This window comes from Cervus canadensis, chromosome 1 (genome assembly GCF_019320065.1).
Source record: "Cervus canadensis isolate Bull #8, Minnesota chromosome 1, ASM1932006v1, whole genome shotgun sequence".
NCBI classification, from domain to species: Eukaryota; Metazoa; Chordata; class Mammalia; order Artiodactyla; family Cervidae; genus Cervus; species Cervus canadensis.
Window position 1 is genome coordinate 99,872,327 of NC_057386.1, and position 72,089 is coordinate 99,944,415.

A 72,089-nucleotide genomic window follows, 5' to 3' on the forward strand; every position below is an offset into this window, starting at 1 on the left:
ATTAATGATGGTTCAACTTCCAGCCCCTCCCTGAGCTCAGGAAGTCAGAGATGAGGCTGAAAGTTACAATCCTCCAATCGCAGGTCCAGACTCCCTGCAACCAGCCTCCAAACTTTGGCTATCTGTTTGCTTGCCCGTGGCTCAGACAGTAAAGCGTCTGCCTGCAATGCGAGAGACCTGGGTTGGATCCCTGGGTTAGGAAGATCCCCAGGAGGAGGAAATGGCAACCCACTCCAGTATTCTTGCCTAGAGAATTCCATGGACAGAGGAGCCCTGTAAGCTAAAGTCCATGGGGTCGCAAAGAGTTGGACACGACTGAGCGACTTCACTTCACTTCACTTGCTCTACAAAAGTTTCCTTATTTTTCATGCAACAAAGCCATTTATTCAGCCTCCTGAATCTCTATGCATTTTTTTTTTAATTGGAGGATAATTGCTTTACAATGTTTTGTTGGTTTCTGCCATACAACAACATGAATCAACCATAAGTATATATGTATAACCCCTTCCTCTTGAGTCTCCCTTCCTCCCATCCCATCTCTCGAGGTCGTCATAGAGTGCTGGGCTGAGCTCCCTGCGTTATACAACAGTTTCCCACTAGCTATCTATTTTAAACATGGTGGTGTATATATGCCAATACTACTCTCTCAATTCACACCACCTTCACCTTAGTCTCGTTATAACATAAGAAACAACACCTTTATGGCTTTCATCACCCAGCAAATCCTAAGGTCTAGGATGACTGGCAACCCACTCCAGTGTTCTTGCCTGAAGAATCCCAGGGACGGGGGAGCCTGGTGGGCTGCCATCTATGGGGTCACACAGAGTCGGACACGACTGAAGCAACTTAGCAGCAGCAGCAGGATGACTGGAGTCGCCCAAGATGACAAAGAAGAGTAAGACCATCAGGGGAGCCGCAACAGTCCAGTCTGCTGTGTCAAGAATCCATGAGCTTACAGACAAATCGTATATTGCAAGAAACTGCCATGTCCTGCCTTCTTTTGTTGTTCTTATTTCAGTGAATGTATGTTTAAGAATCTCTCACTACATGGTTAGCACTACATGTGGTCTTGGAAAAAGCAGACAAGGATTCTATCCTCAACTGGTTTAGCATTTGTTGAAAAAGACGGGCAGGTAAACATACAATTTAATTATCAAACCAATTCAGATACAGAGACATTTTCAAGGTGCTAGGGAAGCACAGAAACCAAATGTTTTTAAAGTTAATTAGGTTTTAAATTTTTTTTAACCATTTGTTTAATTGAAGTATAGTTGATTTACAACATTGTACTAGTTTCAGATGTACAGAAAGTGATTCAGTTTTAGATAGATAGATACTCTTTCAAATTTTTTTCCATTTTAGGTCATTACAAGATATTGAATACAGTTTCCTGTGCTATACAGTAGGTCTTTGTTGTTTATCTATTTTATATATACTAGTGGGTATATGTTAATCACAAACTCCTAGTTTATTTGGTATTTTTAAGTAATCATATGCATGTTGTTGGGGCGGAAAAACTTTTTGTCTACTTTCCGTGTTTTTTGGGTGGTCTAATAACTAAATTGACATAAGACAGATTAACAGGAGAAAAATTTCAATTGTACCTATAGGAGTCCCATAAAATTATGAGACTCAGAGGTAGTCAGGTGATTGAGCCTGTCATGCCATCCTGAGCTGGGAAATGGGATAGGGGCTCCAGGGCTTCAAAGGGCAGGAGGACAATTTGCAGGGAGATGAGAAGAGCAAATGGTAATCAGCTATCTGCCCTGCCATACAGGTGAGTTTTTCCTTGAAAAATGATCTCTGTTAACAGCTCACTGTCTGGGCCAGGTCCCCCATCTAAATTCTTCTGGGTAGTTTAGGAAGAGGCAAATGTTTTTCTTGCATCTGCTGGGTCTTGGTTTGCTTCTGCTCAAAAGAGCCCATACACCAAAGGGCACCCTTTGGGTTACCTATTCTGATCCCCTTCAACAAAATGATACACACTTTTCATGTATAAAGACTAGAAGTTTTTATCTTACGTAGAAAAACAAACAGACTAGCAAAACTGCCTATCCCCTAGACTGTAGATTGGTGTGTAGACTCTTTGCGCTGTCCTCCCCCTCCTTTATCCCCATAGATAACTCTAATTTAGGGCTCTCAACCCTGCTGTGGCATCCCCATTTTCTGAGTTCCTCCTAAACCCCACATCGCACCCCTGACTCCGCCGCTGGTCAGCAGCAGTCCCTCCACCATCTCTGAGCTCTCTGGCCCAGTCTGTGCTGTTCCTCTCACGCTGTGGGGTTCACTCTAATTATGAGTTGACACTGCATCTCCCCCACTGACTGCTGTTTCCTGCAGAGAATCCTTCTGTGATTTATTTTTCTATGGAGTTGGCACAGAGTACATGCTTGGTGATTTTTTTTTTCCCCTACATGATTTGTATGCTTTCTTGTCTACAAGGAAAACCTTTTCATCATCAAGTATTTATTTGAAAAATAAACGTCAGCAAAAAACAAGCAAATTGAAATGCTTAATTCTACTTCCAGAGATAACTACTCTTAGTCTTGTAGCTATATCATTAGTTGATGAGCCCCATGAACAATACGCCTATGTCATCTAATTGATCTAGAGTCGTGCACAGTAAACAGCTGCTGAATGTATCTTCTGCCCACTTCAAGTGTCTTAAAACTCTTTTCATATCACTAGATATTGTTCTTCAGTATCACTTTTCTAACTCCTCGATATTTTTATCTACAATAAATAACAAATTTATTTATTCAATCCTCTCCTGTTTTTGTTCTGGATTGATTATAGCTTTTTCACTTCTATGACAATGAATAATCCTGAGGACAACTTTGCTGTTTCAGGAAAAATGTGTGAGATTTTGAAATCGACAAAAAGAAAAGATTACTGTGCGTCTTATCTAGTGCATATTTCTGGATTACTTTACTCTATGGAGACTACACCCTCTTTTATAACTCTCGTAAGTTGCAGAAAATATATGGCAAACTCTTGTCTGTAAAAATGCAAATGAATTGTGTCTGATGAAATGCAGATGATTACTTTCCTGGGAACATTGACCATTCTTGCTTCTTTTTATAAATCAGTTACAGCATCCTGGATTGCCATATGTATGTGTTTTCAGTTTTCTTTGAATTGGTTGTAATAGCTTAAAAATTCAACTGTTGGGATGAATTGGAAGATAGAGATTGGCACACATATTGATACCATGTATAAAATGGATAACTAAATGAGAACCTATTGTATAGCTCAGGGAACTCTGCTTAATGTATTGTGGTGACCTGGATGGGAAGGAAATCCAAAAAAGAGGGGACATATGTATCCATATGGCTGATTCACCTTCCTGTACAAGAGAAATGAGCACAATACTGTAAAGCAACTGTACTCTAATAATATCAATTAAAAATAAATAAAAAATGAAAGTTCACTTGTTAATTATCAAGTTAAACAAAACCTCTGATATACATTTATTTGAAAAATACAAAAGCATCCATGAGTTTCCTGTGGACCCACTGGAGGTAATAGAAAGATTACAGATAATTTTAGTCATTATGATGGACAATCTCCAAGTTTCATTTTGGTTTCGAGAACTTGTGTAATGCCTCCCCCTTGAGTGTTGTCGGGACCTGTGACTTATGCAGCCAATGAGCCATGGCAAAGATGCTGAGCTTTCACCCCAGCAGTTGTGTTACATTGTACAAGACTTTGCCTGGTTACAGGCTGTCCTTGATGCACTGTGGAGACCCGGATGGTGAGGAAGTCCCTAAAAGAAGGGATATATGTATCCATATGGCTGATTCACTCTCCTGCACAAGAGAAACGAACACAATATTGTAAAGCAACTGTACTCCAATAATATTAATTTAAAAATAAGTAAAAAACAAAAGTTCAATTGTTAATTATCAAGTTAAATAAAACTTTGGTGTTGTTATGAGGTTCATATGGACAGAGACCTGCACGGGTCCTCTACAGGGTGAGGATGCCTTCAAGAGTGTAAGAAAGCCTCTCGCTGATAACCAGTAAAAAGCTGAGTTGTCCATGCCAGCAACCTGAGTAAGCTTGGACATAGACCCTTCTGCATTGGACCTTCCAGGTAAGAACGCACATACCTGACTCAGACTGCAGATTTGTGAGACGTTAATGAGAGGACCCACTAAGCAGTGCTTGAAACCTCACCACAGAAAATGTAAGATAATACATATATGTTGTAGTAAGCGGCTAAGTTTGAGCGGTTTGCAGGCAGTAATAGAAAACAAATCCAACTATCTTGAAGTTATTTTGTCCAAGAGACAAGCCTTTAAGAATAAAAGGATCTTCACAAGTGCTCGGGGCTGGTGCACTGGGAAGACCCAGAGGGATCGGGTGGGGAGGGAGGCGGGAGGGGGGATCAGGATGGGGAACACAAGTAAATCCATGGCTGATTCATGTCAATGTATGGCAAAAACCACTACAATATCCTAAAGTAATTAGCCTCCAACTAATAAAAATAAATGAAAAAAAAAAAGAATAAAAGGATCTTCAGAAAATGAAGTGGAAGTTGTGTACAGTTGTATCAGGAGGGCAGACAGGGCCAGCAGGAGACCATTGTCTATGTCTGGACCTGTGCAGGGGCCCCCAACTCATAAACTGTCACTTCTACACACACCAAAGAGCAGGGGATTTGAACCCACATCACAGAGCTGTCATCAGCAGTCATCATATCTTAGTCACAAAGAAAGGAATATAATAGTCATTGTGGTATAACTAAAACATATGCCTATGTTCCTTTAACTGGCCACAAAACAGTTTTATATTGAGAGCACCCAGAGGGTCTTAGCCTTTAATGCAAGCCTCTTACTTGTTCCAGGGGCTGTATCTGCTTCTAGCACCTTTCTGGAAAGGAGCAGGTTTGACGTCACCTAATGGGGTACTATACATTTCTAGTGACCAGATATTTCTTTGTATTAGTCTCAGCTATAATATTTATCTGTTTATTTACTCTGGGTTTATTTTGCTTGTATTTCCATGAATTTTTGGAGGTAAGGGATTCTATTAAATCAGATTTTTTTTTCTGCCATATCTCTCAAAGCTGCCAATTATTTTAAGTCATCAGATTCTCTTTATTTTGTTATTCTCTCTAAGTTGAAGAATACTAACTCACACTCTTGTCCCAGACTTTGTACCCATAGCCCACTTTGCTGTACACTTAAAACTAGCACAACATTGTAAATCAATTATATTCCCAACTTTTTAGATAGAGAATGAAAGTTGGAGCAAACTCAAATTATTATGTGCATTATTAATAAAACTTTATTTTCTACCACAGACATAGCATCTGAATAAAAATTAAAAGCAAAACTTTGGGAGCATTTATTCTTTTCTAGTACTGTATATCCCTTATATAAATTTTGCCACTACAGTGCTGGTTACTTAAAATATGTGTAGGTAATCCTAAAAAAAAGTTTTTAAAAACTCAAACCAAAACAACAACAAAATATCCTCATAATAACAACAAAGTTAAAGTAAACTATATCTATATTATGAATTCATTATATTTTCTTTTATATATCTTTCAGTCAGAAAAAAAATTCTTCGTTCTTTCACCTAATATGATTCTAATTGGATAACCCAAGACCTTACTTCCAGTTGTTTTTAAAGGTAACCCTGCAGAAAATAACCAGTATTTGTAAACATAGCTTAAGAAAAATAAAAGAAAGAAAGAAAAACAAGCAAAAATGACTGTACTGTTACTTCTTATGCACTGTACATACAAATGACAAAATTATTATGAAACAATTTGGCAAATTGGCAACTATAAAAATACTACATATTTAAATGTGAATATTTTGGTTACAAATAACAGAAATAATAGCTAAAACTGATGCGATTTTTTTTAATTAAGAAGTATCAGAGATTAGAGATTACTGATTTCTGGTCCATGGCTTCACATACCGATGATTTTTGTTTGTGTGTTTTCTTTACTTTTTCCACACAAAACAAGATGATTGCTGATAGTCCAACCATTGGCCATTTTTGTTTCTGGTTGGACATATTGCCAACAAAGCTGACTTCTTTTTAGCAAAGAAGAGAGAGGAATAGATACTGAGTAGGAAACTGATAATGTAATAATATTTGGCCAAATAATATAATTGGCATTTTTGAAAGAATTTACTTGACTGGTGGTCATCCACTATTTTCATTTTATACCAATATGGGCACTTATGCTTTCCTTGGGTTTGGAAACTTTCAGTGATTGTTGACATCTTAAAATCATAAGTACCAAAATTAGTTACTGAAAAGTGGAATCTGTTGAAAAGTTAGAAGTTAAAAAATTAATGAAAATAAAAGAAACAGAATTGTGCAACTGCCCTTGATATTTAAAAATTTTGAAGGTGTAATTTTTTGCTTGAACATGGAAAAACATGATGAAAGATCAACTATTGTGATAGAAAAAAATAGCTAGCAAATAACATTTTGCAACAATAATTTGCAAGTGTTCAACACAGATAAAAGAGACTGTATATTTTGACCTGCTAGCATCTTCTAAAGGAAGAAAAGTCAGCTGGAAAGAAATTATTTTTTACTTATTTGGCATTGAAATGTAAGACATAATTACATTAAGATTAACTGAGCTTTTTGTTTAAACATTGGAAACGTTAGGGCAAAGCATATGTCAATCTCTGTAAAATCACTTGATATTTACAAATATCAATTAGTGGTTAATTATAGCAGTCATACTGTTCATGGGGTTCTCAAGGCAAGAATGCTGAAGTGGTTTAACATTCACCAGATGGTCAGTGTTGAAATTAGATTAATTATATTCTTTGAAGCCAAAGAGGGAGAAGCTCTATATAGTCAGCAAAAAGAAGACCAGGAGTGGACTGTGGCCCAGGTCATGAACTCCTTATTGCATATTTCAGACTTAAACTGAAAAAAGTAGGGAAAACCATTGGACCATTCAGGCATGACCTAAATCAGATCTCTTACAATTATACAGTGGAAGTGACAAATAGATTCAAGGGATTAGATCTGATAGAGAGAGTGCCTGAAGAACTATAGAAGGAGGTTTGTGACACTGTACAGGAGGCAGGGATCAAAACCATCCCCAAGAAAAAGAAATTCAAAAAGGCAAAATAGTTGTCTGAGGAGGCCATTCAAATAGCTGAGAAAAGAAGAGAAGTGAAAGGCAAAGAAAAAAAGGAACGATATACCCATCTGAATGAAGAGTTCCAAAGAATAGAAAGGAGTGATAAGAAAGACTAGAGATCTCTTCAAGAAAAGTAGAGCTACCAAGGGAAAATTTGTATGCTGACCTCACCATGATTACTAAACTTTCTCTTGATGTTTTTATTTAAAAATTTTATTGAGGTATAGTTAATTTAAAAAGTTGTGTCAATTTTTGCTGTACGCCAAAGTGATTCAGTTATACATACATATATAACCTATTTCATATTTTTCCATTATAATTTATCACAGGATAATATAGTTCCCCAAGCTATACAGTAGGACCTTGTTGCTTATCCATTCTATATATAATAGCTGTAATTTATTGTAGAATCTATAGTGTCTTAGACTAAGACACAATCACAAGTTTTGATTAATGTTTCTGAAGTTTGTATTGATTGCTATCATTGCTGTTGTTGTTAGTTGCCAAGTTGTATTCGATTCTTTGTAACCCAATAGAATGTAACCTGTCAAATTCCTCTATCCATGGGCTTTCCCAGGCAACGATACTATAGTGGGCTGCCATTTCCTTCTTCAGGGGCTCTTTCCAACCCAGGGACGGAACCCACATCTTCTGCTTCGCAGGGGCATTCATTACCACAGGCCACCAGGGGAGCCCATTGATTGCTAGGCTGTTGTTCAGATGCTCAGTTGTGTATGACTCTTTGTAATCCCATGACTGCAATACACCAGACTTCCCTGTCCTTCGCCAAACCCAGGAGCTTGCTCAAACTCATGCCATTGAGTCAGTGATGCCATCTAACCATCTCATCCTTCACGCCCCCTTCTCCTCCTGCCTTCAATCTAAATAAGTTCACTTGTGTCATATTTTAGATTCCACATACAAATAATTTATATGTTGTTTGCATTTCTCTGAATTCAGTTAGTATGATCACCTCTAGATCCATCCATGTTGTTGCAAATGAGATTTCATTCCTTTTCATGGCCACTAGTATTCCATCATATATACATATTCACACCTTCTTCACCCATTCATCTGTTGATGGACATTTAGATTGTGAAGCACTATTCTTAATGCATAGGCAAAAAAGACAGATAGACTTGAATAGAAAACTTATTTTAAAAATTGTTTTCTATGAATGTATTGACTGTTATATTGACCTGCCTCTTGAGAAACCTGTATGCAGGTCAGGAAGCAACAGTTAGAACTGGACATGGAACAACAGACTGGTTCCAAATAGGAAAAGGAGTACGTGAAGGCTGGATATTGTCACCCTGCTTACTTAACTTCTATGCAGAGTACATCATGAGAAATCCTGGGCTTGATGAAGCACAAGCTGGAATCAAGATTGCTGGGAGAAATATCAATAACCTCAGATATGCAGATGACATCACCCTTATGTCAGAAAGTGAAGAAGAACTAGAGAGCCTCTTGATGAAAGTGAAAGAGGAGAGTGAAAAAGTTGGCTTAAAGCTCAACATTCAGAAAACTAAGATCATGGCATCCAGTCCCATCACTTCATGGCAAATTGATGGGGAAACAGTGGAAACAGTGGCTGAATTTATTTTGGGGGGCTCCAAAATCACTGCAGATGGTGAATGAAGCCATGAAATTAAAAGACACTTACTTCTTAGAAGAAAAGTTATGACCAACCTAGACAGCATATTAAAAAGTAGAGACATTACTTGGTCCGCAAAGGTCCATCCAGCCAAGGCTATGGTTTTTCCAGTGGTCATGTATGGATGTAAGAGTTGGACTATAAAGAAAGCTGAGCACTGAAGAATTGATGTTTTTGAACTGTGGTGATGGAGAAAACTCTTGAGAGTCCCTTGGACTGCAAGGAGATCCAACCAGTCCATCCTAAAGGAGATCAGTCCTGGGTGTTCATTGGAAGGACTGACGTTGAAGCTAAAACTCCTATACTATAAACAGTGCTGCGATGAACATTGGGGTGCATGTGTCTCTTTCAGATCTGGTTTCCTCAGTGTGTATGCCCAGAAGTGGGATTGCTGGGTCATATGGCAGTTCTATTTCCAGTTTTTTAAGAAATCTCCACACTGTTCTCCATAGTGGCTGTACTAGTTTGCATTCCCACCAACAGTGTAAGAGGGTTCCCTTTTCTCCACACCCTCTCCAGCATTTATTGCTTGTAGACTTTTGGATAGCAGCCATCCTGACTGGCGTGTAATGGTACCTCATTGTGGTTTTGATTTGCATTTCTCTAATAATGAGTGATGTTGAGCATCTTTTCATGTGTACTGTTTATAATAGCCAGGACATGGAAGCAACCTAGATGCCCATCAGCAGATGAATGGATAAGGAAGCTGTGGTACATATACACCATGGAATATTACTCAGCCATTAAAAAGAATTCATTTGAACCAGTCCTAATGAGATGGATGAAGCTGGAGCCCATTATACAGAGTGAAGTAAGCCAGAAAGATAAAGAACATTACAGCATACTAACACATATATATGGAATTTAGAAAGGTGATAACGATAACCCTATATGCAAAACAGAAAAAGAGACACAGAAATACAGAACAGACTTTTGAACTTTGTGGGAGAATGTGAGGGTGGAATATTTCAAAAGAACAGCATGTATACTATCTATGGTGAAACAGATCACCAGCCCAGGTGGGATGCATGAGACAAGTGCTCGGGCCTGGTGCACTGGGAAGACCCAGAGGAATCGGGTGGAGAGGGAGGTGGGAGGGGGGATCGGGATTGGGAATACATGTAACCTCCATGGCTGATTCATATCAATGTATGACAAAACCCACTGGAAAAAAATAATAATAATAAAAAAAGAAAAAAAAAAGAAAAAACTCCTATACTTTAGCCACCTGATGCAAAAAGCTGACTCATTTGAAAAGACACTGATGTTGGAAAAGATTGAGGGCAGGAGGAGAAGGGGACAACAGAGGATGAGATGGTTGCATGGCATCACTGACACAATGGACATGGGTTTGGATGGACTCCGGGAGTTGGTGATGAACAGGGAGGCCTGGCGTGCTGCGGTTCATGGGGTCACAAAGAGTCAGACACAACTGAGTGACTGAACTGAACTGAACTGATTGACTGTTGTGAGAATATTGACAAATAAGAAGAAATTGTTACCAAGTAGTTGAAAATCAATGGACTGATTCTCTTAAACACATGTGTGTATATAACTGTGTGCACAGAGGATGAGATGGTTGGATAGCATCACTGATTCAATGGACATGAACTTGGGCAAACTCCAAGTGATGGTGAAGGACAAGGGGGGGAAACCTGGTGTGCTGCAGTCCATGGGGTTGCAACGAGTTGGACATGACTTGGCAACTGAATAACAACAACACACACAAATACACATCAGGTTCTAATTTTCTTTCAATACCTTCTGTGAGTATCACTAAGCATATTTTTTTCTTAACATTAGTGAGATTTGGATGTTAAAGAGAAAGAGTCACAAGAGTTATAAGAAATAGCTAAGCATTTAATTTCATGTTAGGATAGAATTAAGATATGAGTATTTGGTAATTCTCTCATCTTAATCACTTTTATTTAAAGAATACATAGTTATCATAGTCAGGAGAAATATTTATACTCAAAATATTCTCTGGTTGGTCACATGAGGTGCATTAATGCTGAAAAATGTGAAGTAATTCACTGGTCTATTTTGAGAGAATTTAAAAAGTCAAGAATAAATGTTACTTTACTTTTATTTCTCAAAATAAAAGTTGCTTATATTTTGTTTTGTTGAGTTAAAGAGCTCTCCCATATAGCTAATTATAAGTATGTGGTTAAAATGAATTATGAGTTCAGATATGAAGCAATAACTACAGGAGATTACTTGGTATAAAATGTCTCATCCAAAGATACAACTATGTGAAGAAAAAATGTTCTAAAAACAGAAAACTTCACTGCAGGTGCCTACTATTGGTAATGTCATGCAATAAAGCAGTTGGCATTGATCTATGTTTTCATAAAGCCTGTGGTATTTTGCAAGCTTATTAGCAAAGTGTACTTTGTAAAGTTGTGGGTTTAAATGCCTTTCTAAGGGTGAGTACTTCTCACGATGAAGAAATAAGTGTCCCTTTGCTTTTTCAGCAATTTTATAAATAGCTCCTTGTGGGTTTGCAAAAAAAGGCAAAGCTAAGATAAGACTGACCTTAAAACACTTGGAGGTCTTCCACCACCTGTAAAATAATCCACTTGAATTGTACTGAAACCTTCAGGATCTGGGCCTTCCTCATTAGGAGCTAACGGAACAGCCAGAGTTGAGCACAAATTGTGGTTGTTAACAATCCCGCCATTGAGAATATATCATTTCAAGCCCTAACAGGAATGACAAATAGTAGCACAAAAGCCACTCAGAATCCAGGCATCAGTTAAGCAGATTTCATTGCCAGACCTAGGACGCCACAAAACCCACCTCTCTGTTTTATTCACTTCAGCTACAAACCTTGTTAGTTACTTTAACACCCATGACTCACCTTTGCACGTCTTTTGTGATACCTAATATGTAAGACAAATATTTAGTGATAAATAGTTTTTATTCCTTTAAAAGAATGCTATAATGCTTACATTATAGGGTTTTTTTAATTTCTTACAATATATTTCAGGAAAATCATAATCAAAGTTAATTTTGATTTATTGATGACTTTGACTCATTGGTTTCATTGATGATTATATACACCATCAAAAAGAAACATTTCAAATTTCAAATTTTTATCACACTAAAAGAAAATGTGAACAACTACATGAACTAATAATACAGAAGTATATGCAAGTCTACTGTTAGAATCACATTTCTAGATGATATAGGAACACTGAATTTGTCTTAAGGCATCATATAATCTGACTTTTTACTTTATTAATTGTCTATGCATGCATGCTAAGTCTCTTCAGTCATGTCTGACTCTTTGTGACCCCATGGACTATAGACCACCAGGCTCCTCTCTACTTGGGATTCTCCAGGCAAGATTACTGGAGTAGGTTGCCATGCCCTCCTCCAGGGGACCTTCCCAACCCAGGGATGAAACCCACTTCTCTTACATCTGTGGCATTCAAAGGTGGGTTCCTTACCACTAGTGCTACCTGGGAAGCCCGTTATTGTCTGTATCAAGGAGCAAAAAAACCAAGTCTTCTAAAACTATGAAGCTTGTGCTTCTAACTGATTTTCCCTTGAATTTTTTGACATAATGTGTTCAGGAATAGAATCATTTCTTTGAGGAAGTGATGAATAGTGTGAAAATCACCAATTCATTAAACTTCAAGGTCTATTAAATAGCTCACCTGATCTGGACCCCATAGAAGAGAATCAGGCCAAAAGTCTGACCTCTCCAGCACTGCCTGTGAAGGAGATTCTGTGTTGTATTTATGTATCTGTTCTTCAGCTGGTCATGCAAGAACTGGCCAAGCTCCAGCCATCCTCTCTTTCCATGACCCTTCCAAGCAAACCTGTCCACCATCTGCTCTCTGTCCTCGATTCTTCTCACTCTCTTCCAACTCAAACTATGTTCTCATCAGGCTAAGTACCTACATCAGAAGTTCTCCAGCTTGGGTGAAGAAGAATATATTCCATTTCACAATTATGCATTGCTAAAGCACTTACTGGGGCTTCCCGGGTGATGCTAGTGATAAAGAACCTGCCTGCCAGTGCAGGAGAGGTAAGAGATGTGGGTTCAATCCCTGGGATAGGAAGATCCCCTAGAGGAGGGCATGGCAACCCAGTCCAATGTTCTTGCCTGGAGAATCCCATGACAGAGGGAGCCTGGTGAGCTAAGTCCATAGGGTCGCAGAGTCAGACAAGAGTGAAGTGACTTAGCACTCGTGCAAAGCACTTACTGCATTTACTGCACACAAAAAACATTGAATGTGCCAATTTTTCTCAGTAGCTTAGTGATTATTTGCTGAGGTATTCAATTTTTTTGCACCATATTTTGGGTGTGATATCTGAAAAATGTGAAAACTGAAGGCTCAAAATTGGGTTATACTGACCCTCTTCTGCAATTTGTATCTTTTCAATGGCTTTCATGTATACTGCTATAGGAATTGATGAAAAAGAGAAAAATAATCAATTTAGAAAGATTTTGATTGGATATTCCCCATATGAGAGTATATATGGTAAGACATTTTCCTACAGAGTTATGACACCATAATTCTATATTCAGAAATATATTATTGTGCATTTATAAAATAAAATAATTTATAACTATTTCCTCTAACAAGAGAAACATTTCTTGATTTTGTGCAATTTTGAAAGCAATAGAAACTATTACTCCATAGCTAGTAATAATAGCTAATAAATGTGACTACCTCAGAGTCTTATTTCACAGTATTGCTGAAGCACTTTTTTGGTTGTAAATTGGGTAATACCATAAGAGCCTTCTAAAAATTAGTTATAAATTAGAGGATATTATAAGAACATTCCTGTGAAGTTTAATTAGAAATTATTCATGTCACATTAGTCTAAATCACACTAAAATGAATCCAATTATATTGACACTATAAATATTCAATTTTAAAAGAGCACTTTTATGCCTATTATCCAAGTTGGCCACAAATATTTACAAAAATTTCTGGTTGTCTTTCCTGCTGGCTCAATAATAAATGAACAACCAGAATGTTTATTTGGGTAGAGACAAAGGTCATGTTTATAAAATTCACCCCAAAATGCTCTTGTAAGGCAAAATAGGAATATAATATGTATACAAATATAGACAAGTAGGTCCATATTTAAGACAGATTCCCTAACTGAAACATACATTTTAAAATTTGGCCAGTTGCAAAGTAAATATTATCACCTACAGTATCATAATTTGATATCTCTTCAGAAAGTTTATGCTCAGTATTTTTTGGTAGGAGGCAAATTGTTGTAATTAAGACAGGCATCTACACAATGATGGATGATGGTATCAGGCACCAGGCAATTTGGAGGTCTGCATATGAAGAAGTAAAATTGTAGCATCACCATAAAATTATGAAATGAAACAAATTTCTCATTAGTTTTTAGCCATGAAACATAATTTCTCCTTCATGCTTATAATATTTCAATGAAGATCAATAATGGAAAGTCAGTAGCCATCAACAGTCAATAATAACTGACCATATTATGTATGTAACATCTAAATAGCTTATAGTTTCTAAAATTTTCTTTCTCATGAACCCTTAGCAAGCATATGCATTAAGTTCACAGAGAAATGGCTGACTCAAAAATTAGTGTAAGGTTTTTCTTATTTCTTTTTTCCCAAAGTATGGAAATAGAGAGGGGTTTTGTTTTTTAATTGAGGTTTTATATTTATTATTCTTAGAATGAAATACTTTTATTATGACTGATGTAATGTTTGATGGGGAAACTACATTCACATTAAATTTAATTTGTATAAACTCCTGTGTGTGTGTGTGTGTGTGTGTGTGTGTGTGTGTGTTTATGTAACACAATATGAATGGCAATTGCATGGGCTATGAAATCTGACCTTTGTTAGTGGACACTGACATCCATTCAGCATCTGTGAAAAGGGTAATAATGTGTAATATTCCCATTGCTGCTTTTATTTTTAAGCCTTACAGGCTTTGATTTTTTTTAAATCACAAACGTTTACAATTTGATAAATGAATACTAGTTAGATAGACCCTTCTACAATGCCTGAGCATTTCTTCCCTAACACACCACCCTCCCCTGCTAGGAGGGCCATTGGTTTTCCAAGAAACCATATCTGTGACTGCAAGACTCAATACTATTACAATAGCATTGTCCCTATGACCAAGTAGCACCTGTGAACTTCCTGTCCTGCCAAAGCTGTGCTTTTGTGCTTTTAGCGATGAGGTCCTGCAAGCGCCCAAATCCACACTTCTTCACCTCCCATCGCAGGGCAGAGACTCTGGACACTCGGTTATCAAGAAATGGACAAGCCTGGGAGTGGAGCTGGTTTGGATGGGTAGACTTTCAAGGAGTGGGAGCAAGGAGAATGGAGCCTGAATCACAAGTGAGAGAGATAGGAGCTGTCTCTGGGCATGGCTGTTTAGGAAAGGAAACCAAGACTGATCAAAAGTCAGGGCCACTACTATATATATAAAATAGATAACTAATAAGGACCTGCTATATAGCCCAGGGAACTGTATTCAGTACTTTGTAATGGCCTATATGGGAAGAGAACCTTAACAAGATTTCAGTTCAGTTCAGTCACTCAGTCCTGTCAACTCTTTGCAACCCCATGGACTGCAGCAAGCCAGGCTTCCCTGTCCATTACCATCTCCCGGAGCTTGCTCAAACTCATGTCCATTAAGTCAGTGATGTCATCCAACAGTCTCATCCTCTGTCATCCCCTTCTCCTTCTGCCTTCAATCTTTCCCAGCATCAGGGTCTTTTCCAATGAGTCAGTTCTTCTCATCAGGTGGCCAAAGTATTGGACCGTTCAAGGGTCAGCATCAAACCTTTCAATGAATATTCAGGACTGATTTCCTTTGAGATTGACATCTTTGATCTACTCCCAGTCCAAGGGACTCTCAAGAGTCTTCTCCAACACCACAGTTCAAAAGCATCAATTATTCAGAGCTCGCCTTTCTTTTTAGTCCAGCTCTCACATCCATACGTGACTACTGGAAAAATCATAACTGACTAGACAGACCTTTGTTGGCAAAGTAATATCTCTGCTTTTAATATGCTGTTGGTCATAGCTTTTCTTTCAAGGAGCAAGCATCTTTCAATTTCATGGCTGCATTCACCATCTGCAGTGATTTTCGAGCCCCCAAAAATAAAGTCAGCCACTGTTTCCACTGTTTCCCCATCTATTTGCCATGAAGTGATGAGACTGGATGCCATGATCTTAGTTTCCTGAATGCTGAGTTTTAAGCCAGCTTTTTAACTATCCTCTTTCACTTTCATCAAGAGGTTCTTTAGTTCTTCTTCGCTTTCTGCCATAAGCGTGGTGTCATCTGCATATCTGAGGTTATTAATATTTCTCCCAGCAATCTTGATTCCAGTTTGTGCTTCATCCAGTCCAGCATTTCACATGATGTACTTTGCATATAAGTTAAATAAGCAGGGTGACAATATACAGCCTTGACTTACTCCTTTCCCAGTCTGCTGTTCCATGTCCAGTTCTAACTGTCGCTTCCTGACCTGCATACAGACTTCTCAAGAGGCAGGTCAGGTGGTCTAGTATTCCCATCTCTTGAAGAATTTTCCACAGTTTGTTGTGATCCACACAGTCAAAGGCTTTGACATAGTCAATAAAGCAGATTTTTTCTCAAACTCTCTTGCTTTTTTGATGATCTAATGGATGTTGGCAATTTGATCTAGGTTTGATTGAATCTGATTCACTTTGTTATACAGCAGAAACTAATACAACATGGTAAATCAACTACACAGCAATTTTTTTTTAAGTAAATTTAAAAAAAAAAGGACCTAAGTATGGAAACTGTTGTACCCGGATCGTGGAATCCCACCAAATACCACAGGAGCCACGGATCAATGCAAAAGCAGTGAGGAACTTTGTTACAAGCTCTAGCTGGGACTCCCTCCACACAACCTAATGGCCATGCAGACACAGCCAGGAGTGATGGCTGCGATCTATTTTTATACCATATAGTGGGGAAAACGGGAAGCTTAAGGGGATTGGTTAATTCTTTAACTAAGGATGTCGTGTTAGCTACTGATTGGTGGGCTAGAGTAAGGGGGTGAGGGACTTCTTGTCCTCCCCTGATTGGCTCGTTGAGTTTCTTTGTCTTAAAGTTTTGTTTTCTCTCCTCCGGAGGGGGTTTTACTCAAAATGGTGGTGCTATTTAAAATGGAGTCGTTTGGGTTTCACATTTCACAGAAACCAAGACCAAAAGCAAAACACTGAGAGAGACAGAGAAAGAGATTGAAGAATGTATTGATTCCTGGGAGGAGCCCTGGAGCAGAGGCTTGTGGACTGAAGGAATTCTTTTATGGGGTCTGCTCTGGAGCCTGGGAGCTTTGAGGGCCCAGAGTCTTGTTGGAGTGTAGTCATTTCAGGCCACTGTGCTGGGGTCAAATCCAATCAGCTCCTGTGATCAAAGTGCTTACCTCTCACCTCTCAGCAGTTCAATATTTAAAATCCCTCAGCCCGTTAGTCCTAATAACAGGGCTTCAAAGCCACTTTCCCTGTTAGAAACTCATTTCTGATGGTGGCATGCCATCTTGTCCCCAACTGTGGATTTTCAAGTCTGACTCTCTTCCATGTGCCCAGATCTTACCCATAGGCTTTTTTTGTTATTATGAATGTTCTTCCTACCATCTATTTGAGTACCTATGCCCAACCTTGCTTCTGTCACATCTCATCCAAGATGTTGGAATCCTGGGACTATCTTCCCAGTCTGGAACTGATAGCACTTTAGGACTTCACTCCAGGTACAACCCTCACCACATCCTCTGTCTTTCTCACTGTTGGGGTTCCCCAGGCATGCTTCCCATTGATTATTTATGCCATTCTTTCCCTTTTTGTAGTCATCTGAAACTCCATCATTTGTATGGCCTTTGGGCCATATTCCCTCACACCTGCATATCTGCAGTCTGGCTCTTTGGGTTCCAAAACAAAAAGACTTTCTCCAGTAAAGTCAAGCAAAGGATTTATCACAGAAGTATATCTGCATAAGCAACTGAAAGTATTCGATCATAAAGAATCAAAGCATTCATAAGGACAAAGTCCTTCATCTATTCCATATAAGCTAATAATCTTTCTTTGTTCCTCATGTCACCTGTTTCTCTGCATACCTCCACCTGTTCACTTGTGTTATACTCCCACATAAGTTGCGTATGTTTCATTTTGACTTCCTATGGTCCTTCTCTCATCTCTTCATAACTGTTCTGTTTCAAATATCTCTTCACATGGACAAAATTCTAGGTGTTTCTCAGTTTAAATAATTACCTAGTCACTAGGTAAGACTGTTCAATTACATCTCCTGTTGCGTCACAAGTTACAGGTACATGGTCCCTAATCCCTGGCTAAGTGTGGATCAGATGCTTAACACTGGTCCAACTACAAAGGAAATGTCAGGTCCCAGAACCCCACATGCCTGCAGACCCACTGCCTCAGCAGGGCATACAGGCAGGGTGGGGACTGCAGCATCTCAAGGACACTGTTTTCCTGGTGGTATTTCTTTGGTGTCTCTGAACCCCAAGAACAGACAGAGAGCTCATTTTCAAACCCTTCAAGGTTTGAAACGGTGGCATATGGTGGCAAGAAAATTTACATAATTCATTCTTTTTAGCAATTGATTTGATTCAGATTTCAAAGAAATGCTATGTAGAAATAATCAGAAAGATTTTTCCTTAGCAATTATTATATAGATAAAAATGATTTAAGTCAAGCCATGCCTTTGAAAATAATTATTTGAACACCAAGAAAAGCTAGATTTATTTGTAAGTAGAGTTAACAGAGGCAGGAAGACTGGTTCTTACAATTTTTATCTGCTAAAGATTATAGATTTTTGTGCTACATAATTAATCATCTTTTAGAAGCTTTTAGATGATTAGCGAGAAATATCTCAAAAGCCAAATTTTCTTCCATTTCACAGATGGAGACTTATGAGACATCTTTAATGAGGAAAATATGCCAACATTATAGTTTGAGCATCAGAAAAGGCTCTCTATAAAATACAGCTGAGAATAAGCAGAGCACCGTCTTTGGCAGGAAACTTTCACATCTTTCAGCTCTTTCTCAAATTTTGAAGTGCAGATAAAAATTATCAAAAGTGACATAAAACTTGCTGAAAGAAAAAAAAATAATTATTAAAATACTTTAAAATAGGTCAGTCAAAATAAATACTGTTTTAAGTTGCACATGGTTTGCACTACCCTCAGGGAATCTACTGTCAGTGGTTTTTCATGGTAACTGTATTTTAAAACACGATTTTTAAATGCTGATTCACCAAGTGTCAAAGCCATAGCTAATTGCATAAAATATTATCTGGATTCTAAGGGAGCCTCCAGGGGGGAAAAATGAGATTTCCAGGAAATTCCTTTTATGCCCTAGGGTGGTGATTCAAAGCAAAGGAAGGCATGTATTTACAATGTTGTTGACTTGCCTTTATTACTAATCAATGGCCTCACTGAGAAATGCTATAAAAATCATATCAAATTCAACATTCTCATCAGGTAGGGAATGCTGCCTAGGACATTGTCTGTTATTCTTACCACATGTCCTCTTGGGCAGGCTTAAGAAAAGACCCCAGATTCTGAATAACTGCCTGACCTCCTTTCATCTCTCTGTTGTTACTATGCAACTGAGAGTCAGAGTTGCATCTTTCTCTAGAACCACAGGAGACTCTGGGTGCATATCTGTGTGTGCGTGTTCACCACATTGGCAGTGGAGTGTGCACCCCCATACTCCTTCATGTTGACTAACTCGCTATGGACTTTGAGATTTGCAAGCCGATGCAAATCCTTTATGGAACAAAGGGGTCAGTTACAAAATATATTGGTGCCTGAAGAGTGACGAGGACACAGCCAGCAACCTGCTCCCAATCACACTGAGGATAAAATCTAGGGGACAGATTGGTTATTGTGCCACGTGGAACCAGGCTGTGACACCGCGATTATCAAAACAGTCAAAAAACTGTTTTACTTTCTTAAGATTATCAAAAGCCGATTAAAGAAGCTCATGTCACAAGTCTGGACTTGTCATGTCTATACAGCTTGCCAAGAATAACTTTAGGACCAGCTATCTAACTGCTGCTCACAAGGGAATTCAGCTTAGCTTTCTGGAAGAATATAACTAAGCAAACACAACATGGACCTTCACATCTATTTTTACTTTTTATAATAATTCTTTAAATTCATGTGAAATTCCTTGTACAACCAGTTTTGAAAATACTCCGAAAAGAGGTTCCACCTAATTAATTTAGAATAACTGACAGAGATGTACTGAAATTTGAAAGAACTATTAATAGAAACTATGGATTATATCATGGAAATACAATTATTGCCAGAATTTATGAGAACAGAACTCAGAAGCCAAATATAGATTCTATAATATTCTGCCATACAGAGAAGTTTTTTGAAAAAAATATTTTTAGGTTTATGGATAGTCATGGAGACTATATTTTAATATATTGAAACATCTTATTTTGGGGTGTATGATACAATACACCCCTTTGTTTTTACTGTTTATTTATTTTTATTACTTTGTTGACAAACTTTTTAATCCTTACCACAGCCCTGTCTAAATTGCTCTAAAGCCCTAAATTCTTGGAGGCTAAAAAAATATAATAAAGCATATTCTATCATGAAGACTTTTATTATCTATTGATTTGAAATATGCTGTAAAACGAGTATTTGAATCTCTAATTATCTTTCTAGAAGTTTACCATGGTATCTGATGCATTTTATTAAATGAGGCTACTTGGAACTCACTCATTAGTATTCTACTGTCATATTAAAAAGCAGAAGTGTTGGCAGTATTCCTAGAAATAAGGCTTCAGGAGAGCAGGTGGATTCATAAAAAGAAACTCAGTGTTTATGGGAAGGTGAGCATACAGGGGTAACTCTTGTTAAAAACACCTCTGCGTGTTTTTCATGTCACTCTCACTTAGCTGGCTGGGAAACCACACAAAGACTTTCTGTCTCATGCACAGAATCAGACTCAAAATATTTATCAGGCTTCTCCGAAACCATACACATAACTCACTGAACGTCTAGACAGGAATAATTAGTATTTAAAGTAAAGGATAGCTTATGATGGATTGTGAACCTTGGTGTCTCGCTGATTAAATGTAAGTAGATGTTTTGATATTTAAGTTCCATGAAAAACATCAGCTTCCTGAACTGGTCTCACCCCTAAGATTGTATTTTTCATTCCGTTTCATCCAGTTTTCTCCCATTATGGCCAGCCTGAGATCCCACATCTGTCAAGTTAATTTGCCTTGCTGTCAACCCCACATAGGACTTGTTCACCTCCATTGTACCATCATATTTCAGTGACTTTAACTGGAATTCTCTTTCCAACTAACTTGGTTCATCATTTCTTTAATGTCCTTCAGAATGCATCTTTTGAAGTTTATCTTACTTGGTAGTGGTGGTGGGAGGTGGAGATGGTTGCCCCTCACTCTGTCTGTCTCTGCAATACAGAAATACCCACTGTTTCCAGCCATCGATGGTTTCTCAGTAAATTCTCTACATTTCGCAGATATTTTGTTGTCAAGTGTACCTAAATTAAAAAATCAAACCTCTGTGCAAATACAGATATAATTAATGTAAGTTATCATTTTAGTTTTATTTGTGACACTTGCTTAGTCATGTCCGACTCTTTGCAACCCCATGAACTACAGCATGCCAGGCCTCCCTGTCCATCACCAACTCCCAGAGTATACCCAAACTCATGTCCATTGAGTCAGTGATGCCATCCAACCATCTCATCCTCTGTCATCCCCTTCTTCTCCTGCCGTCAATCTTTTCCAGCTTTAGAGTCTTTTCAAGTGAGTCAGCTCTTCGCATCAGGTAGGCCAAAGTATAGGAGTTTCAGCTTCAACATCAGTCCTTCCAATGAACACCCAGGACTAATCTCCTTTAGGATGGACTGGTTGGATCTCCTTGCAGTCCAAGGGACTCTCAAAACTCTTCTCCAACACCACAGTTCAAAAGCATCAGTTCTTCGGTGCTCAGCTTTCCTTATAGTCCAATTATCACACCCATACCTGACTACTGGAAAAACCATAGCCTTGACTAGACAGACCTTTGTTGACAAAGTAATGTCTCTGCTTTTTAATATGCTATCTAGGTTGGTCATAACTTTCCTTCCAAGGAGTGCCTTTTAATTTCATGGCTTCAATCACCATCTGCAGTGATTTTGGAGCCCAAAAAAATAAAGTCAGCCACTATTTCCCCATCGATTTGCCATGAAGTGATCGGACTGGATGCCATGATCTTAGTTTTCTGAATGTTGAGCTTAAGCCAACTTTTTCACTCTCCTCTTTCACTTTCATCAAGAGGCTCTTTAGTTCTTCACTTTTTGCCATAAGTGTAGTGTCATTTGCATATCTGAGGTTATTGATATTTCTCCCAGCAATCTTGATTTCAGCTTATGCTTCATCCAGTCCAGAGTTTCTCATGACATACTCTGCATATAAGTTAAATAAGCAGGGTGACAATATACAGCCTTGATGTACTCCTTTTCCTGTTGTTCCATGTCCAGTTCTAACTGTTGCTTCCTGACCTGCATACTGATTTCTCAAGAGGCAGGTCAGGTGGTCTGGTATTCCCATCTCTTTTGGAATTTTCCACAGTTGATTGTGATCCACACAAAAGGCTTTGGCATAGTCAATAAAGAAGAAATAGATGTTTTTCTGGAACTCTCTTGGCTTTTCAATGATCCAGCAGATCTTGGCAATATGATCTCTGGTTCCTTTGCATTTTCTAAAACCAACTTGAACATCTGGAAGTTCATGGTTCACGTATTGCTGAAGCCTGGCTTGGAGAATTTTGAGCATTACTTTACTAGCGTGTGAGATGAGTGCAATTGTGCAGTAGTTTGAACATTCTTTGGCATTGCCTTTCTTAGGGATTGGAATGAAAACTGACCTTTTCCAGTCCTGTGACCACTGCTGAGTTTTCTAAATTTGCTGGCATATTGAGTGCAACACTTTCACAGCATCATCTTTTAAGATTTGAAATAGCTTAACTGGAATTCCATCACCTCCACTAGCTTTGTTTGTATGATGCTTCCTAAGGCCCACTTGACCTCTCATTCCAGGATGTCTGGCTCTAGGTGAGTGATCACACCATCATGATTATCTCGGTCCTGAAGATTTTTTGTATCATTCTTCTGTGTATTCTTGCCACCTCTTCTTAATATCTTCTGCTTCTGTTAGTCCCATATCATTTCTGTCCTTTTTTGTACCCATCTTTGCATGAAATATTCCCTTGGTATCTCTAATTTTCTTGAAGAGATCTCTAGTCTTTCCCATTCTATTGTTTTCCTCTATTTCTTTACATTGGTCACTGAGGAAGGCTTTCTTATCTCTTCTTGCTATTCTTTGGAACTTTGAATTCAAATGGATATATCTTTCCTTTTCGCTTCTCCTCTTTTCACAGCTATTTGTAAGGCCTCCTCAGACAACCATTTTGTTTTTTGGCATTTCTTTTTCTTGCGGATGGTGTTGATCCCTGTCTCCTGTACAATATCATGAACCTCTGTCCACAGTTCATCAGGCACTCTGTCTATCAGATCTAGTCCCTTAAATCTATTTCTCACTTCCACTGTATAATCATAAGGGATCTGATTTAGGTCATTCCTGAATGGTCTAGTGGTTTTCCCTACTTTCTTCAATTTAATTCTGAATTTGGCAACAAAAAGTTCATGATCCGAGCCACAGTCAGCTCCTGCTCTTGTTTTTGCTGACTGTATATCCCATTGGAGATACCAGAGGGGAGGAGACACCCCATGTGAGGAGATACCCCACATCCAAGGTAGGGAGCAGCAGCTGTGCTTTGCTGGAGCAGCCATGAAGAGATACCCATGTCCAGGGTAAGAGAAACCCCAGTAAGACGGTAGGCGCTGAGAGAGGGCATCAGAGGGCAGATAGACTGAAACGACTATCACAGAAAACTAGCCAGTCTTATCACATGGACCACAGCCTTGTGATAGTTAACTTCAAATAAATAATTTCTCTCTGTTTATTGGCCCCATAAGTTAAAATGAATATGAATATTATGCAAAAAAAAAAAAAAGCTTTTAGATCAACTAAGTTTAGAAAACATCTTCCCTCATAGCTCAGTTGCAAAAGTATCTGCCTGCAAAGCAGGAGACTGCAGTTCAATTCCTGGGTCAGGAAGATCTCCTGGAGAAGGGATAGGCTTCCCACTCTAGTATTATGGCCTGGAGAGAATTCCATGGACTCTATAGTCCATGGGGTCACAAAGAGTCAGACATGACTGTGCGACTTTCACTTACACTTTCAACTTTAGAAAGTCTGTGTTAAACAATACTTAATTGTTTCCTTACTGCACAACCTCCAGGAGCAGTTTTTTTGTGCTACAGTATAGATATCCTTTAAGTGGGACTAGAGAACACAGTATTTTTTAAAACTATGTAACCACGAAAACTATCTTTAAAACATGTTTTGTGGAGTATCATTGGGCCACCCTGGAAAATGTTATGTAGTCCCTTAGTTGAGGCTAGACTCTATGATAATACAGGAAACAAGATCTAACATTTGTTATGGTGCTGCAGATTAGTTATTTTTCAAGCAATGTCATTGCAGAAAGCGTTAGACTGAAATACTTCACTCTAGTGAAGTATTCATGATACTCTGAGGAGACTTTGTCCCAGAATTATTAAAGAACTTGCCAATTTCACACCACTAGTGATAGTATTAATTCTCAAACCCTGGACATCACATTCCAAAATGAATCAGTACTAAATGTTTGCAACCATGCAGCCTTCATGAGCATGAAATCAGCCTTGAGAAAAGTATTGTAAAGCCCATCATTCTGAATGGTAAAAATATTAAATCACCATAGATACAGTGGTTCAAAGTGGTTACAGATGTATAGTCAATAAGTTTCACTGACATTTTCTGGATCCTAAAACACAGCATTTTAATTTTAAAAAGGTCATTCTTATTCTTAAACAAGTGGAAAATAATGTAATTCTTCTTCTTTTTTTGTTTTTTTTTCTTTTTTGGTAGCACTGTACCACTTGTGAGATCTAAATTCCTCAACCAGGGACTGAATCTGTGCCCCAGAGAGTGAAAATCCTATCACTGGACCATCAAGAAATTCTCAAGAATACAATTCTAAAAGAAGGAACTAAGATTTAAAAGGAAAATAAGGATAGCATATATAATTTTGGATATTGCTCCAATACACATTGAAGTCCATATTTTATATCCTCCACATTTCCTTCCCTGCTTTGATATCTTAGCAAATCTGAAGGAGATAGTATTCATTTCTAGAAATATGAAATTCTAAATTTTGAGTGAATACATATGCAACATTTTTGAAATAATTTTAAAATATGGATATTTGAGCAATATGTTAATATCTCTACTGAAAAAGTACAGCCAATTTTGGTTGAAAGCAACTTACTGAATCAAAAAGAAACACACTTAAACAAACAAACAGCATATATATTTAGCTTATATAAAGCAAAAATTCATTTTGTTTGTGTGTGTGTTGTGTCTCCATGGTGTGTGTGTGTGTGTTTGTGTGTGTGTGTGTGTGTGTTGACAGTAACAACTATTTTGGGCCCTAAATTATCAAACTTCAACTATAGTTCACACTATTAAAAGGCAAAACAATGTCACTCCTATTTATTGAAGATATACTAGCTGGTCACATTATAGTTTTTTAAGAGTCGAGTATTATACATCTAGTGTCCTGAGATTTCTGGTAACTCCTTCATCATATATCACACTTAATAATGGGCACTGCTAGCTCACTTCCCTTTAGGGCAACCTGAAAATAAAACATCTAGTATAGCCTATCAGCTAAAGATTACATAACCATTTCAACAAAAGAAATAACCAGAGATAAAAGACCTCTTGCACATGATAATATTTTGTCTGTGTCTTTGAGATTTCCCATTAGCAAGACTCAGAGATCAGTTAAACAACGGCTGAAGGTCAGTTTCTGCTCATGGTGATCTTAAGTACATCTTTGATCCCAGTTACGACCAGGGATTTAGCCCCGTAAAGTAGTGAGCTCTTTGAATCCTACTCCTCTGAAACATACAAGCATGTATATCCCATCTGAGAGGTGCTGAGTCATGGGTGGGACACAAGATCAGACTCAAGGATGGTGCTGAGTTCCAAATCTCGAGAAATCTAAGAATAAAAGGAAATCTGAGTTCTGAGCTGTCAAGTGACTCTGAGACAAACTGTCACTAGATCAGTCCCATGGGATAGATTATTTATCATGATGACCCGCGTGGCTTCTCGTAGACCAGTGACCGGTGTTGTGTTTGGCACTTCTGTGCAGCCCTGTCTTCCTAAAACAGAAGAGGCTGCTTCTCCCCTGTGCTCCCCCAAGTACACTGCAGAGAGCTCTTAGGACTGAAGCTTTGCAGTGTGTTTGCCTCTGGTCTATCTTCGCTAACTGTCTATGAGTTCCTTTAAAACAAAAATCAGTTTATCATCTTTTGATTTGAGCAAATATAACAGACAAATAAATACCTTAGTCCAATGCGTCTCTGCTTCCCTGGTAGTTCAGCTGGTAAAGAATCTGCCTGCAATGCAGGAGACCCCAGTTCAATTCCTGAGTCAGAACAATTCCCTGGAGAAGGGATAGGCTACACACTTCAGTATTTTGGGGCTTTCCTGGTGTCTCAAACAGTAAAGGCTCCACTTGCAATGCAGGAGACCTGAATTTGATGCCTTGAGTTGGGAAGATCCCCTGGAGGAAGGCATGGCAACCCACTCCAATACTCTTGCTTGGAGAATCCCCATGAACAGAGGGGCCTGGTGGGCTACAAGCCATGGGGTCTCAAGGAGTCAGACATGAATGAGTAATTAAGCACACAGCACAACGTGTCTTCAGGTCTCTTTTGGCCTTTCTGGCTCTAGAAAATTTCTAATGAATATCATGGGGGAGTCAATAAGGTTGAAATAGAGGTAAATGTGTATTTCAATAGTACTATTCTAGTAGTCAATTGAAGATATTTCTCCATCTTGGCATTCAAATGCTGTAGTATTTACAGGCATATGATCACTAGTCATTGAATGACCCTTCTGTCAATCAAAAGTGTCTTTCACACAGGTTTACATAGAATAAGTGTATTTTGTATGTTAAACATCCATATGTGTACTTATATGTACATATATACATGGATACTGTTTTCTGTAGACTGCTGACTTGGTAGATTATCCATTCTCTGATCCAGTCTCAGTCGACTTGGTATCAGAGTATTAGTTGTAGAAAGGTGGCAACACTGGAAAAAAAAAGTAAAGGTTTTCTCTGTCTGGTGAGCAAGATTATGGGTGAAAAAAGAATGCCAGTCAATTCCTTTTCTTGCATTATCTTTATTTTCACATCAAATCCATGCCAGTTAAAGGATCCCATTCTGTTTCATCTTCTTGTCACCTTTAGGTAGGTTCATGGGATGTGTTTTTCTCTGGCGGGCATCCTTGATGTCCTCTGCTCTTTTCACTGCCAACTCTTATCCAACAAGCAGGATCTGAATTCTCATCAAATCAGATGTCTCATAGGAAAACACTGGCAGAGGGGGAACAGATCTGGAGCAGAGATGTTAGGAGGAAGGGGTTCCATTATCTCAGGTTGGAGAAGATGGTGTATAAACTAGAACAGTGGCAAGATGGAAGGAAGGCAGCAGAGAGATTTCAGGGGGTTCAAACAGAGAGTTGACAGGGTGGCCTGAGTCATTACATCTAGGGATATAGGAGAAACAAGTCGGCTGTTCAGTTTGCATATGAAACAGTCAGATGGGCAAAGATGCCCTTCATCAAGGTGGAAACTGCAAGACTAAGAAGATGATTTTGGAAGAAACAGAACCTGTGGGATGAAGACTGAGCATCTCCAGATTGGCTGTTTATGACATCCTGAGATAGTGGGAGACAGCCCCCAGAGAAAGCTGCAGATAAAAGTTAGAGACTCATCAGAATGTCGGCAATTGGTTATGTCTTGGAAGATACGGGATTGAGTACAGATGGAACCGTTAGAAATAAAAACTTAAAGTGGTCCATTTTCAAGGGTGTCTGGCTTTGAGTGGAAAAACTGCTACCAGCCAAACTTGCCTAACAGCTTGTTGGTGTAGTAACTGTAAGGAAAGTCTGGGCAAACAAAGGGAGGGTGGCGTGGCTAGGATTTTTGTTGGGGCTCACTCTAATTGGGAATTCAGCACATAAGAACCAGAATAGGTGCACAAGAAAGGAGGAAACAAGATGCCAGGGAGGTGCCAGCCCAAAAAGAGGGAGGGAATAAACCTGGGTGACATCTAGGAAGATTGTTCACCCCATAGTAATCAGCCAATGAGGAACTGGGGGAGGGACTTGTGTCCCAGGGGATAAATTGCTTGCTGTAACAACACTGGGTATGCCTGCCCACCAGACACCCCATCTTGCAGGATCATCATTAACGCCTCACATTTGCTGTGCTTCGGGTCTCCAAGTCCATCCCTTGGTTTGGGACCAATGAATGTGTTTCTCACAGAACTGTGCACATGACATCTGTGAGACCCACACTTAGGGGAAGAGGAGCTCACGCGGGAGCCTGAGAAGGATGAGCTGGAAAGGACAGAGACAGAGCAGGAAGGGCTTAGGTCAGGGCAGACCGAGGACGGCGCTCCCGGGACGGTCACCCAGCAGCGAAAGGTGATATAGCACTTGTGGCACAAGACACAGTAATGCCAACAAAACAGGAGCATCAACTCCCACAATCCACAAACATCCCTGCCGTTACTTCCTCACCTTCCTCTAGTAAACAGAGTCTGATAATGTTTTGGTACATAATCTACATCAAAAATGTGCTTCATATTTGCAGATAGAATCAGTAAGTCAGTAAATAAACTCCGCACACAAAACAGTCACTGGTTCTCTTTTTAATGAACTAAGCACCATGCAGAAATTTATTGTTCAACACCTTCTGTGGTGTTTTCCCCACAATTTTGAAGGGAGAAATCGCCCTAAACAAGTCATTGCTCAAGTGTTATCATGTCCAATGTGAAATCTTTTAAACACATAATGGGTAAATGTGTGGGACTCTCATCTGTCTGAGGGTCAAATATCCTATGGTGATTTCTTGATTCTTGTGAAGAGAAGGGGTTCAATATAAGGATCCCAGGCTGTGCCACTCTGGCTTCTGGCCTATTTTGAACTGAAGAGAACCAAGACCCAGCAGATTTTTTTAGGAAAAGTTAAAGTCCCCCTTAACTGACCAAAAGAATTTAGACAGAGAAGCTGGTCCAAGAAGAGAGCTGTCAGCACAAATGGCCATGAAGGATACAGGGTGAGTGTGGTAACTGGGGTGAGCAGAATAGGGCATGGAGACCAGATTCCTCCCTGTGTCCCAATCTCTGCAGGCCCAGCAAACCCTGGTTCACCAAACATCTGCTCCTCCACCTTTCTGTGAGCTCTCTGGCTACTCTTTGGGGTCCCAGACCCCTGCACCCTTCTCTTAATTCAGAGACATGTAAACCTCAGTGGACATGTAAACCTCAGAGGCCTGACTGTCTGGGGTTTCAAATCTTATGGAACTCTGTACATACATAATTAAATATGTTGCCCTCCTGCTACTGTATCCTAGGTTAATCTGATTGTTAGACCAGCCAAAAAGCCAGAAAGGGTAGAGAAACATTTTTTTCTTCTCCTGATGGAGTGATTTTTTTCTGCCTTCCACCAAAAATAGGAAGAGTGGATGAAAGAAATCACTTAGTAGACAAAGCAGCCTGACTCACACCGTTTGAAAACAATGCTAGAAACTTTGAAGTTTAAAGTTGTAAAATCTCTTTGTGCACTATTTCTCTCTGCTACAATCAATCTGAGTGCAAAGGGCAAGGTCAAACACATCTCACTTCCACGCTCTGATGCCAAGAATGGAACTTTAAATCCATTTTCCCTTGAAATTTCAGAAGGGAGACAAAATGCTATTTAATTTTGGCAACAAGAGCATCCTTATTGACAGACTTCAGATTTTGGAGAAGGTGCTAAACTGATTTTTGTCCAGAGCTTCAATCTCAGCAACTGGACCCACCCTTCACACTGCAGATCAAGGGGCATGAGCAAATAGGCTCCCTTGTCTCTTTGAAAACCAGTTTTTCAAGCTTTTAAAACAGAAAAAGATGATTTTTAACAACCACTTCTACCAGATTGTTACACTGGAAAATACAGCTCGATTTCTTTCTGGATTCAATTGGATAACCAATAAAGAAAATATGTTACAGTGATTTTATGCATTAATCACTTGGGTTATTTTCTCTCAACTTTTGGGATCTTTCATAACAAAGATTTTAACAAGACTGAGTTAAATGTTCACTTTCAAGTCATTGATGTTAAAGATATGGAAAATTTCTGTCCTCCATGGAGCAATACTGAGTTAAATAAATGGAGAAAATATGAACATTCATATTTATATTTATATTTAAACAGAACCAAATGGTCACACTTCAATTTAAATGCATCACTTCAGACAATGATTCTATCTCTCTAGCAGGATTTTTCTTATTTTCCAGGAAAATCATTTCACAACTTCTGCGGCTTCCTGAGCCCCTGACACTTCCTTCTCCACTGATAGGTCAAGGACTTAAGTCAGATCTATTTTAAGAAGCTGTGAGTTCTTACTCATTTGCATTTTCTTTTGTTTTTCAGAAATGATCCATTTATTTTCCCAGTTACTTCTAGGTATTTTTGGGGGATCCCAAATAATCACTCAATGCCAAAAAACTACTTCTATTTCCAAAATTAATTTAAGCATGATCCCTTGCATCACATCAATGCTATGTCTCTGTTATTTTTCTGAGAAGGCCAGAATTCTGATGAGTCAAGCTCACAGAGATGGTGCTTTGGTCTAGCCCATGTGGAAACATTCAGTCACCCAGAACTGGCATAGTAGAAGGGAATATTTCCTTTGGAAAGCATAACTTAGAAACAGGTACTTATTTCTTACATAAAAAAAAAAGAAAAAAAAAAACTTTAACATTCAACCTTGTCTTTTTGTCTCATATTCCTGAGTTCTTGTCTGTGTGTTTTACTCTGAAGCTGATCACACACGCAGTTCAGACCTTCTCATGGGCCCAGGCATCTCTTATGACGCTCTCAGAGGGGCTTCAGCCACCGGCTAATCTGTGTGTTTGTCCAGGGTCCAGAAAAAAGTCACTCAAAGCATAACCCATGGTCATGCCCCTGCCCACCTGATCGCCTGTCTTGTCCAGTGTCACTGGAGTGGGCTTGGTGGGGATTCACCTAAGGGAGGCCCAGCTTGGGGGCACTTGTGTCAGTGGCTCCCAGTCTCTTCTGCCCGGGAGAGGCTCATGCCTGCTGCCAGCGTAGACAGACTTTCCAACTCCCATCGGGAGGCCCCCAGTGCTCTGACTCAAAAGAGCAGGGCCAGACTCATGTTGCAAGACGTCCTCTATTTTCCCTGCACCAGAATTATGTGGATAGTGGATAAGAAAGAAGCTTAAAAATCAGAATCAGAAACAAGTGGTAGAAATTTCTTTTCATAGCTTGAAATTTGAAGTGGAAGCTTTTATTCTGATCAATACCTCCTCAAAGTGTCTCTCGTGTCAGTAATGGATTTGATAACACAAAATTTACAATTATAGATGTTTCATTTTTCCCCTTTTTGTTGAGAATCTTGTTGAATAATTTATAAGATACTGGAAACAGCAACTTTACATCTGTGTGGGCAAGTATGTTTCATCCATGTTCATGCCCTCATAAACCCAGATGCCCTCACATCTCTGGCCCACCTTCTCCTGATGTTGTCTGGTGGTTCCATGTTCAACCAAAAGCAGCAAAACAATCATAAAATAAATGCCTTTCACAAGCTTCCAATACATATTTAGCCATGGATCAACATTAATACCTTCTGTATAAGACTAATTTGGTTATACAAATATGTAATTCAAAAAGTGAAAGCAACTACAAATCTTGAATTCCTCCCTTGGATCATTTATTTTCAGTTACTTTTGTATGTTTGCCCGGGTTACTGATAATAACCAAATTCAGAGAAAATTGCATGTTCATCCTGAAGTTTATTAATAAATTTATTAGATTATTCTTTAGCATTTGCCATGCTTATGGTATTGGTTAAGTTTTTAAAATTTATACTTTATTGTGATTACATTTTCATTCTGAATTAATATTGGCTATTCTTAACTTTTAAATTATTCTTCTTAAAGAAATATCAACTTGTAAAGTAGACATTTACTTAGGGGACTATCTTCCAGAATATTGCAAATAATACCTAAAACGAGCCAATGTACTATGAAAAGATTAGAGAAAGAACATAGTTTTCAGATTTACAGCAAAATGTGTAAGTCTATTTACATGTCGTCACTTTCTCTCTGTAACAAATAAAGGCAATAACCCCAAGTCTCCTTTATAGCACACTGTTTTTTTTTTCCTTTTTGAAATGTATTTATTTTTTATTGAAGGGTAATTGCTTTACAGAATTTTGTTGTTTTCTGTCAAACCTCAACATGAATCAGCCAGAGGTACACACATATCCTCTTCCTGTTGAACCTCCCTCCCATCTCCCTCCCCATCCCATGCCTCTAGTTGATGCAGAACCCCTGTTTGAGTTTCCTGAGACATAGAGCAAATTCCCATGGGCTATCTATTTTACATATGGTGATGTAAGTTTCCATGTCACTCTTTCCATACATCTCACCCTCTCTTCCCTTCTCCCCATGTCCACAAGTCTATTCTCTATGTCTGTTTCTCCACTGTTGCCCTGTAAATAAATTCTTCAGTACCATTTTTCTAGATTTCATATATATGTGTTAGAATATATTTATCTTTCTCTTTCTGACATGCTTCACTCCATATAGTAGGTTCTAAACTCACCCACCTCATCAGAACTGACTCAAATGAATTCCTTTTTATGGCTGAGTAATATTTCATTCTGTATATGTACCACAACTTCTTTATCCAGCCATCTGTCAATGGGCATCTAGGTTGTTTCCATGTTCTAGCTACTGTAAATAGTGCTGCAATGAACAATGGGACACATGTGTCTTTTTCAATTTTGGTTTCCTCAGGATATATGCCTAGGAGTGGGATTGCTGGGTCATATGGTGGTTTTATTCCTAGTTTTTTAAGGAATCTCCATACTGTCTCCCATAGTGGTTGTATCAGTTTACATTCCCACCAACAGTGCAAGAGCATTACCTTTTCTCTAGACCCTCTCTAGCATTTATTGTCTGTAGACTTTTTGATGATGGCCATTCTGACCAGTGTGAGGTAATATCTAATTGTACTTTTGATTTGCATTTCTCTAATAATGAGTGATGTTGAGCACCTCTTCATGTGTTTGTTAGCCATTTGTATGTCTTCTTTGGAGAAATGTCTGTTTAGGTCTTTTTCCCACTTTTTGATTGGGTTGTTTTTTTTTTTTTTTTTTTTTTGGTATTGAGTTGTATGAGCTGCTTGTATATTTTGGAAATTAGTCCTTTCTCAGTTGTTTATTTTGCTATTATTTTATCCCACTCTGAGGGTTTTCTTTTCACCTTGCTTATAGTTTCCTTTGCTGTGCAATAGCTTTTAAGTTTAATCAGGTCCCACTTGTTTACTTTTATTTCCATTACTCTAGGAGGTGGGTCATAGAGGATCTTGCTTTTATTTTTGTCATCGAGTATTCTGCCTATGTTTTTCTCTAAGAGTTTTATAGTTTCGGGTCTTACATTTAAGTCTTTAATCCATATTGAGTTTATCTTTGTGTATGATGTTAGGAAGTGTTCTAATTTCATTCTTTTACATGTAGCTGACCAGTTTTCCCAGCATCATTTATTGAAGAGACTGTCTTTGCCCCATTGTATATTCTTGCCTCCTTTGTCAAAAATAAGATATCCATAGGTGCATGGGCTTATTTATGGGCTTTATATCTTGTTCCACTGATCTGTATTTCTGCTTTTGTGCCAGTACCATACTGTCTTGATGATTATAGCTTTGTAGTATAATCTGATGTCAGGAAGGTTGATTCCTCCTGCTCCATTCTTCTTTCTCAAGACTGCTTTGTCTATTTGGGGTCTTCAGTGTTTCCATATGAATTGTGAAATTTTTTTTGTTCTAGTTATGTGGGAAATGCCATTGGTAATTTGATAGGGATTGCTTTGAATCTGCAGATTGCATCTGATAGTATAGTCATTTTCAAAATATTGATTCTTGTTACCCAGTAACATGGAATATCTCTCCATCTGTTTATGTCCTCTTTGACTTCTTTTATTAGTGTCTTATAATTTTCTGTGTACAGTTCTTTTTTCTCCTTAGGTAAGTTTATTCCTAAATATTTAATTCTTTTTGTTGCAATGATAAATGGGATTGACTCCTTAATTTCTCTTTCTGATTTTTCATTGTTAGTACATAGAAATGCAAATGACTTCTGTGTATTGATTTTGTATCCTGCAACTTTGCTAAATTCACTGATTAGCTCTAGTAATTTTCTGATGCTATCTTTAGGGTTTTCTATGTACAGTATCATGTCATCTGCAAACAGTGAGAGCTTTACTTCTTCTTTTCCGACCTGGATTCCTTTTATTTTCTTTTCTTCTCTGATTGTTATGACTAGGACTTCCAGAACTATGTTGAATAATAGCAGGGAAAGTGGGCACTCGTATCTTGTTCCTGATCTTAGGGGGAATGCTTTCAGGTTTTCTTCATTGAGAATAATGTTTTCTGTAGGCTTATCATATATGGCCTTTACTATGTTGAGGTAGGTTCCTTCTATGCCCATTTTTTGAAGCGTTTTAATCATAAATGGGTGCTGAATTTTGTCAAAGCCTTTTTCTGCATCTATTGAGATGATCATATGGTTTTTATCTTCAATTTGTTCATATGGTGTATCACAGTGATTGATTTGCATATATTGAAGAATCCTTGCATCCCTGGAATAAACCCAACTTGACAGTGGTATATGAGCTTTTTGATGCTTTGCATTGGTCACTAAAATTTTGTTGAGGATTTTTGAATCTATTTTCCTCAGTAATATTGACCTGTAGTTTTCATTTTTTGTGTTGCCTTTGTCTGGTTTTGGTATCAGGTGTCATCATTCCTAAATCCAGGCTACTGCAAATTTGCAAGCGACTTCCCAGAACATGATCACTGATAAATACAGAGGATGCTCTTCAAAGAGGCATAATGATCCTACAGAAGCCAACAAACCAGGGAGCCAATCCTGGAACTGGATCCTGGGACAACATCCCAGAAATACATGGGATGTTGTTTTGACCTAAAACTTTTTTTTTTTTTCAGAATTATTAAAAATACAGCTTTACAAAAATATTATGAACTTTCAGCTACTTAGAGGAAGATGGGATATTGTTTTTCCCATTCCAACTTCACTGTCAGGTGTCCAGTTATAACGAACAAAGACTCAGGTCAAGTTCTATCAGACATAAATATTTATCATTATGTGAACAATAAAACAGTCATTCACCCTCTTATGGGAGCTCACTGAAGCCTAGCTTTTCACTTTCTGCTGCTATGATAGCACATAGCAAAAAAGATTTACCAAGACAGCTCTAAAAATAGACTAATGGCAGAAGGTGATTTTTCTTTTTCCCTCAAGGAGAACGAGATGGTAAGAGCAGAATAAAGGTGTCCTAAAACCTGAGGGTTGTTTTGAGAGGTGTGTGCTTCCTGGCCACTGTATTCTCACCCCTACCTAAGCGAGACCAGGAAGGCTCACATGATATTCCCTGCCATTCCACCTCCCTCAAACACCACGCTTTCCACCAAGGAACAATAATCTCTAGGTATTTCCATGCTATTTAACAACATTTCCTGTTTGTGGAAAATGAAGATAGCTAATGACCTGAAGCAGCCTGTTTGGGAACATGAACTTCTGTTGTTATTGCTTGATTTTATGGATTTGTTTCTTTGCTTTTTCAAAATGCTGGCAAACTAACAATGCATTTGTTCAAATGCTAATGAAACACCTGCAGTATGAATTTCTGACTAGAAAACTTAAAATGTCAATAAACTGCTCCTAAGGTGTCAATTGAGGTAAATGTTTATGTCAGACTCTCTGTAAATGGAGGTACTTTAAAATAAATGATAGATAATATTGTAATTGTCTTGGGTCACAGATTTCTGAGTATCCATTTCTTTATCTTTAACTCTACTAGTTTGAAATATCCAGTGGAAATCAAGACTATAAATGTCCCTTAGATAGGAACCAGCACAACATTTTGCTTTTTAACAAAAAAGTTGTCTTTAAAAACAAAAAAACAAACAAACAAACAAAAAAGTTGTCTTTAAAAAGTGAGATGTAGTTTTAAAGAAACTCCAAAAATGAAGAAAACTCAAGTGGCCTTCTAGAGTGGACACTTGGATCCTGCTCTGACCCCAGTACTAAGTACTGGCACAGACCCGGGAAAGAGAATCCTTCACATTTATGTGACTCTTTCTTTCCGGGCTTCCCCAGTGGCTTGATGGTAAAGAATTCACCTGTCAATGCAAGAGACACAGGTTCAGTCCCTGGGTCGGGAAGATCCCCCAGAGAAAGAAATGGCAACCCACTCCAGTATTCTTGCCTGGATAATCCCATGGACAGAGGGTCCTGGTGGGCTACACTCCATGGGGTCGCACAAAGAGTCAGACATGACTTAGAGACAAACAACAAGAAGTTCTTTCCAGAGCCTGGTAAACATGACAGATGCCTATTTTCAGATACCCCCTAAATTCGATTTTATTTTGAAAGCTGGATCTACTCTCTTAGAGATGATGCTGTTCTCTGAAATTGCAGGGAGACTGAGTAACCCAAGAGAGACTCAGGAATCTGGTACAGTATTTCCAGGACAGAAATTGTCCCATATTTTTTACAACCTGCTTTCAAGATGATTTCAGCTCTTTTCCTAGGGCTTATACAGGAGCAGAGAAAAGAAAGTCAAGGATGTATCACTGCATTGGGCTTCCAGGGACACCATCTGAGTCTCAGCTCTTTGCCACTTTCTCAGCTTCTGGAAGTCACACCAGCTGGAGCCGAGTCTCCAGAGCAGACGGGGCAGGTGTGGGCACCCATCACACACCCCTTCTAGTCCCCGGACCAGTGCCACCCTCAGCAGGTTTGGAAATACAGGGGGGTACTGTATGCCTTGTACCATGTTCCCCATAATGTCAACAGGCTCACGTATCTACCATGAAACAAATGATCCAGGACTGTCATGACTGTTCTGTCCCAGGTTGACCTGTCACACTGAGAGGTTCTGATGACTTACCTGAGCTGGATCCTCAGGAGCTTGTCAACCATGACAGACCCTTCTGGGACTTCAGAGGAACAATCGAGAAGTTACCTTTGCTCCTGATGGATATTGGATTCAATTTGACATTTTACTGAGAGCATTTTTTCTTGATGGTTCATTGAGATGTAAAGTGCAGTTGCAAAGATATGTATAAAAGTGGCAGGCTTTTTTTTTTTTGCACCATCTGCTTCTTAGGAAAAGTAGCCATTTTCATAGCCCAGATCCTTTAATATTGTTGTTGCTACTGGGTTTTTTTTTTGGGTGGCTGTGGACCAGGCATCTGGACTTGAGGTGAGAGGCAGGGAACCTTAGTTCCTGTCCTGGCCTCGTAGTGACAGGCTCCCGTATCACAGCACAGGACAATGGCTGGCGCCTCCCAGGAAAATCCTGGGGATTCATGAGAGACCCTTTGATATGCCCTTCAGAGAGGACCTGTTTGCACCAGAAAGACAAAATGGATTCCTTTTGGAGAAAATTCAGAAGAAACCATTGAGTTTTAACTCAGAAAACATATTAAAAAACAGAGGCAGCAATAGAGAATCAAAAGCCACCACATCAGGCAGATGGACCCGGGAAAAGACAAACATGTTCCCCAATAAAACAAAGAATTTCTTTAAGCACTTTAATACAAAGCCTCTAGGCTCTGTCTCACATTTCACATGTGTAATCAACTCTAAAGCATTTATGTTAATAAGCAAAGCCAGGTTAGTGTTTTTTTCTGCCCCCCTTCCAAAAAAATTAAAACCTTAGCATTCATTTATAGACCCATTTTTAATCAGACACTTCCAATATTTATTTGACCCTTGTCTTTGAAAAATGTCATTAAGCTCCAACTCTGAGATTGCTTTCAGATATAGGAGTCTAATTCTACTACAGAAGGGAAACTCTTGCTTCTACCATTTTTGATCCATTGAGGTCCACTAGATTTTATTGACTGTGCTAGTCTCTTTATTGCCTGGAATCTGATTTTATAATTCTTGTCCCTTATAACCGCATGAAAATGCAGCTTCTGACTTTCCTTCCCTGAAGCTTTTAGGCTAAGGAGCCAATCGTGTTTGTAGATGATGAGGATGACAGCGCATCTCTAATCTTACACACGAGGTGCTCAAGGTAAATCTGAAGCTTCAACTCACCTGTAGGATTCAAATATATCAAGTTGTGGGTATGTATGTGAGGGGATTTTGTGTGACTATACTTGGGTGATTACATTAATAGAATCCCATTCAGCTCTTTGGAATGAATGTAGTCCAATATAAACTGTTCTGACCCAGACTGTATTGCTCTTTAAAAAAAAAAAAAAAAAGAATATTAAGCAAGTTTCCTATTAAATTCAACTCTCTAAGATGTACTGGCAAACAAAACAAACTTCAAAGCAAATTACCACAACTTTCTCCCAACTTTGCCAACTCACTTTACAGGCAGCTGGGTACTTTGAACTTTTAATTTCATTTGTGAAGCATAATTGGGAGTATCTAAACCTTTCTGGATTTAACATCCCCAGCCTATAAATTGCAGCTGAATGTGGTGATTGGATCACAAAGTGATGAAGCATCAGTCTTTGAAGTTTGGCTGTTAATACACCTCAATCAGTAAGACTTCAAAGGGGCTGGGGTGTACCCTTGTCACCTTTGCTTACCTGGCCAGGTTCTTAGCACAACTTTATAAACAAGTAGGCTACAGGGCACTTGTGTTCTGCTAAGAATACATCTCCACCTTTTAATAGTAAAGCTTCAAAGTGAGCTTGAAGTGGTAGTCACTCAGTCATGTCTGACTCTTTGCGACCCCATGGACTGTAACCCATCAGGCTACTCTGTCCATGGGATTCCTCCAGGCAAGAATACTGGAATGGGTAGCCATTCTTTTCTCCAGGGGACCTTCCTGACCCGGGGATTGAACCCAGGTCTCCTGCAATGCAGACAAATTCTTTACCATTTGAGCCACCATTTTTGCTACTTGCTAACCACTGGAAGTAAAACACAAATATGTATTCTTAAGGATAGCTGCATCTCCTTGTGATCCATTTATCTGTGTCCATCTAATCAGCTTGCAAAGATTAGCTGTCCTGCCACTGCAATGTGAATATCTTTCTCTTTGATATAGTTCCACATATCATGTTTTAAAAAACAAAAACTTTAGACTATTATTCCTACACCTAGATACTCTACTCTGACTCTCTTCTCACACACACACACACACACACACAAATACACACACACACCACAGACAGGGGCTTTTCCTTCTTCACTTATATGCCTTTTTGTTCTTGAGGTTTCTACTAGCAGTTAAAGTGACTATCCAACAATTTGGTTAGATTCAGTATGATTAATAGCTCAAAGATGAGAGTGTTAAAAATTATCATTTATTTTATTTTATTATTAAAAATTATTCTGAGCAAGTTTTTAGTATCCAGAGGCTCTCCATCGAAGGCCTCACCTGAGCTTATGGGTTTCATTGTTCAGAGATGCATCTAAATGAGACTTGAACCTGAGTATATACTCCCTGGCAGCTGTTCAGGGTAGCAATTCAGATGCCTTACTCAGACACTATAAACTGGTCTATCCTAGAGAGTTTAGGTGAAGTCTTGTCTGGAGGTTGTGGAATGAGCTGAACAATCTCTTAAAGTCCCCCGGAGCCCTTTGATTCTACATTAAGCGGGCCCCAGACCACACACAGGCTCTTTTTATGACATCGCTTCCTTGAATATTTGTTTTCTTTATGGAGCAGATGGGAAAACAGAAGAAAAAGTTCTCTTTATCATAACAGATTCCTGCAAATGAAAGTGATTTTACAATAGAGATAAAATGACAACAGTAAAAGATAAAATATTTTTATTTATCACTTTGATGTTGAATTCAATCCAAAGTTTAAGAATAAGCCTTAAGAAAAGCATAACATCTCTGCCTGGTTTTGTGTCGGGATATATATCTTCTCAGAAGTGACCACACCAAGAGAGAACATTTTCCTTCTGGTCAGGGTGGTGGAAGCATGTTGTTCATGTTTAGTCTGTATCATTACAGAATTTATGGTCTGGTTTTGACTCAGAAGGATAATTCCAAATAAGGAGTTATGAGAATTTATAAGCTCTGTGCTGCAGAAAAAAACATATGTTACATTCAAGCAAGGGAAAAAGTAGGGAATTTCCTACAAATGATGAATTCATGGCTCTGCTATTTCTGTGGTCCAATAGTGATTTGTAAATAGGTCTGGAAATACATATCATGAGTTTTCTCTTTCCTTGTAAGGATCAAGGAGCAGACGGTGTCTCACTGAGAGCCTTTTCACGAGTTTGTGAGATTTTGAGAAGGATTTTTCTAAGTACACAGCTACTCATGAGAGATTGATTCATATATTCTAGACCAAAGAGTGCTGATAATCCAGAACTTCCTTTTTCTCCAAATAACATTTTTATGAAATATATTTATTATGAAAACTAAAATTAAGAATGGGAAGCTTGCCTTAGATTATGTCACACTCCTTTTCAGAAAGCTTCATTCAGAAGTATTTACTCCATCTTCCCTTCTCCAGGGCATCACCCTGTACCTCAGTGGTCCAAAGTCACGATAAGTAAAATCTTTTCATGTCCTAATATTTCTGTGCTGTGTGTGAGTTCCTGACTTGTCCGTACCTGACGTTTCTGAGAGTTTGGTTTAATAAGATGTAACTTACATTAGTATTAACTAATGAGTATATAAAGGTAATTATCACAGTTATTAACAAAAATAGCAAAATAATTCACTAAAATCCCCAGTACATGGTAGGTATTCTACTAGGTACTTTACCAACATTATTTCATACAACTCAAAATGTTAGCCTGTGAGGTAGAAATTATTGCCTGTATTTACATAAAACAAACTGAAGCTCAGAAAGTTTTAGCAAAATGTAAAGTCGACACAGCCAGCAATGACCAGAGCAGAGGTTCAAACAAGGCTCATTAACATTCAAGGCAAAGCAATTTCCCTTACAGCCATCTCTTCCCACTACTTTCATTCATATATGAAGAATGCTAGATCTCCCCCTTAAAAGCAAATATATATTTTTATTATAAAATATCATTAACTTTTCCTTGTTTAATTGAAGTATAGTTGATTTACAGTGTTGTGTTAGTTTCAGGGTTAAAACAAAGTGACTCAGTTTTGTTGTTGTTGTTCAGTTGCTAAGTCATGTGCAACTCTTTGCAACCCCATGGATTGTAGCATACCAGACCCCTCTGTCTTCCACTATCTCCCAGAGTTTGCTCAAATTCATGTCCATTGAGTCAGTGATGCTATCTAACCACCTCAGTTTCTACTACCCCCTTTTTCTTTTGCCTTGAATCCTTCCCAGGATCAGGGTCTTTTCCAATGAGTCAGCACTTCATACCAAGTGGCTAAAGTATTGGAACTTCAGCTTCAGCATTTATCCTTTCAAAGAGTATTCAGAGTTGATCTCCTTTTAGGATTGACTGGTCTGATCTCCTTGCTGTCCAAGGGACTCTCAAGAAACTTCTCTAGCACCACAATTCAAAAGCATCCATTTTTTGGCACTCAGCCTTCTTTCTGGTCTAACTCTTGCATCCATATAGGACTACTAAAAAAAAAAAATAGCTTTCACTACACAAGCCTTTGTTGGAAAAGTGATGCCTCTGCATTTTAATACACTGTCTATATTTTCGTAGCTTTTCTCCCAAGGAGCAAGTGTTTTTAAATTTCATAGCTGCAGTCACTGTCCACAGTGATCTTGGAGACCAAGAAAATAAAATCTGCCACTGTTTCCACGTTTTCCCCTTCTGTTGCCATGTTGTGATGGGATCAGATGCCATGATTTTAGTTTTTTGAATGTTGTTGAGTTTCAAGCCAATTTTTTCATTCTTTTCTTTCACCCCCATTAAGAGGGTGAAAATTTCACCCTCATCAAGAGGCTGTTTAGTTCCTCTTCACCTTCTGCTATTAGAGTGGTAACGTCTGCATATCTGAGGTTATTGATATTTCTCCTGGCAATCTTGAATCCAGCTTAAGATTCATCCAGCCCAGCATTTCGCATGATGTACTCTGTGTAGAAGTTAAACAAGCAGAGTGACAATATACAGCCTTGTCATATTCCTTTCCCAATTTTGAATCTGTCCGTTGTTCCATGTCCAATTCTAACTGTTGCTTCTTGACCCATATACATATATCTCAGGAGATAGATAAAGTATTCTGGTTTTCCCATCTCTTTAAGAATTTTCCACAGTTTATTGTGATCCACAGAGTCAAGGGTTTTTCATAGTCAATGGAGGAGAGGTAGATGTTTTTCTGGAAATCCCTTGCTTTCTCCATGATTCAGTGAGTGTTGGCAACTTGATCTCTGGTTCCTCTGCCTCTTCGAAACCCAGCTTGTATATCTAGAAGTTCATATATATATACATACACACACACATATGTATATGTATATACATCTATTTTTTTTTCAGGGTTTCCCTAGTGACTCAGATGGTAAAGGATCCACCTGCAATGCAGGAGACCCGTGTTCAATCCCTGGATTGGGAAGATCCTCTGGAGAAGAAAATGGCAACTCACTCATATTCTTGCCTGCAGAGTCCCATGGACAGAGGAGCCTGGGCGGGCTACAATCCATGGGATCGCAAAGAGTTGGACATGACTGAGCAACTATCATTTTCACTTCATTCTATTTCAGATTCTTTTCCCTTAGAGATTATTACAAAATATTGAGTGTAATTCTCTGTTAAATAAGAAGGGTAACAATATATAATTTTGGTCCTTGTTGGTTACCTGCTAGTTTGAACCTGCTAATTCCAAACTCCTAATTTATCTCCCCTACCCTTTCCTCTTTATAACCACAAGTTTGTTTTGTATGTTTGTTTCCAGGTCCCTAAACAAAAGTTTGGCCACATCTTTGTGTGTGTGTGTGTATATCGTATCCTCTCCATAACCCATTTTGTTAAGATGTCATTTTACTTGTAAATTTTGTGTCATCAAATACATTACTGACACGAGAGAAACTTTGAGGAGGTATTGATCAGACTAAAAGCTTCCACTTCAAATTTCAAGCTATGAAAAGAAATTTCTACCGCTTGTTTCTGATGCTATGCTTTTTAGGCGTCTTTCTTATCCACTACCCACATATTTCTGGTGCAAGGAAGATAGAGGACTTCTTGCAACAAGAGTCTGGCCCTGCTCTTTTGAGTCAGAGCACTGGGGGCCTCCCGATGGGAGTTGGAAAGTCTGTCTACGCTGGCAGCAGGCATGAGCCTCTCCCGGGCAGAAGAGACTGGGAGCCACTGACACAAGTGCCCCCAAGCTGGGCCTCCCTTAGGTGAATCCCCACCAAGCCCACTCCAGTGACACTGGACAAGACAGGCGATCAGGTGGGCAGGGGCATGACCATGGGTTATGCTTTGAGTGACTTTTTTCTGGACCCTGGACAAACACACAGATTAGCCGGTGGCTGAAGCCCCTCTGAGAGCGTCATAAGAGATGCCTGGGCCCATGAGAAGGTCTGAACTGCGTGTGTGATCAGCTTCAGAGTAAAACACACTCTGAAGAAAGGCTGAGGCAGACAAGCACTCAGGAATATGAGAGAAAAAAACATGGTCGAATATTAAAGTTTTTTTTTTTTCTTTTTTTTATGTAAGAAATAAGTACCTGTTTCTAAGTTATGCTTTCCAAAGGAAATATTCCCTTCTACTATGCCAGTTCTGGGTGACTGAATGTTTCCACATGGGCTGGACCAAAACACCATCTCTGTGAGCTTGACTCATCAGAATTCTGGCCTTCTCAGAAAAATAACAGAGACATAGCATCGATGTGATGCAAGGGATCATGCTTAAATTAATTTTGGAAATAGAAGTAGTTTTTTGGCATTGAGTGATTATTTGGGATCCCCCAAAAATACCTAGAAGTAACTGGGAAAATAAATGGATCATTTCTGAAAAACAAAAGAAAATGCAAATGAGTAAGAACTCACAGCTTCTTAAAATAGATCTGACTTAAGTCCTTGACCTATCAGTGGAGAAGGAAGTGTCAGGGGCTCAGGAAGCCACAGAAGTTGTGAAATGATTTTCCTGGAAAATAAGAAAAATCCTGCTAGAGAGATAGAACCATTGTCTGAAGTGATGCATTTAAATTGAAGTGTGACCATTTGGTTCTGTTTAAATATAAATATAAATATGAATGTTCATATTTTCTCCATTTATTTAACTCAGTATTGCTCCATGGAGGACAGAAATTTTCCATATCTTTAACATCAATGACTTGAAAGTGAACATTTAACTCAGTCTTGTTAAAATCTTTGTTATGAAAGATCCCAAAAGTTGAGAGAAAATAACCCAAGTGATTAATGCATAAAATCACTGTAACATATTTTCTTTATGATTTGGTTATCCAATTGAATCCAGAAAGAAATCGAGCTGTATTTTCCAGTGTAACAATCTGGTAGAAGTGGTTGTTAAAAATCATCTTTTTCTGTTTTAAAAGCTTGAAAAACTGGTTTTCAAAGAGACAAGGGAGCCTATTTGCTTATGCCCCTTGATCTGCAGTGTGAAGGGTGGGTCCAGTTGCTGAGATTGAAGCTCTGGACAAAAATCAGTTTAGCACCTTCTCCAAAATCTGAAGTCTGTCAATAAGGATGCTCTTGTTGCCAAAATTAAATAGCATTTTGTCTCCCTTCTGAAATTTCAAGGGAAAATGGATTTAAAGTTCTATTCTTGGCATCAGATGGTAGAAGTGAGATGTGTTTGACCTTGCCCTTTGCACTCAGATTGATTGTAGCAGAGAGAAATAGTGCACAAAGAGATTTTACAACTTTAAACTTCAAAGTTTCTAGCATTGTTTTCAAACGGTGTGAGTCAGGCTGCTTTGTCTACTAAGTGATTTCTTTCATCCACTCTTCCTATTTTTGGTGGAAGGCAGAAAAAAATCACTCCATCAGGAGAAGAAAAAAATGTTTCTCTACCCTTTCTGGCTTTTTGGCTGGTCTAACAATCAGATTAACCTAGGATACAGTAGCAGGAGGGCAACATATTTAATTATGTATGTACAGAGTTCCATAAGATTTGAAACCCCAGACAGTCAGGCCTCTGAGGTTTACATGTCCACTGAGGTTTACATGTCTCTGAATTAAGAGAAGGGTGCAGGGGTCTGGGACCCCAAAGAGTAGCCAGAGAGCTCACAGAAAGGTGGAGGAGCAGATGTTTGGTGAACCAGGGTTTGCTGGGCCTGCAGAGATTGGGACACAGGGAGGAATCTGGTCTCCATGCCCTGTTCTGCTCACCCCAGTTACCACACTCACCCTGTATCCTCCATGGTCATCTGTGCTGACAGCCCTCTTCTTGGACCAGGTTCTCTGTCTAAATTCTTTTAGTCAGTAAAGGGGTGCATAAACTTTAAAAAAAAAATCTGCTGGGTCTTGGTTCTCTTCAGTTCAAAATAGGCCAGAAGCCAGAGTGGCACAGCCTGGGATCCTTATATTGAACCCCTTCTCTGCACAAGAATCAGGAAATCACCATAGGATATTTAACCCTCAGACAGATGAGAGTCCCACACATTTACCCATTATGTGTTTAAAAGATTTCACATTGGACATGACAACACTCAAGCAATGACTTGTTTCGGGTGATTTCTCCCTTCAAAATTGTGGGGAAAACACCACAGAAGGTGTTGAACAATAAATTTCTGCATGGTGCTTAGTTCATTAAAAAGAGAACCAGTGACTGTTTTGTGTGCGGAGTTTATTTACTGACTTACTGATTCTATCTGCAAATATGAAGCACATTTTTGATGTAGATTATGTACCAAAACATTATCAGACTCTGTTTACTAGAGGAAGGTGAGGAAGTAACGGCAGGGATGTTTGTGGATTGTGGGAGTTGATGCTCCTGTTTTGTTGGCATTACTGTGTCTTGTGCCACAAGTGCTATATCACCTTTCGCTGCTGGGTGACCGTCCCGGGAGCGCCGTCCTCGGTCTGCCCTGACCTAAGCCCTTCCTGCTCTGTCTCTGTCCTTTCCAGCTCATCCTTCTCAGGCTCCCGTGTGAGCTCCTCTTCCCCTAAGTGTGGGTCTCACAGATGTCCTGTCCACAGTTCTGTGAGAAACACGTACATCGGTCCCAAACCAAGGGATGGACTTCGAGACCCAAAGCACAGCAAGAGTGAGGCGTTGATAATGATCTTGCAAGATGGGGTGTCTGGTGGGCAGGCATACCCAGTGTTGTTACAGCAAGCAATTTATCCCCTGGGACACAAGTCTCTCCCCCAGTTCCTCATTGGCTGATTACTATGGGGTGAACAATCTTCCTAGATGTCACCCAGGTTTATTCCCTCCCTCTTTTTGGGCTGGCACCTCCCTGGCATCTTGTTTCCTCCTTTCTTGTGCACCTATTCCGGTTCTTATGTGCTGAATTCACAATTAGAATGAGCCCCAACAAAAATCCTAGGTATCCCACCTTCCCTTTGTTTGCCCAGACTTTCCTTACAGTTACTACACCAGCAAGCTATTAGGCAAGTTTGGCTGGTAGCAGTTTTTCCACTCAAAGCCAGACACCCTTGAAAATGGACCACTTTAAGTTTTTATTTCTAAAGGTTCCATCTGTACTCAATCCCATATCTTCCAAGACATAACCTATTGCCGACATTCTGATGAGTCTCTAACTTTTATCTTCAGCTTTCTCTGGGGGCTGTCTCCCACTATCTCAGGATGTCATAAACAGCCAATCTGGAGATGCTCAGTCTTCATCCCATAGGTCCTCTTTCCTCCAAAAGCATCTTCTTTCTCAGTCTTGGAGTTTCCACCTTGATGAAAGGCAGCTTTGCGCATCTGACTGCTTCATATGCAAAGTGAACAGCAGACTTGTTCCCCCTCTATCCCTAGATGTGACGACTCAGGCCACCCTGTCAACTCTCTGTTTGAACCCCCTGAATCTCTCTGCTGCCTTCCTTCCATCTTGCCACTGTTCTAGTTTATACACCATCTTCTCCAACCTGAGATAATGGAACCCCTTCCTCCTAACATCTCTGCTCCAACTCTGTTCCCCCTCTGCTAGTGTTTTCCTGATGAGACATCAGATTTGATGAGAATTCAGATCCTGCTTGTTGGATAAGGGTTGGCAGTGAAAAGAGCAGAGGACATCAAGGATGCCCACCAGACAAAAACACATCCCAGGAACCTACCTTCAAGAGGACAAGAAGATGAAGCAGAATGGGATCCTCTAACTGCCATGGATTTGATGTGAAAATAAAGATAATGCAAAAAAAGGAATTGACTGGCATTCTTTTTTCAACCATAATCTTGCTCACCAGACAGAGGAAAAAACATTTGAAGCTCTGCTTTATTTGAGAGAAGAATTCTTTTATTAGCCTCTTGCTATTCCTGAGCTAGTTTTTTATTTTTTAGCCTTTACTTTTTTTTTCCCCCAGTGTACCCACCTTTCTACAACTAATACTCTGATACCAAGTCGACTGAGACTGGATCAGAGAATGGATAATCTACCAAGTCAGCAGTCTACAGAAAACAGTATCCATGTATATATGTACTTATAAGTACACATATGGGTGTTTAACATACAAAATACACTTATCTTATGTAAACCTGTGTGAAAGACACTTTTGATTGACAGAAGGGTCATTCAATGACTAGTGATCATATGCCTGTAAATACTACAGCATTTGAATGCCAAGATGGAGAAAGAGCTTTGATTGACTGCTAGAATAGTACTATTAAAATACACATTTACCTCTTTTTCAACCTTATTGACTCCCCCATGATATTCATTAGAAATTTTCTAGAGCCAGAAAGGCCAAAAGAGACCTGAAGTCACTTTGTATCGTGTGCTTAATCACTCATTCGTGTCCGACTCCTTGAGACCCCATGGCCTGTAGCCCACCAGGCTCCTCTGTCCATGGGGAGTCTCCAAGCAAGAGTATTGGAGTGGGTTGCCATGCCTTCCTCCAGGGGATCTTCCCAACTCAGGCATCAAATTCAGGTCTCCTCCATTGCAAATGGAGTCTTTACTACAAAATGCAATTTGCTACTCCTTCCTGGCTTCTCTTTCACTCCTGAACCCTACTGGGTCTCTACCTCTGAGGCTCTAAGTCAGCAATGACTTCCTAGTGGATGGTCTGACAGGTGCCTCTCAGCTCAGTCATATGACTGAACTCACGTCTAGCCTTCAACCCTGGACTATTTTATGTTCTTTCCTCCTTCGTGGGCCCCCACCTTCAATGCAAAGCAGCACACTGTCCTGTTACTGCTCCTACATCTGAAACTCCATCTGCTCTTTCATCTAAGTCCTGACCCATCTTCCTTCCTCTGTTTTGCAAGCTCTTCCTCAGTGACCCTCAACCACTAGACTGCTAAAATGTCAATCTGTCTTTCTAGGCTAGACCATCCCCTCCAGCTCTAGACCCACATAGAAAAATGCATTCTCTATTTGGCCAATTATTTTTCCATAATCACCTCAAACTCTACAGGTTTCAGACAGAATTCATCATCACAGGTCTTCCTTGGATCATCCATTCTGAGCCTCCAATCTTAGCAAGTGATATCAGATACATTTTGGATGCCAATCCAATATCTGTTCACCATCAGGCACTCCTTTTATTCCACGTGTCCAATCAGTGATCTCGCAATGATATTACGAATTTACAACCTCTCAAATCCACCTCTTCCTTTTCATTCTCACTAATTCCCTTGACCTCAAGTATGGGTCTGCAGAGGATTTCATGTCTAACAACTTCATAGCTGCTCATCTGCTTCCATCCTTGACAATCTGCCCCTTCATTCTGCACAAGGCAGCATAACTCCTAGATCTATGCTTATTTATGAACTTTTTAAAAAATTATCTTCATAATAAAATTCAAAATGTCTAGAAAGATTCTACTTCATGCAGCCTAACACTTAGCAAAAGGGTGGCCACATTGAGAATATTTTAGGCTCTGAGGAAGATAAAGTCTCTGATAGAGCTTCTCAATTCTGCTGTTGCTCTAAAAAAGGCTACAGAACACAACATCAATACACAGGCATGGTTGTGTTTTGGTAAAGCTTTACTCACAGGTCTAGGCTTCAGGCCAGATTTGGTTAGCAGGCTGGAGCTGACACCACCTGGTCTAGCCGACCCCTTTACCTGCTTCTCCAGCATGATCCTCATCTTTCCCACCTCTCATGTCACATTCTAACCAAAATAAACAATTTTCAGTTCCTTGACTTATCATGCTTTTTCTTGCTTTTAAGCCTTTGCACTTGCTGTTTCTTCTTTCTCTTAGAAGAATATTCTTCTAAACCTTCCTTGAGGATATAACTCCTAGTTCTGTTTCAAAATTCTGTTTAAGTATGACATCTTCAAGGAAGGCTTCATCACCTTCTCCCACACCATAATCATCCATTTAATTGCATTTTCCTCCCATTCCAGTGTGTGTTCCCTAAGGACAGGGACTATGGTCCTGTCTTTTATTTGATTATTTGCCAAGATATCCATACACTCTTCTCCATGATATATGTCATAAATCCTTGGTAGTATATGAATTAAAACACGACCATGTAAGACTTTCTGGTGATCTAATGATTAAGACTTTTTGCTTCCACTGCAGGGGACAAGGGTTCCATCCCTGGTTAGGGAACTGAGATTCCACATTCTGAGTGCCATGGTCAAAAAACAAAAATAAAACAAACAAAAAATCCCCACAAGCATGTGTTTCCAAATCCATTTGGGATCAAGCCAGGCAATGAGAGGATTTTTAGGGGTTGCTTAGAAAAAGAATTTTACAGGTTCGTGCATGTGTGCTAAGTCACTTCAGTCATGTCTGACTCTACAACCCCATGGACTGCAGCCTGCTAGTCTCCTCTGGCCATCGAATTCTCCAGGCAAGAGTAGTGGAGTGGGTTGCCAAGCCCTCTTCCAGGGGATCTTTCTGACCCAGGGACAGAACCCATATCTCTTATATCTAACCTGCATTGGCAGGTGGATTCTTTACCATTAGCACCACCTGGGACAGTAAATTTCAAATCTTTCCATGTCACCCACTTTTGGCTCCAATAATACAGAGTTCACCAGCTAATAGCTATCATCTTTAACTGTTTCACAGAGGTAAACTTTTCAGGAAAACAAACAAAGATGTGACCTCATCTACAGAGACTATACCATAATGTCACACATGTTGGAGAATGTTCAAGGATCAAGAATCTGTTTCTCAAGATACCTGAATCTGTGGGCAGAAATCAGCTCTACAATAGAAGGATCAATTTTTAGAATACCCATCACTGAAAATACAATGGGAAAGAGGAAGTTTTAGTCTCTATTAAAGAGAAACATGCAAAGTAGAAAAACAGAAACAAAGCTGAAAGCAAGCTAGTGTGAAATATTTTGATCAAGAAAATGTTTTTACACTTTTCTTTGGTTAGGAAATGTATTGGTGTGTAACAGGACAGTGAACCTACTTTTGTCTTCAAATGAAGAAGTTGTTTTAGATATGTTATCATCAGATAGGGTCTTCCTTAGTGGCTCAGCAGTAAAAGAACCTGCCTACAATGCCGGAGATGCAGGAGACTCAGGTTCAATCCCTGGGCCAGGAAGATCCCCTGGAGGAGGAAATGGCAATCCACTCTGGTATTCTTGACTTTAGAATCCCATAAACAGAAGAGCCTGGTGGGCTCTAGTCCATAGGGTTGCAAAGAACTGGACATGATTGAAGCGACTGAGCAGACGTGCATGCATTATCTGATAGACAGCCTTGGTGTAAAATAGCACTTTTTCACACTGAAAAGAATAAAATATCTACATTTTCAGTCACCATTGCAGCCCTAACTTAGCTGGCTTCTTTTTTTCCCCATAAAGCTTACTTTTTAATCAGCCCCAAGTTTGGACCTCACTTGTCAATAATGGTGTCAGATACAGTGTGCACTGCATTGAGAGCTCTGATTCTGCACTGGACTCTCTTGGTACATACACAATATCATTTATGAGCTATGTAGCTGTATACATGTTACTCAACCTTTTCTGTCTTTTTGCAGGAGATAGCAGTTGAAAATGTGTGACACTACTTCCATTCACATTTTTTGGAATCACCCTGTCATTGCCATAATATAATTTATATAATACAATAAAATCATTTGATTGGCAAACAGTCATATAGGTTTCACCCTGATTAAAATAATAATAGCAATGCTAATAATAACAGTAATAGCAAAAGCTCATATAGCACTTACTATATGGCAAACATTCTTAATACTTTACAAGTATTCATTCAAAGTCCTTTCACAGACCCTGCAATTTATGGAGGTGGTTACTATTATCTTCCCCAGATGAGAAAATTGAATTATGCAGAATTTAGGCTTTCCCAAAGTCACACAGTGGCAAGGCTAGAATTTAAACCCAGACAGCCTGGCTTCCACATGCATGTATGTACTTCACTACTATACTCTACTGACTTGCAAGCATTAAGTAGAATGTCTATTCTAGAGTGTGAAAGCTACTTTATTTTTATGGACCTGATCCACATTCAAATAATGAAGAGAACAAGAATGGACTGAAAGCTTATGATAAACGTTTGCTATTTTACTGTCAGTGAACCAAATTCCAATTCAAACATTAGAAGCCACTGGCCTGTTTCTAATAAAAATGGAATACAAAATAAAGCATAAATCACCCAAACGCTTATAAAGCACTTCCTTAAAATCAGCATCTAAAGGAATATTGCCTCTCTATTTGCAAGAAACAATAAAGGAAGTAAAATATGTACTCAAATCACCTTGGCATACCTTTCTGAAACCTGATAGAATATCTATGGTAGCAAGTAATCTTTGGGAAATTCAAAAACAATTAGTACCTTCAGTTCTGGCAGGCAGGAAAAGTGGAAGTACCCTGAAATGGCATGCAGAAGAGGTTAGCATGTTCACTGAGGATATTTCAAATTGAAAAGAAAGATAATATGCTTCTTTCTGCATTAACATTCAAACAAGCTCTTTGGGGGAAATGGAAAAGCTGTAGCTCTGTAGCTGGGATGAATATTGTGTTGTCTTTAATGCTAATCACCCAAACAAGTGGTAAGACTGCGCTTCTTACTTTTGAACTTGAGGGGGATGGTGTGACAGGTGTCACCTCTGAGCACCATCTCTGAGTGCCCCTGCACTCTGGGCCCTTCCCCCTCCCCTGCTGTGCTGTCTCAGACAGACATGGCAAGCAGCTGTCTGCCAGGCTGAGACCCTCCTGGCACCAAGAGAAATGCATATCTGTTGTGTTAAGTCTCGGAAACTTGGGACTTGGCTGGGGGTGATATGCTTCATCACAACCTAACCTGACAAATACACACTGGCCTCCACAAACTCAGGTTTCAAAAGAAAAAAAGAAAAGGTCATTCCTTTATTTTCTATCATGGAACCAGAAACCAGAATTTAACTTAAGGCCTCCATGGTCTTGGTTGACAGTAAATTTAATGTTATTCTATATTGGAGTTCACTTCCTATTTCCTAAATTTTATCAATATTCTGATATTTTCTACAACAACTTAATGTCAGGGGATCCCCTTTGGTTTCCTCTACCAAATGGTTATCTCTGGTAAAGACCACCCAGGGCTATGTGATGCTGAACAGTGAATAAATACAGAAGATGTACTGTGTGTGTCTGTTAGTCCCTCAGTTGTGTCCGACTGTTTGCAACCCCGTGGACTGTAGCCCGCCAGGCTCCTCTGTCCATGAAATTCTCCAGGCAAGAGGGATCGGGTGGAGAAGGAGGTGGGAGGGGGGATCGGGATGGGGAATACATGTAAATCCATGGCTAATTCATGTCAGTGTATGACAAAAACCACTACAATATTGTAAAGTAATTAGCCTCCAACTAATAAAAATAAATGGAAAAAAAAATACTAAAGTAGGTTGTCATTTCCTGCTCCAAAGGTGGTACATACACACAATAGAATATTACTCAGTCATGAAAAAGAATGAAATAACACCATTTTCAGCAACACAGTTGGATCTTAAAAATGATAAAAATGAACTTATTTATAAAACAGACTCACAGACTTAGAAAATAAGTTTATGGTTATCAGGGAAGATGGATGGGAGGACAGGTAAATTAGAAGTTTGGGATTGACATGTATACACTACTATATGTAGAATAGGTAACCAACAAGAATGTACTGTATATAATAGGGACCTCTGCTCAATATTCTGTAATAACCTAAATGGGAAAAGAATGTGAAAAAGTATAGATACATGTATATGTTTATAAATCATTTTGCTATACCCCTGAAATTAATACAGCATTGTTAATCAACTATATTCAATATAAAGTAATTTTTTTAAGAAGACTGTTGTCTGAATCCTATGGGTATCCAATAATCTTGTTGGATGGTGGGAACTTTGCTTCCCTCTGGGCACACCAAGGGTGGGCAAAATATAAAATAAAAGCAGAGAGAAAAGACCTATCTCCTGATACCCTTACTTTAATTTCAGGTTCTGTCTCTTTTTATGTTTAACACCTGTAACAGGTAAGAGCCTAAGTGTTATGGGGAGCTGAGCATATATAGCTTGAAAAGCTATTTTTGATCAAAGGAAAATATCAATATAATTTCTTTATCTTAATCCCAGTGGTAGTTACAAGGATACATGCATTAGGATGAATTCACTTAGGACTTGTGTATTTTGCCATCTGAATGTTATATGACAAGAAAAAATTTAGGAAAAAAAATATGATTTTGAAATTAGGCTCAGGACTTTGTAAGCCTTCTCTGTGGCTGAGAGCCCCACAGGGTTAGATTCATGAGTGGTCAGATTCATGAGTGGTCAGGTAAAGCAGTGTCTCTGACCTTCGGCTTCCATCCTGACCTCTGTTGCTCTGTTAAAGTAAACCCACTCCCTCTTATCCCAGGATAATCCTCCCCAGCAGCAGGGAAATTCAAGAACAAAAGTCAGAAAGGGGCTAGTCCTTAATTTCCCCTGAGGCTAGGGGGATGTAAAGTAACTACTGGGAGTGGATAAAGTATGATTATACCAAGACTGTGAGAAATAATATCCAAGTAAACGACCTGTCATATATAGATGTCAGGAGAGGGCTATATAGATCATGCAGAGCTGCATTGCAATCAATCTTGCCTGTTGTCACCTGAAATATCACACTTTTCTTTAAATCAAAGGTCAAAAGAATCTTATCTAGGACATGTCAACACTGGTACACACCACCTTGAAATGTCTATAATTATAAGAGAAATTGAGAAAAATGCACAGTTATTCCATGTGTATATTTATTTCTGTTACAGTGGTTAAGGGAAAACATAATGCAAAGAAGGGATATCCCATTAGCAGACATTTCTCGTCTTAATTCTGCAATATCATAAAAAACATTTTCCTAGATGACTTCAAAAATTTACTTTTTAACCTATTTCCTGAAGTATAGTTGATTTATAGTGTTGGGTTAATTTCTGCAATACAGCAAAATGATTCATATACATATATACATATCTATATATAAGTATATATATGTATGATGTCTTCCATATTCTTTCACATTATGGCTTACCATAAGATATTGAATATAGTTCCTAGTAAAGAAAACTATTAACTTAGGTGAAAGTTAGAGATCCAAAAAAGGGTGAAATATTTGTACTGTTAACTGGAAAATAATCACCAATGTGGCTTCTGAAGCAATGACAAATCCTCTGTTGTTTGATTTTGAAATGTCTATAAATGCCACAACTGGCTTTTATTCTGTACTTGGCTTTCCCAGGAGAACAGAATTTTGAATTCTATTTTTAATGTAAAATTTTCTAAGGGCAAGTAGAAAAGCAAGACTTCCAAAGTTTCACATCATGAGGCCCAATGTTAGTTCAATAAATCGCAAACTTTGTTATAATCACCAGTAGTCTTAAAAGCTGGTTTACTTAGGTCAATTCCTTTATTTATGTTGTGCTTATTTTTTTCTATGTCTCTGACACACTTTCCTATAGTAAAAGAATTGTGTTCCTTGTAATGAATTTGACGTTGTTAAAAGCCCAGCCACATGCTTCCTGTCTCATACAAATAGCATTAATCTAGGACACATCTTTATTTCCAACACATGAAGCTGGTCCTATTATCTTCACGGTAAGAATGTCATATGACATTACACATCCCCCATGTGAACTAGATGTGTGCATACAAATAATTACTAGTTCAAAATTATTTAAGATATTAAATTTCAAAAAAAGTATTAAAATTCAAAGCAGGAAATTGATACTAAGTAGAAATTGATGAATATTCATAGAGAGGATTTTTAAAACTTCTGCTTTTAAAAATGCCTTTTAAAACTTCTGGTTGAAAGCCTGAATGCAGATAGTAACTTTTCACACATGATTTGTGTAACTAGTAATTTTAGAAATGTACATAAACCAACACCAAAAATACAAATGACTGATTCTAGGATGCTATTATTTAACAAACAAGGCATTGATATTCTCAATGAGATCATTAGCAACACACATTTTAAAAGTTTTCCAGAAATATGGTATTTACAGTCTCAAGTGCACCAGCAAAAAAGCTCAGCTTCAGCTGCAGGAACCAAATTATCTGAGAAAGTGAAAGCTGCCTTGCATGTTGGCTAGAAGTTATGGACATCTCTCTCTGTCTCATTCCCTAACAAAACAGTAAAGGGCACTAAACAAAAACACCTGGTTGGCCTCTGGTACTTGACTAGTTCACTAGGAAAGTTCAAAGCTTTTTATAAACCTCTTGCTGCCTGACTAGTAGTTAAATTATATCCATAATTTCCTGAGTGTACTGCTCACCTATGAAAGTTAATTAACCCTTTCCATGTACTAGGGCATCATTAGATCACTATTATTTTATTATATGCATAACATACATACCTTTAGAAGTTGTATAAGTTGAAATACGAAGGCAGAGTTAGGGGCTCAGAACATAATTACTAGGCATTTTAGTGCAAATAGAACAAATAAAACTTTCATTCAGACCACTAAGAATGCTGCCATATCTCTTATCTCAATATAATGCCCACATATAAATCATTAAGATTTTAGCAATATGACAATGTTTTAACATTGCTTATATGGAAATGTAGGATTTTTTTTCTCCACAAACACATATTTTAAAGAAAATATTAATATTCCTATGAGATCTGAAGAGAAAATAGTAGATACTACAGCATAAATTACCAGAAAGTATAAAGGTAAATTAAAAAAATAAAAAATTTAATGAGAAGAAATCCTCATCTACCAGGAGTACACTGCTCCAGCTGGACAGGTCCAGAATTTTGCTTCACACTTCTGGCCAAGCCTAAGCCCTGATATTTTTCTGTAGAGTGAGATGCTGTTCCATTGGGGTTTCCAAAACTGATACTAAAAAAAATAAAAAACAGTAGACATCCAACAGAAGACAGACAGAAGAAGCAAGAAGAACTACAATCCCACAGCCTCCAGAACAAAAACCACAATCACATATAATTAATCACAGTGAAAAGGAGGAGGATTCTGACACAGATGAAGGAGCAAGATAAATTACAAAAAAAAACTAAATGAAGTGCCTAGATGAGCTGGACTTAACTGATATTTATAGAGCATTCCATCCAAAAGCAGCATACTGCAGATTCTACTCCAGTGCACACAGAACATCCCCTAGGATTGACCACATGCTGGAAATAGGCAATCTTCCATGAAAAAAGAATTCAGAATAGTGATAGTGAAGATGATCTAGGATCTCAGAAAAAGAATGGAGAAGATTCAAGAAATATTTACCAAAGAACTAGAAGAACTAAAGAACAAACAAACAGATTTGAACAATTCACTAGAAAGAATCAATAGCAGAATAACTGAGGCAAAACAATGAATAAGTGACCTGGAAAACAGAATGGTGGAAATTACTGCCACAAAGCTGAAAACAGGAAAAAAAAAAAGAATGAAAAGGAATGAAGATAGACTAAAAGACCTCTGGGACAATATTAAATGCACTAACATTTGCATTATTGGGATCCCAGAATTATAAGAGAAGGAGATAGGAGCTAAGAAGATATTTGAAGACATAATAGCTGAACACTTTCCTAACATGTGAAAGGAAATAGTCAACCAAATCCTGGAATCCAGAAGGATTTGTTAGTATCAGATAAACTCAAGAAGGAAGACACTGAGATACATAGCAATCAAACTCACAAAAAGTAGAGTCAAAGATATAATATTAAAAGCAACAAGGGAAAAAAGATAAATAACATACAATGGAACTCTCATCAGGTTATCAGCTGATTTCTCAGCAGAACCTCCACAAGTCAGAAGGGAATGGCACAATATAGTCAAAGTGATGAAAGGGAGGAAACTACAGCCAAGAATACTCTACCCAATGTCTCTCATTCAGATTTGATGGAGAAATCAAAAGCTTTAAAGAGAAGCAAGAGTTAAGAGAATTCAGTGCCACTAATGTAGCTTTATGACAAATGCTAAAGGAACTTTTCTAGGCAGGAAACACAAGAGAAGGAAAAGACCCACAAAAAATAGACCCAAAGCAATTAAGAAAATGGTAAAAGGACCATACATATCAATAATTATCTTAAATGTAAATGGATTAAATTCACCAACCAAAAGAGATGGACTGACTGGGTGGATGCAATAAGAAGGTCCAAATATATGTTATCTAAAAATCACTTCCCTCAGATTTAGGTTTACTTACAAACTGAAAGTAATGGCATGGGAAGAGATATTCCACACAAATGGAAATCATAAGAATGCTGGAATAGCAATATTCATATCAGAAAAAAATAGACTTTAAAACAAAGAATGTTATAAAAGACAAAGAAGGACACTACATAATGAACAAAGTCCAAGAATAAGATATAACAATTATAAATATATATGCAACCAATATAGGAGCACCTCAATATGTAAAGCAAATACTAACAATCATAAAGGGAGAAATCAACAGCAACACAACAATAATGGGGGACATAACACTCCACTTTCACAATGGACAGGTCATCTAAACAGAAAATTAATAAGGAAACACAGCCCTTAAATGATACATTAGATGAGTTGAATTGATACTCATAGAGCATTCCATCCAAAAACAGGAGACTATACATTCTTCTCATATGCACATGCTGGGCCAAAAAGGTGAGCCTTGGTAAATTTAAGAAAATTAAAATCATATCAAACATCTTTTCTGACTACAATGCTATGATGTTAGAAATAAGCTACAAGAAACACTCTAAAAAACTAAAAATCACAAACATGTAGTGGCTTAACAATATGCTACCAAACAACCAATGGATCACTGAAGAAATCAAAGAAATAAAAAATACCTAGAGACAGCAGAAAATGAAAGCACAAGAGTACAAAACTTATGGGATGCAGCAAAAGCAGTTTTAAGAGGGAAGTTGGTAGCAATACAATCTTACCAAAAGAAACAAGAAAAATCTCAAATAAACAACCCAAACTTACACCTAAAACAACTAGAGAAAGAACAAACAAAACCTAAAGTTAATAGAAGGAAAGAAATCATAAAGATCAGGGCAGAAATTCATGCAATAGAGACAAAGAAAACAATTGCAAAGATCAATGAAACTAAAACTGGTGCTTTGAAAAGATAAACAAAATTGATAAACATTTAACCAGACTTATCAAAAAAAGGGGGGGGGGAGGGGGGAGAGGACTCAAATCCATAAAATTAGAAATGAAAAAGAAGAAGTTACAGCTAATTCTACAGAAATACCAAGGATCATAAGAGACTACTATGAGCAACTGTATGGCAATAAAATGGACAACCTGGAAGAAATGGACAAACTCTAACAATGGTACAATCTCCATAGACTGAATCAGGAAGAAATAGAAAATATGAACTGATCAATCTGAAGCACTGATGTTGAAACTGTGTTTAAAAGCCTCCTAAGAACCTGATAGTTCAGTTGGTAAAGAATCTGCCTGCAAATGCAGCAGACCCGGGTTTGATTTCTGGGTCAGGATGATCCTTTGGAGAAGGGATAGGCTACCCACTCCAGTATTCTTGGGCTTCCCTTGAGGCTCAGCTGGCAAAGAATCGTCCTGCAATGCTGGAGACCTGGGTTCAATCCCTGAGTTGAGAAGATCCCCCAGAGAAGGGAAAGGCTACCCACTGCAGTATTCTGGCCTGGAAAATTCCATGGACTGTATACTCCATGGGGTCGCAAAGAGTTGGACATGATTGAGTGACTTTCACTTTCACTTTCAAGAAACAAAATTTTAGAATCTGATGGCTTCATGGGTGAATTTTATCAAACATTTAGAGGAGAGTTAACACCAATCCTTCTGAAACTGTTCCCAAAAAAATTGCAGAGAAAGGAAATCTACATCTGCAAGAAAATATAGACAGAATACTCTCTGACTTAAATCACAGCAACATCTTTTCTAATCCATCTCCCAGAATATTGGGAAAAAGCAAAAATAAACAAATGGGCCTATTTAAATTCAAAAGCTTTTGCACAGAGAAGGAAACAATAAACAAAACAGAAAGACAACCCACAGACTGGAGATAATATTTGCAAATAAAGTGACCAATAAGGGATTAGCCTCCAAAATTTACAAACAGCTCACGATGTTTAATAACATCAAAATAAAAAATCCACTCAAAAAATGGGCAGTAGACCTAAACAGACATTTCTTCAAAGAAGACATACAGATATCCAACAGGCATTTCTAATTATTAGAGAAATGCAAATCAAAACTACAATGAGATATCACCTCACACCAACCAGACTAGCTATCACCAAAAAAAAAAAAAAGTCCACACACAAGTGCTGCAGAGGGTGTGGAGAGAAGGGAACCCTCCTACACTGTTGGTGGGAAAGTAAATTGGCACAGCCAGCATAGAGAACAGTATGAAGATTCCTTAAAAAAAACCCTAAAAACAGAGCTACGTATGATCCTACCACCCAATTCATGAGTGTATATCCAGACAAAAATATGATCCAAAAAGATTCATGCACCTTAATGTTCATTGCAGCATTGCTTACCATGGCCAAGACATAGAAGCAACCTAAACGTCCACTGATAGAGGAATGGATAAAGATGTGGTACATATACACAATGGAGTATTACTCAACCTTTGAAAATAATGACTTAAGGCCATTTTCAGTAACACAGATAGACCTAGAGATTCTCATTGTGAGTGAAATAGCTCAGAGAAAGAAGGAGAAATATTGTATGATGTCGCTTATAGTGAAAGTGTTCATCAATCAGTTGAGTCCAACTCTTTGCAACCCCATGGACTGTAGCCTCTGTCCATGGAATTCTCCAGGCAAAAATGACTGGAGTGGATAGTCATTCCCTCCTCCAGGGGATCTTTCTGACCCAGGGATCAAACTCAGGTCTCCAGCATTGCAGGTAGATTCTTTACTATCTGGGCCACCAGAGAAGCCTGCTGTCTCTTATATGTAGAATCTTTAAAAAAAAAAAAAAAATACAAAGGAACTTACTTAAAAAACAGAAAGAGATTCATAGACTTAGAAAATGAACTTATGGTTGCCAGGGGGAAGGGACAGTTAGGAACTTTGGGATGGTCACATACATACTGCTGTGTTTAAAGTAAATAACAAACAAGGACCTATTGTATAGTGCATGGAACTCTGCTCAATATTATGTGCCAGCCTGGATGGTAGGAGGGTTGGGGGAAAGTGGATACATGTATACATATGGATGAGTCCCTACATTGTTCACCTGAAGCTACCCCAATACAAAATAAAAAGTATTTTTTAATTAGTAAATAAAAAACTTAATGTAAAAATAATTTTAAATTTTCATTATTCAATTAACAAAGTGATTATAAAAATAATGTCTGCTTGCTCTTTAAAAGAAAATCAACCTAACTTAAAGTGATTTGGGTGGAGAGTTCTGATAAAATTTGGTCCACTGGAGAAGGGAAAGGCAAATCACTTCAGTATTCTTGCCTTGAGAATCCCATGAACAGTATGCAAAGGCAAAAACTATGACACTGAAAGATGAACTCCCCGGGTCAGTAGGTACACCATATGCTACTGGAGAAGAGGGGGAAGTAACTCTAGAAAGAATGAAGACGCAGATCCAAAGCAAAACAATGCTCAGTCCAATGTTGTAAGAACAATAGTGCACAGGAAGCTGGAATGTTAGGGCCATGAATCAAGCTAAATTGGAAGTGATCAAACAGGAGATGGCAAGAGTGAACATTGACAATTTAGGAATCAGTGAACTAAGATGGGTTGGAATGGGTGAATTTAACAAAGATTACCATTATATCTACTACTGTGGGCAAGAATCCCTTAGAGGAAATGGAGTAGCCTTCATAGTCAACAATAGAGTCCGAAATACAGTTCTTGAGTGCAATCTCAAAGATGACGGAATGATCTCTGTTCATTTCCAAGGCAAACCATTCAATATCACAGTAGTCCAGGTATATGGTCCAACCAGTAATGCTAAAGAAGCTGAAGTTGAACATTTCTATGAAGATCTATAAGACTTTCTAGAACTAACACCCAAAAAAAATGTCCTTTTCATTATAGGGGGCTGGGATGCAAAAGTAGGAAGTCAAGAGATACCTGGAGTAACAGGCAAATTTGGCCATGGAGTACAAAATGAAGCAGGCAAAGGCTAACAGAGTTTTGCCAAGAGAATGCACTGGTCAGAGCAAACATCTTCTTCAAACAACACAAGAGACAACTCTACACATGGACATCATCAGATGGTCAATACCGAAATCAGATTGTTTATATTCTTTGCAGCCAAAGATGGAGACGCTCTACAGAGACAGTAAAAACAAGATTGGGAGCTGATTGTGGCTCTGATCATGAACTCCTTATTGCAAAATTCAGACTTAAATTGAAGAAAGTGGGGAAAACCACTAGACCATTCAGGTATGATCTAAATCAAATCCCTTATGATTATCCAGTGGATGTAACGAATAGATTCAAGGGATTAGATCTGGTAGACGGGGTGCCTGAAGAACTATGGACAGAGGTTCTTGACATTTGTGCCAAAGGCAGGGGTCAAGACCATCCCCAAGATAAAGAAATGCAAAAAGGCAAAATGGTTGCCTGAGGAGGCCTTACAAATAGCTATGAAAAGAAAAGAAGTGAAAGGCAAAGGAGAAAAGGAAAGATATACCCATTTAATGCAGAGTTCCAAAGAATAGCAAGGTGAGATAAGAAAACCTTCCTCAGTGATCAATGCAAAGAAACAGAGGAAAACAATAGAATGGGAAAGACTAGAGATCTCTTCAAGAAAATTATAGATACCAAGGGAATATTTCGTGCACAGATGGCCACAATAAAGGACAGAAATCATACGGACCTAATAGAAGCAGAAGATATTAGGAAGAGGTGGCAAGAACACATAAAAGAATGAACACAAAAAACATCTACATGACTCAGATAACCATGACGGTGTGGTCATTCACCTAGAGCCAGACATCCTGGAATGCGAAGTCAAGTGGGCCTTAGGAAGCATCACTCGGAACATAGATAGTAGAGGTGATAGAATTCCAGTTGAGCTACTTCAAATCCTAAAAGATGATATTGTTAAAGTGCTGCTCTCAATATGCCAGCAAATTTGGAAAACTCAGCAGTGGCCACAGGAAAAGGTCAGGTTTCATTCCAATCCCTAAGAAAGGCAATGCCAAAGAATGTTCAAACTACTGCACAATTGCACTCATCTCATACACTAGCAAAGTAATGCTCAAAATTCTCCAAGCCAGGCTTCAACAGTTTGTGAACCATGAACTTCCATATGTTCAAGCTGGTTTTAGAAAAGGCAGAGGAACAAGAGATCAAATTGCCAACATCCATTGAATCATCAAAAAAGCAAAAGAGTTCCAGAAAAACATCTTCTGCTTTATTGACTATGCCAAGTGTTTGACTGTGTGGATCACAACAAACTGTGGAAAATTTTTCAAGAGGTGGGAATACCAGACCACCTTACCTGCCTCCTGAGAAATCTCTATGCAGGTCAAGAAGCAACAGTTTAAATTGGACATGGAACAACAAACTGGTTCCAAATTGAGAAAGGAGTATGTCAAGACTGTGTATTGTCACTCTGCTTATTTGACTTTTATGCAGAGTACATCATATGAAATGCCAGGATGGATGAAGCACAAGCTGGAATCAAGATTTCCAGGAGAAATAATAACCTCAGATATGCAGATGACATCACTCTTATGGCAGAAAGCAACAAAGAACTAAAGAGCCTCTTGATGAAAATGAAATAAGAGAATGAAAAGTTGGCATAAAATTCAAAATTCAGAAAACTAAGATCATGGTATCCAGTCCCATCACTTCAAGGCAAATAGATGGGGAAACAATGGGAAGAGTGGCAGACTTTATTTTCTTCAGCTCCAAAATCACTGCATGTACATTACTTTGCCAACAAAGGTCCATCTAGTCAAAGCTATGGTTTTTCCAGTAGTCGTGTATGGATGTGAGAGTTGGACTATAAAGGAAGCTGAGCACCACAGAGTTGATGCTTTTGAACTATGGTGTTGGAGAAGACTCTTGACAGTCCCTTGGACTGCAAGGAGATACAACCAGTCAATCCTAAAGGAAATCAGTACTGAATATTCATTGGAAGGAATGATGCTGAAGCTGAAACTCCAATACTTTGGCCACCTAATACAAAGAACTGACTTATTTGAAAAGACCCTAATGCTGGGAAAGATTGAAGACAGGAAGAGAAGGGGACAACAGAAGATGAGATGGTTGAAAGACATCACTGACTTGTTGGACATGAGTTTGAACAAGCTCTGTGAGTTGGTGATGGACAGGGAGGCCTGGTGTGCTGCAGTCCATGTGGTTGAAAAGAGTTGGACATGACTGAGCAACTTAACTGAACTGATAGTGTAGATACCTTTCCATGTTAATTTATAATATTTTACCTCATTATTTACAAGGACTAATCAGTGATTTGTTATATGAATATAACACATTTATTTAAACTATTCTCCAGTAATTAAGATTTAGATTATCTTTAGTTTTTTTCTCCAATTAACAATACTGGAATATTTAATCAATAATATGGGTACATATGACTGTATATAAAATATATAAATGACAAGGACCTATTGTATAGCACAGGGAACTGTATTCAGTATTTTGTAATAACCTATAATCAAAAAGTATTTGAAGAAGAATATATGTATGTGTACTAGGTCAGGAAGATTCCCTGAAGGGCATGGCGACCCACACCAGTATTTTTGCATGGAGAAGCCTTTGGACAGGGGAGCCTGGTGGGCTACAGTCCATAGGGTCGCAAACAGTTGGACATGACTGAAGTGATTTACACACACGTGCATACACACACACACATGTGAATCACTTTTATATACACTTGAAACTAACACAATATTCTAAATCACTATTTTGTTGTTATTGTTCAGTGATTAACTTGTGTCTGACTCTGTGCGACCCCATGGACTGTGGCCCACCAGGCTCCTTTGTCCATGGGACTTCCAGGCAAGAATACTGGAGTTGGTTGCCATTTCCTTTTCCAGGGTATCTTCCCAATCCAGGGATTGAACCTGCATCTCCTGCTTGGCAGGCAGATTTTTATCACTGAGCCACCCAAGAAGCCCACTACTTCAATTAAAAAATAATAATGTGGTACAACCATAAAAATTTCCAAAATGGAATTGATATATGTCAAACAGTTTGAGCCTTTTAAATTTTGAACTTACTGTTGAATTTCTTTCCCATAAACTCTGTGATGGTCCTTCTTTCTCCCAACACACACTGCTAAGAAGTGACTTAGGTAAACTTTGCAAATTTGATAGCTCTATATCAGTACCTCAATATTTATACATTTATACTTACTTTATTTTGGTTGATGCTATTCATTATTAACCATTTGTATTTCTTTTCTATTCTACAGAGGTTGATCCTTTTTCTTCTGATGTTTAAATGCTTTTTATTTTTTTAAAATACTTTTTATATGAAGAAAATGTTTACGTCTTTTATATTAAAACTGAATAAAGTTTTTATGTTCTGAAATGTATACTTCTATTTTTCACAATTTTATATTTGGAGATGTGGAATTATGTTTGCTATATAAATGTTCTTTTATAATATATGTGTTCTTAAAGAAAACTTTCTTGAAATATAGCTGATGTACAATATTATGGTAGTTTCAGGTGTACTATATAGTGCTTTGGCATTTGCATAAATTATGAAATAATCTCCATGAAAGTCTAATGACCATCTGTCCCCATAAAGTTCTTACATGATGATTGATCATATTCCTTATGCTGCATATTTCATCTGAGTGGCTTATTTTGTATCTCTGTATCTATGAGTTTTTTTTTGTTTGTTTGATTTGTTTTGCTTTGTTTGCTTATTTATATTAAAACAATCTCTTTACCTTTAATTTCTGCCCTTTTAATTATAAGTTGGCTTGTTATGGAACTTCTTTGAGTTCCTTTTTTGGGACTCTCTTTGATTCTGGGTCCTAGATGTCTGTTTCCTTCCTCAGGTTATGGAAGTTTGGAGGGAATATTTCTTCACATAACTTCTGCTCCCTTTTCTCACTAATGGATTTGAGTGCTCTCAATCAACACAGCCTTCTCAGCTGACACATTTTTACAGATCTTCCTAAAAGATAAATCCAAAATTACTATATGCTTACAAAAATTGTCCCAAGATTAAACCTCTTTAATCCTTTTGTTCTGGCCTACTCATTTTAATGATCAGGTTGCTGGTGATCTTCAAATGAGAAAATTTCATAATTATTTCTCAGTATCCATCATTTGTTGAATACTGTTTTGAAGGCCATCATTGGTCTCAAGGTTGCACTGTAAGTGCAGATATGGCTGAGGCGTGTGGTCCAGATCTTGGTTACTTCCCATCCTCAGTGACCCTGTATTGGATAACTCATCTTTTTTCAGCTATCATGTCTTCATTTGTAAAAGATGGACATTAAGTCTACTTAGGAGTATTGCTTTAAGGGTTACTGACCATGGACTAAGTGCTCAACAAATGGTAATTTTATTGTTCTAAGGAAATCATATCTTCATGTACAATGCATTTATTATACATGATTCCAAATGGATTCATTTTTCCCAAATTATTCTAATATAAAAGTCTAGAAATCTTACATTTTTTCCTCTGTATAGGTTCTTATAACCTATATTAAGTTTCAGTATATATCACTCATGTATAACTATTATTCACTGTATTCCTGGCTACCGCTCCATTTTAATCCAACAGTGCTTTACAGATGGATTCCACAATAAAACCCTTTCACTCCAACTCTGGGCTTCAAAAGTGCAGATCATTTTATAGACTGTAAAATTGTTAGTAAAAACAGCGATAGTGTCATTTTTAGGCAATGCATTACACTTTCATTAAATTTAGTGTCTATCTCTTCAGAACATCTAATAATTTAAAGGTTCTCAGGGTTGTGCATGGGTTAAAGATAGAAAAAGAGAAAGTACTGAACAAAGATGCAGTCAGTCATAACTCAAAAACTAATGTTCTTTTCTCATGGTTTCATAAACTATGCATCATTTTTTCAATGAGCTGGCAAGATATAATAAAGACATATAATATAAAAATACATAAAGTTTTAAATTATATATATATATGATTGTTATTTTGTACCAGATTATTCTTTCAACATTACTTTGTGATGCCATTCCTAACTCCAGTAAATAATTGTTTTCCTCTTTTCTGCTACTTCCATGTCTAAGTGTAGGTGCCCATGTAACCTGGATGAATCTGAGCAACTCAATATCATGTCCCCCTAATCCCCAATATATTCTTCTCCTTTAGTTATCCTGATCTCATCACTCTACTAGTAAGCCCTGCTGGTAAAAAGATATGTAATTCCCATACAAATGGGACACTTTTCAGAGTGAGAAAGGGAGCTACTAAAAATTAGAGGAGGACCACAGTTATACTCAGCTTGATTCCATACAAAATGGAATGTGTGTGGTCAGCCCTACCCCTTCGCACTCTCCCTGGCCCCTCGGGGCATTTCTCCTCTTTGATTCACATATGTGATATATTTCCTATATAACCTGGCCCAGAGCCTACCTTCTCCACACATCTCTCATCACTTAGATTTATCTTTTTTCTGAATCCCTTAAGCATACAAGCTACTGGACCACTCTGTGGTCCAGGTTGTGAGCTCTTTCATGGAAGATTGTGGCTAACCATTTTGTTTGCTTTCCCAGAAGCCCATCCACAGAGCAAGCAACAGATAATCAGCGACTACTTGTGGAATTGATTGGATAAGTCTTTCAGCTTCAAAGCCCCCACTGTTTCCTGGGGAGGGGGAGAGAAAAAGAATTGTAATTAGTTACAGTTTAAACTTAGTAATTAAGGAATAATGAAACCGATCCTCTTCTAAAGGGAGTTTGAAATAGAAGCAAAGGAGTTTAAACCATGGGCACAGAGGCCATATATTAAAAAATTAAATGGAGGGTCAGAACATGAAGTGCTCTCTGGAAGGATGGATCTGGCGTGAAAAACTTCTAGGCTGACACCAGCCAAGAAGAATTTTCACTTTCTGAATTAAAAAAATAAATAAAAATAAACAGCATAGGAAAGAAAGCCAAGAATGGGCTAAAGACAAATTCTCCTTATTTCAGAGTTTTTCTCAGGCTGGCACTGTTTGGACTCTTTCTTTCTACCCAGACACAGCAGTTTCTTCTTGACTTACTACTCAGAGGCTTTTTGTAAGTTTGCTGCCCTCTGTCTGTTCTTCCTGCCCAGCCTGTGGGTTGAGGGTAAGCCCAGCATCTTTTTACCTCTTCACATACACTACAAATCAAAACAGCAGTATGAGTGATTCTATGTTGGAGCTTGAGATTATGGTTCAGAGAAGAAGAACCCGGGTAGTAAAACAGGAGCTGTTTTGGTAGTAACAGGCTTCCAGAACTTGAGGCCAACTCTCACCAGTCATGAGCACTTATCCACTAAGAATATGTCCTGTTCTGAGTGCATTTCAGCTGAATGCATACAATCCAAGCTCATTTTAAAAGCAGGTGGATCAAGGGCTGGTTTAAAGTTCTGTACAATTGCTAAAAGGACAACAGATGGATTCCCCAGGTTCAGATAATCATGATGGCACCTTCCTCCACCTTCTGTCCAGTTTACAAGACTGCACTTCATTTACCAAGCAGTGCATTATCTGACTCTGCTCATTTCCTATGAGCAGTCTTGGGACTGCTTAACTTCATTAAAGACAGGAAATAAAATGAAAGCCATGTTTGGCCAGGCAAAGCTGTATAGAATAGCAATGTAATTCTCTGGCAAAACATCTCATTGAGTAGATGCTAAAAACTAATCTGCCTATTTAATAAAAAAAATGTGTGTAGCCGCATGTCTTTTCTAATTATTGACCTGAGATAAAAAGTTGTTAGCTTCTAACATTTCACTTATGGACCATTAATTAAACATTCAAATTAATGGGTAAAACGCCAACACCACTGATTTTTATTTTTATTTATGTTATTGTAGTATTTCTGGAGAAGAGCATGGCAACCCACTCCAGTATTCTTGCCTCGAGAATCTTTTGGACAGAGGAACCTGACGGAATACAGTCCATGGAGTCAAAAAGAGTCAGACATGACTGAATGACTTAGTACACACACATGCATATAGCACACACGTAGTTGATTTACAACATAGAGTTAATTACTACTATAGAGCAAAGCCATTCATTTATACACACATACATATATTAATACATACATATATTCTTTTTCATATTCTTTTCCATTAAGGTTTATTGCATGCATGATATTGAATTTTCTATTTCCCTTTGCTGTACAGTAAGACCTTATAGCTTACCCATCCTATATATTATAGCTTACATTACCAATCCCAATCTCCCACTCCATCCCTCCCCCACCTGCCTGCCCCTTGGGAACCACAAGTCTGTTCTCTATGTCTGTGAGGCTGTTTCTCCTTCATAGATAACTTCACTTGCTAACACCATTGATTTTATGATACATCAAAGGGAGACATCTAAAATGATGTTTATCTTGCTTTAACATTTAGATAAAAAATTAATAACTGCCTACACAGTAATCTCAGTAATCCCTAGCCTTTTTTTCCTTCAAGTAATATTTATTAATTTTTTTGAAAGAGAAAACATGACTCACTGATTTTAGACAATTGAGAAAATAAAATAACAAAAAGAGGGAAATAAAACCATCTAATATTTCTATCACCATTTTGAGGAATTTTGTCAGGATCTTCTCTGTATATGCAATGATGTGATATGCATGTGATGTATGTATATATACAACTGAGTACTGTATGTTTTTACAAACTCTAGGTTATATTGACTGTGCAGCTGTGTATACTACTGTGCTACTTTTCAAACTTAGAGGTACATATCGTTCCCTTCAGCCACATCTAAGTTACTTCTTCGTATACGAGCTTGCAATAAATGGTCTGGGATGTGGTACCCAGTATTATTAGGTACACGTAAAGGCAGAGTCCTTTGTTGAGTGTCAGGTTGGTGGGGCAGGTGAGCTGCGAGGTTCAGCTGCAATCCCCAACCTGGGCTCCCCTCTTTATTAAGGGATCTGCTGGTGATGCTGGTACAGATGTAAACAATTCCTGAGGGAGTCTCTGTGGCTTCTCCTGAGTGAGGGAGAAGAACCTCAGTTATGACTCCTCCTCTCTGAGAGCTTGTAGAAATCAAATGTGAAATTATGGCCCCTCTTTATGTCTAACCTACTGTCCAGATGAAATCTGATATTCTAGAAGGAATAGGCAGTTATAAATGCCCATGAGCAGCTCTTCTCCTGTCCCTCTCCTTTTTGTTTTCTTTCTTAGAATCCAGGAGGATGTTCTTATCAGATTTACATACGGTTATATACTTTTAATAAAACATTGCAGGCATTTAAATAATATCTATAAGTATGTATTATTTTAAAGTATGGATTGACTTGCTTTTGAAATGACTAGCATCCATTATAATATCTAGGTACTAGCTTCTGAAAAGAAGAAAATTTTGTTATTAAACAAATTATATGATGATAGTTATAATGTTTGTTTAATACACCAATATCTATACTTGAAAAAAAGTACAACATTTAAGTATACTCCATACTTTTTATGTAACGGAAGTACTTTACTTTAAAAAATAATGCCAGCAAAACGCATGCATGTAGATACATACATATTTAACACATCATGGATATTAGCTCACTACATATATTAATACAATAATGATGCTGTTGGTTAGTCATTAAGTCATGTCTGACTCTTCTGTAACCCCATGGACTGTAGCCTGCCAGGCTCCTCTGTCTATGGGATTTTCCAGGCCAGAATACTGGAAAGAGTTGCCATTTCCTTCTTCAGAGGATCTTCCCAGCCCACGGATGGAACCCACATGTCCTTCATTAGCAGACTCCTTCACTGCTGGGGGATTCTTTACCTCTGAGCCAACAGGGAAGCTCTGATAATGATATGGAACAATTCAAAGGCATTAGGAACATCTTTGCTTAAATAAACTCTATGATAAATCCTTTTATAGACTCACATACACCTTTGATATAATAAATGATACTTCTGATTTCTTTGTGTATTTTTCTATGAGTACTATTTTCTGTAGATTGAATTTCCTAACTGTCATGATATAAACTTGGTAGGAAAGCAATATAATAAAATTTTGAAGGTCGCTTGGTCTTTTCTTCCATTTCTGAAATTGCCTTGTTGACCTCCTTCAGGAAATCCTGTTCTCTAAATAGTGACAATACAGTGCTCAGACCTCTTTACATCCCCCATGGTCTCTCCCATCAATTCGGCATCACTTATGCAATGATAACTCCCCAATCTCTATCCTCATTTCAGATGTCTTTCCTAGGTGACAGATTTATAATAATATATCTAAATATCTGCCCCTCATCTCCCTCCAAGGATCTGAAGCTGAGTGGACACTGGGGCAGATCATACTGACTCACACGAGTCCAGATTGAACACAAACATCAGTTCAGTTGCTCAGTCGTGTCCGACTCTTTGTGACCACATGGACTGCAGCACACCAGGCTTCCCTGTCCATCACCAACTCCTGGAGCTTACTCAAACTCATGTCCATCAAGTCGGTGATGCCATTCAACCATCTCATCCTCTGTCGTCCCCTTCCTCTCCTGCCTTCAATCTTTCCCAGCATCAGGGTCTTTTCCAATGAGTCAGTTCTTCGCATCAGGTGGCCAAAGTATTGGAGCTTCAGCATCAGCATCAGTATCAGTCCTTCCAATGAATATCCAGGACTAATTTCTGTTACAATTGACTGGTTGGATCTCCTTGCTGTCCAAGGTACTCTCAAGAGTCTTCTCCAACACCACAGTTCAAAAGCATCAATTCTTTGGCACTTAGATTTCTTTATAGTCCAACTCTCACATCCATACATGACTACTGGAAAAACCATAGCTTTGACTAGACAGACCTTTGTTGGCAAAGTAATGTCTCTGTCCCTTAACAGGCTATTTAAGTTGGTCATGGCTTTTCTTCCAAGGAACAAGAGTCTTCTAATTTCATGACTGCAGTCACCATCTGCAGTGATTTTGGAGGCCCCCCCCCCCCGCCAAAAAAAAATATCTGTCACTGTTTCCACTGTTTCCCCACCTATTTGCCATGAAGTGATGGGACAGAATACCATGATCTTAATTTTCTGAATGTTGAGTTTTAAGCCAGCTTTTTCACTCTCTTCTTTCACTTTCATCAAGAGACTCTTTAGTTCTTTGCTTTCTGTCATAAGGGTGGTGTCATCTACATATTGAGGTTATTGTTATTTCTCCCCACAATCTTGATTCCAGCTTGTGCTTCATCCAGCCTGCCATTTCGCATGATGTACTCTGCATAAGAGTCAAATAAACAGGGTGACAATACACAGCCTTGACATACTACTTTCCCAATTTGGAACCAGTCTGTTGCTCCATGTCCAGTTCTAACTGTTGCTTCTTGACCTGCATACAGATTTCTCAGGAGGCAGGTAAGGTAGTCTGGTATTCCCGTCTCTTGAAGAATTTTCCACAGTTTGTTGTTATCCACACAGTCAAACACTTGGCATAGTCAGTAAAGCAGAAGTAGATGTTTTTCTGGACTCTCTTGCTGTTTTGATGACACAACAGCTGTTGGCAGTTTGATCACTGGTTCCTCTGCCTTCTCTAAATC